Source organism: Toxorhynchites rutilus, chromosome 3, assembly GCF_029784135.1.
Source record: "Toxorhynchites rutilus septentrionalis strain SRP chromosome 3, ASM2978413v1, whole genome shotgun sequence".
Lineage (NCBI taxonomy): Eukaryota > Metazoa > Arthropoda > Insecta > Diptera > Culicidae > Toxorhynchites > Toxorhynchites rutilus.
The window spans coordinates 11,358,543-11,430,631 of NC_073746.1; the positions used below are offsets into that span (position 1 = coordinate 11,358,543).

Genomic DNA, 72,089 nt, shown 5'->3' on the forward strand with positions numbered 1-72,089 from the left:
TGAAATTTAGATCTGTTTTCTGCATCATATGTCTTAAGCGTCCGAAATATGATTCAGAACGGTACTGCGTTGAGACGGCGAAGTTCCTCTAGGAACGTTAGTGCCATTTAAGAAGAAGAAGAAAAAAAAGAAGAAGAAGATGTTTGTGGGAAAGTTTATGTGTTTATTCATCAGATAATGAGTATTCTTCACATACAGTACAGGTAGAAATCCTGTCGAATTAAAAAAAAGTAGGAAGGTCTGCGCCTGGTGGCTCCGACGAAACTTGACGTCGGGCTTTGAGAACAATTGCTTTTGAGTTTTTGTGACTGTTCAGAAATCCGTGAATTTTACCCAGTCAAAACTGCAGATGGTGGTCCTAGGAAAATCAATTTTTTGTTTGTCTGTTTTAATATGGCTATGCCATTTTAATCTGTTGTCAATTACTAAACCCAGGTAACTTGTTTCATAAACTTGATTTATTGGTACATTTTTATTTGACAAAGTTAATGTAGGCATAACGTTGGTCATACTAAAAGATGCAATGAAGTACTTCAGAATCATTTACTTCTGTCTGTGCATCAAAAACGCCGTGATAATTGGGTAGTTTGGTGTCAATTCATAAAATCCGGAAAGTCATGGCATGGTTTAATAAATAGGGGCTTCAGACTCTGGACTGGTCAGCTTGTTTATCAGATCAAAACCCTACCAAGAACATATGAGGAGTGATCGCAAGAATAGTAGATGCAGCTTACAAGTAGTATCAGTAATTTGGAGAACTTAAACGAGCAGAATCTTCTGCGAAGAACGAGATACACTCTACAACATGGCGAAGCTTGGACGAAATCACCCCGAATAGGTTATTTGAACTGATTGGGAACTAAGGTTGAACTCCGAACTAGAAACTTATTGTAATTCATATGAAATTGACGTTAATTTTGTGAAGGAGTGAGAGTTTTTCCATCTGGTTCTAGAGTTATGAAACACGGGAATTCAATTTTTTTGAATGTTCCGCGCCTGAACAAAACAATAAAGTTCAAATGGCCAGTCTTATAAATGAAGATAGTTATTATGTCCTACACTATATACTTCAATTCAACCGACTTCTTACATATCTCTGGAAACTCAGAAAAAAATGAGTGGTTCTATAGTTGTGAAACGCAGTGTATTGAGAAGGCAAAGCCTGTAAATAAGCCCATCATGCCAGACGTTGTCAAATGCTTTTTCAACCTCCAATAATGCCATAGCTGTGGACTTAGCTTTATATTGAAGAATTTTATTTTTGAGCCTTAGCAGTTGATGGGTTGTGCTGTGACCAGGGTTGCCAAATGTATTTTTCAAAAAACTGAAATGTTGCTCCCAAAAAACTGGAAGAAAACTGGATCCTGTAAAATCGTTTCATATAACGAAGATTGGGGTTGATCTATCTAAAATGATTCCAATGAAATAAAAATTAAATTTGAAAATTAAAAAATAAAATAAATCACTCGAACACTACTGTGAAACAATATTTGAGGAGCTTTTTTCTAGAACCTGTAGAAAGTACGGTTTTATTCGGGCAAAACTTGAAAAAAGAACGTATTTATTGTTTCATGTCGCAAAACTGCGACAATCGTCCCACAATATTATTCCAATACAAATATAAATTTTGATTAATTTTTATTATTTTATTATCCTTAACATAATTGATCAATGGATAGGAAAATTGAACTATTGAGCCGATTTAGATGATCGACATATCAAATTAAAGCCAATTAGCTGATCTTTTTTTACCAGAGTTGCACAAAATTTAAATTTTGGTTTAGTTATTATTTATTGTATTTGTTTTTTATAGTTTTTATGGTGTCGGGACCAAAGGCGCCATATTTTTTATATTTTTTTTTTGGAGAGCCGAGAATTTGTTACATAACATATCTCGAAACCAAAGAGACGTTTTTTTTTTTGTTTTTAAATTATGATTTTTCAAACTTAACCGTAATTATTTCGTAATCATTCATTGTATTTATTATTATTATAGCTTACATGATTTCGGGACCAAGGGCGCTATATTTTTAAATATTTTTTTCTTGAAAGCTGAGTTTTTTGCCACATAACATATCCGAAATTCAGAGAGGCGTTTCTATTAGTTTTTGAGTTATGATTTTTCAAAGTTAACATATTTTTGCGCAGGTAGCTTAATGAGTAGAAAATAAAAATAAGTATAGTTATCGGTAGATCTAAAGGACAATGAAAAACATGTATCAGGTAAAGGTATCTCAGGTAAATGCAAAAAATGTAGAAACGTCAAGTTATACAGCAATGGAAAGAAAACTTAAAACCTGTTACAATCTTGTGAAGCAAAATTCCGGAACTCAGTTATATCATAGTTTTAGACAGGAAAATGAAAATTATATGTTAACTTTGAAAAATCATAATTCAAAAACTAAAAAAAACACGCCTCTCTGATTTATGGATATGTTATGTGAAAAAAACTCAGTTTTCAAGAAAAAAATATTAAAAAATATAGCACCATTGATCCCGAAACTATGTAAGCTATAAATAATAAATACAATGACAAATAACGGTTAACTTTGAAAAATCATAACTTAAAAACAAAAAAAAACACCTCTCTGGTTCAAGAGATGTAATGTAAAAAATTCTCAGCTTTCCAAAAAAAAATATAAAAAAATATTGGTCCCGAGACCATGAAAACTATCAGTGTTTGGATTTCGATCAAAATCAAATGATACACAATGTGTCATGCAAGTAAACTCTCACGAACATATAACCAAATATGAGAGGATCATTCAGATACTTGTATGAATGTCAGCAATCACTTTTGTAACATTTAGTGATTAAACTAAGAGAGGAACGAAGACTGTTGTTTGCATATTCGAGTTGTATCAAACATAGCACACTATTTTCGAAGCCTGCATACAAGTTTGAACCGCATATATCGTCTCATTTTACTATAGCGAAACCCACTGCACAGACAAGTGTAAAGCAATAAATGATACAAGAAAAATTACGTCATCATTACGTCACCATTTGCGGAGAGCAGCGAATGGGAAAAGAGATAAAACGCGAGAGTTTTTGCTTCTCACTGGAGCGGTGTTGCTAGTAAAACTATGCGGTCTATATGAATATACACATTTCAAGGGATAGCGGCGTTAAAAATGGAAAATATAATCTGACTACCCTTCCCTTAGCCTCTATCGAGCTAAATAATCATATAGTTTGCACTCTCTGAGACTTAAAAATCAGGATCTGCTACATTAGCTGAATATGAATTTTTCGCTTTGCGTTGTCCGTATGATCCTGCTGTTTCATGATGCATGGAGAGGTCGGTATGCATATGTTAGAGGCAAAGAAGAAAATAAGCTTTCTGCACTAAAAGCGTATATGATAGCTTTGCTTGCATGCTGGTGTGCAATGAAGTGCGAGCCGATGCAGAGTTGTCTCGTTCTCTTTTGTGTCGTGATTTGCAGCACATAACAATAATAGAATACCGCTGGGGGAAATGTTTCCTGAAAGATCATATTTGAACGAACGAAAGCGATTTTTTCAATGAGTGGATCATTTGGCAAACACTGAAAACTATAAAAAAAAACAAATACAATCAATAATAACGAAACCAAAATTCAAATTTTTGCAACTATGGTATTTTTTAAAAAATATATCAGCTAATTGGCTTTAGTTTGATATGTCGATCATCTAAATTGGTAGTAGCTCAGTAGTTCAAAAGTTATGAATTTTAAAAAAAAGTCATTTTTTGAAACAAGTGGAAAAATTTGATTTTTCGGTGCACCCTAAAATGGAAATGGTCACCCTAACAGAAAAATATATAGGAGGTTGTGTTGAGATCACGACCGTATTTTTGACGTAGAACTACGCTGTATTTTAATTCAAGTCGCTTGTTTATAACTGCGGATATTATTTTATTATGCCACGAAAATTTTGAAATAACCATTCTACCAGTTTGATCACCCTGAAATGTGTTTTGTTCATTGTAGAATCATTTGGCGATAATTGTCTATGATTCTTTCTTGTGCTCGCAGAACAATACATGCTCGAGATAAGCGCAGAGTCATCCTTAGTGTTCCTTGCTACTGGCAAGCGAAACCAGATAAATTAATAACTTATTATAACTTATCGGATAACTTGGTATTCCCCAAATAATTTTTTGACCTTAACACCTGCTTCACCATAGCGTCAGTTAATAACTATTTTAATAACTATTTTTGCTATTTATTTATGTCAGTTCAATGTATTGATGCAATGTCACAGACACCAACGAAGCTTTTATGATGACAGAAAAAAAATGTCAACTGCTTGGAAAAAGGCTGAATATTTGCCTCAGCAGAGATTCATTACTAAGGAGTCGTGCACAAATTACCTAACGCTAAAAATCCGGATTTTGAACCCCCTCCCCCCTACGTAACGCAATTTCCTATCTCCAATACACAGAAAGTAACGCAACCTCGACCTCCCTCCCTCCCTTATCGTGTTACGTAATTTGTGCACGACGCCTAATACCCTAGCGCAAATATTTCCCTTCCGCTATCTCCCTTCCTTGTTTATATTTATCATTATCTTTGTTTCAGCGTAGCGAAGATGCACTATTTTTACGTACGTACGTACACAAATACGCACGTACGTACACAAATATCCATATATCGATGGCTTGAATGGCTTGAACACACATTTATCTCCGTTTTGCGCTCTTTTCAACAGAAGCCCTTTCTGTTGATATTGCCAGCCTAGATTAGCTTAGCTGTCATCCTTTGTGGAGAGAGTTTTCCTACCGTCCCGCGAAACCAAATCACTGACAAAATTCCAGAACATTTATTTTCTTGGTGAGCTGACGATAGCCTAACTTAATGATTCCCCACAATTGTGTACCTCAAAACATTAATGCAATGGCGTCAGTTTGATGCAATGATTGCAATACCAGAGACATCAGCGAGTGAGTAATTTGGTCGCGGCGTCCACAGCTCAATCCGAAACGAATACATGTGATGATGTAAAACAAGAGAGTACAAGTGATATTCATTGCTTTGAATACAGGACGAGACTGAAAGTTTGCCTTCTTTCCTTGCTTGTTGAATTAGAGAGACTTTCAACTTCTTCAGTTTATTCGTCTCGAACCTTCAAAAGGCCCTTGGAAAACTTAATTTATCCATCATATTACTCCTCCACCCCCATTGCCTTGAGAAAGGTATTCGATACCTCGCCGTCCAGCTCGCCAAGCAACGATGTTGTTCAGTCGATTTCCTCACGAAGACTGAAAGTTTGCCTCAGTGAGATCAACTGTTTATACTCTGGGCAAATATTCCCCTTCGTTCTTCTTCTTTTCCTTTGTTCACGGAGACTTTACATCTTTCGATTTCCTCTTCGTTGCTCGTCGATAAGTTGCTCGTTATTGACAGCTCTGTTCGGGAAAGTACACTAATGGACAGAACAAATGTATGAGGAAATGGGAATGCTTCCATTTTTCATCAATTTAAACCCTATACAGACTATCGGATTGTAATGTATAGCATATCAAACAAATATTAGGGAATTTCCCATTCGTTTGGTATGTAAATCGCCAAAATCCGTTCGCGGCAAAAATAGTTATGAACGTTAACTTTATTTCATAAAAACGTGTACTGTTTTCCGATTTGACACCCTTAATGAAAGACGTAGTTCTACGTCAAAATAATGGTTTGCGGTAAATAACAACATTTATTAGGAGGCACAAATTGAAAAAAAAAACTAGATATTTTTCGCGTCACGAAAATTGTCCAAATCTGAGTGCTTTTTGTTCAGACATTTCATGGGGGATTCTTAATATTTTTGAACATATCGAATGCACCTAACAGTCTATTGCAATTTAATTATAAAATTTCCCATAGGAAATAGCGTTGAAACTTCTTCTTCTTCTTCAATGGCACTAACGTTCCTAGAGGAACTTCGCCGTCTCAACGTAGTATTACTTGCGTCATTTTTATTAGTACTTAGTTGAGATTTCTATGCCAAATAACACGCCTTGAATGCATTTTGAGTGGCAAGCTCTAGAATACGCGTGATCACAGTGCAAGTCGGAGGAAATTTCTTTGACGAAAAATTCCCCCGACTAGAACGGGAATCGAACCCGAACACCCGGCATGTTAGTTCTGACGCTAACCACTCGGCCAAGGGAGCACAGCGTTGAAACTAAAGCTTCTAATTTCGCATATATTTATGTTGTACCCCTAACATGGACAATACTGGGTTAGGTCTAATCCACGTTAGCAAAACATATTGCGGTCTACACGTTTATAGTTATCTTTCGCACAACCCGGATTGAATTTACTGATATTAAATGATATTAACCCCATTCATGAAATATTGAAGCTCAAGCCATTGAAAACATTGAAATCTTACTGGAATCCGTCGTTAGACATAGCCTGGAGATGTTCAACAAAGACCGAAATCTAATAGTGAAACTAATTTTTTCACTATTGATTATTAAGTTGAACAAAACAAACGGAGACATCCAAATTCACTCAGATTAATTCAGAAACCAGCATTTTCTTTTTCTCTCTAGCTATATGTGTTCAGTATAATACTCAAATCAGAGGAAGCCAAATATATCTACTGTTTTGTCTCATATTCCGAACAGTCTCAAATTCCGAACAGTTCATACAGCCTTTTATTTATAATATTATACATTTGCAAAAAAGTGACAGTCGAACCCAATGATAAAATGTTTGTGTTAGCAAACTTCGTAAAAAACAAGCATGGTTAATTTTTCAGTTTTTGTAGTTGTTTCAACTATTTTGTTTGTTGTTTTCATGTTACGTACTAGAGAATGTATGAACCTACAATAAATGGGTGAAAAAAAAGGTATTTTATGCAGAAATCTTCATAATAATAATATTGAAGTAGTGTTCGGAATATGAATCAAGTTTCTACGCATGATTCGAAATTCCGAACACTTCATTTTTAATTGTGAATTTACTAAACTTTAATGTTACAAATAATTCAATATTCAAAACTCACACATTCTTTGGGTTATAGACTTCATTTTAACAGCATTAACAGGTATCGATACCGATATAGCGCCCTTGGTCCCGAAACCATGTACACTATAAGAATCAAATAAATCAATAATTACAAAAGCAAAATCCAATTTTTTTGCGAGCATAATATTTTTACAAAAAAGAAAAGCTAACTGACTTTAATTTAATAAGGTACACTGGGGCAAGTGGAATTTGGGGGTAAGTGGATCAAATATAAAGTAAACAAATAACAAAAAATATTTTGCTTTGTTTCCACACAACATCTGCCAAACAATCAATAAACATCTACTAAACGTACTTTTTAGTCGTTGTGAACCACCAGACGCAACCAAATATTGCTTTGTTTACAATCGCATTTCTGCAGCTGCGATCAGAGTCGATTACGCTGTCAGTAAAATTACATTTTCGACGATCGGCAGTTCGGAAAACTGGTTACATTTCACTACTAGGTAATTGAAAAATGCTTATTTTTGTGTTTACCGATACAAAATGTGAAAGATTGTCTTTTTACTATAAAAATCGGCCTGTTTCCACTTGCCCCACATGTTTTTGTAATTGGGTTAAGTGGAATACGTGAAAGTAAACATTGCTTATTGAATGTTTTTAATCTTTACAGCCACCGGAAGAATGGTTCGCAAATACATTCGCAAGCGTTCTCCTGCTAAATACAGTGGACAGGACTTGACAGATGCGATGGATGATGTAAAAAACGGCAAGATGAAGATAAAAGCGGCAGCAAAGCACTTCCGAATCCCATATGCAACACTCTTCAAGCGAGTGAAAGGTCTGAGAGGCATTAAAAGTATAACGGGAGGCCGACCCACTGCTTTGCCGTTGAAGGTTGAAACACAGATCGCCGACTGTATCAAGAAAATGGATAAGTGGGGCTTTGGACTATCCAAAGAGGAGACAATTTTGGCAATAGCAGAGTACGTAAAAGTTAACAAGCTTCAAACACCGTTTGTAAGCGGTGTTCCGGGAGACGATTTTTTCCGGAATTTTAAGCGCCGGCATCATCTATCGCAAAAAAAGCCCCAAGCCGTTGAGGTCGCACGGAAACGAGGAGCTGATCCTTTCGTGATGACCGAATACTTCAAGCTCCTAAAACAGGTGACCACGAACGTTCCTCCAGAGCAGATATATAACATCGATGAGACTAGCTTCTGCCTCGATCCGAGTCGGGTTAAGACTGTGGGAGAAACTGGAAGAGCTGCTCATCGTGTCACGGGCGGTTCAGGAAAAGAAAATTTTACTGTATTGATGGGAGGAAATGCGGCTGGTGACAAATTACCACCACTTATTATTTTCAAAGGATCCAACGTATGGAACAGCTGGATGGCTAGTAAATGTGATGAATTTCCTGGAATAGTTTATGCTGCAACCAAAAACGGCTGGATGGAGACGGATGTTTTCGCCAACTACTTCGAACGGTCCTTTCTGAGCGCTACCGCTGAGGGACAATTGGTCCTACTTTACGATGGCCATGTATCACATGTTTCTCTTGCTCTCATCCAAAAAGCAATCGAGAATAATGTTGTGATACTCAAACTTCCGCCCCACACAAGTCATCTCTTGCAGCCTATGGACCTGGCGGTGTTTAAACCATTGAAGCAAGACTATGACAAGTGCGTTATCCAGTGGCAACGGAATCACTATGGGACGAAGCTGTCTAAATCAGCTTTTTCAAACATTATCTCCAAAGTTTGGAGATCATTTGATTCACAAATAATTAAAAATGGGTTCCGCAAGGCCGGCGTATACCCGTTTTCCGATAAGGTGATTCCGGAAGACAAATACGAACCGAGAGCATGGGCACGTTTCATCGCATCACAGCAAGCAGCTCAAACGTTAGATGACAACACTGTTGAGATCGTCGAAGGATCGAAGAAGGCGCTTCCAAGAGTAACAAACACCAGAGATGCAGCTTCAGCAACTTGTAATTGCATTGCTTCCTCAACAGGGAATGACCAAATGGAAAATGATAATCCACAAAATAATTCTTTTGAAGCGATTCTCCTTGACCATGTGAAACAGATTCCTGTTTCCAAAGCGCAGAGAAAAAAAGTTTGTCCTGGGGCAGAAGTTATAACATCGACTGATGCCGTTGTGAAGCTGGAAACGATCAAATCGGTTAAAGAGGCGACACAGAAAGCAAAGCGTAAGAGAGCTTCGAAGAAATCATAACTGTGGTTAGCGATGTACCTGCTATTTTTATCTATTGACCTGATTTTGAAGACTTGCGAAGCAATAACGATATTTATTGCATTTTTTTTTTATTTCCTTAAATGCATTGATTAATTAATTTTGTATTATCAAAGAATAAAAGAAAGTGAATACAGTTTGTTTTATTCATTCCCAAACACCTTTTTAACAGAGTTTAACTTGTTGTAAACATAAAATTCCAGGTTTCCACTAACCCCCGTATCAAGGGGTAAGTGGACTTTGGGGACTTGGAGATTATTTTTGGCCAAACTTAAAATCTAGTTGAGGAATTCATTTTTCGGTTCCATATATTAATAGCTAATCGGCTACAGTAGTGATGTGTATAATTCGTTTTGAAAAATAATCAAAAACAGGAAAAATAGGACACTTTATTTTTGAAATAATGGTTTTTGGGGTTCCACTTGCCCCAGTGTACCTTATATCGATCATATGAATCGGTCCTGTATGTTATGATTTTTTAAAAAAATTGGTTTTTTGCTGTTCGGAATTTGATACAAAAGTGTTCGGAATATGAGTCAGTGATAAAAATGGTGTTCGTAATTTGAGACAAAAATGATTAAACATATTTTTAGTTTTTCACCATGAATATGTATTTGTAAATAAATATTATTGTAGTCAAATGTAAAAGAAGGCTTTATTGTATCCAAAAATCAAATTAATTTCGCGAAAGAGTACCATTTTGAGTAATGGGACACTGTTTAATATCCATCAAAGCTTAAGTGTTCGGAATATGAGACAAAGCGGTACATCGATATTGAAGTTGTAGAAACAGAGGCTACTGAATTGTGCGAGAGAAGAAAAATAGCCTTTCAGACTGATCGCGAAATCGTCTAACGTTTGAACGACGAAAACTCGAAAAAAACATATAAATTGAAATGAAAAAATGGAAAATACCCAATTATTTTCTTTTTAAATAAGACTCTCCACTCTCCACTGCATTACTCGAGAGTTAATCAAGAAAATGGAACCAAATTTTGCATGTGCAATAAATGTTTCTACGGTGATTAGACACTCCTCCCCCTCTCTAAGGGGGAGCTGCCAAACAAATGAAACACAAATTTCTTCATAATCCGAAAACTATTCAAGCAAATGGAGCCAAATTTGTCATGCGAATGTTTTAGGGGACACGAAACGTTTCCATGGGGTATAGAGACTCTTCCCCTCTGTTTGAGGAGGGGGGCTGCCATAAAAATTAAACACAAATTTCTGCATAATTCGGGAACTAATCAATCAAATGGAACCAAATTAGACATAGGGAGGTTTTAGGGTACAATAAATGTTTCTATGGTGGTTAAACACTCCACCCCTCCTTTTTAAGGGGGGCTGCCATACAGATGAAACACAAATTACAGGGGCACACAAACACAAACTTCTGCATAATTCGATAACTAATCAAGCACACTTTGGGATGTGAGGGTTTTTGGGTATGAGAAATGTTTCTAGGATGGAATGACACCCCTCCCTCCTCTGGAACGGAGAGGGGGTCCCTTAAAAATATTACACATATTTCAACCAAAAATATTCCAACTAAACATGACAATTGAAAATTTTCGGGAAACTCTGAAGGAAAAAGGGAAAATTCGGAAAATTAAATTCCCATATGTTTTACAATTACATATTGACAAGTGCTGTTAGTCCATGTTTGCGCTAACGAAATTGATCTTTGTTCGAAACTGGAAATGGATTTTAATGTGATGAAACGCACTCCTATATCTTCTTCTATCTATACCAATAAAAAAGTATCGCCGAATGTGTTGATAAGAGCAGAACTCGAGGAAGGAATTGTCCGATTTAGGGCTGTCTGTATTCTATCATATTTTCTGTAAAAAACATTTATTCCATGTAACGGAGAAACATGTTATTTGCAAGTGGTTGAAAAATATTGAATGAGAATTGTGTCTGAAAATAATCTGATATTATAATGATGAGTTTTGTTAGAAATACTAGGAATTTTATAGTAAAAGGTAAATTCAACGGGATCGATTAGAGGATCAATCAATGAACAGTTCTGTGATTGGACCTATGAACTTTCTCATAGTAAGAAAACGTGGATGTTTGAAGGTATTGATAGCAAAAAAACAAATTTTGGGTGGGACGAAGTTTGCCGGGTCAGCTAGTACTGGATAAAAGTGGATGATATTTAAAAAAAAAAACTAGAAGAAAAAGAAAAAAAAACTGGGAGAATCCAGTTTAAACTGGAACATTGGCAACGCTGGCTGTGACCCCTTCGAAATTCAAACTGCTCTGGGCGCCTCTCCGATGGAATTCCGCCGATCTTTTCGGCAAAATATCGTGGGGTTAGATCTGATAGAATGTTCTTCACTGACGGTTCACTCATAAACGAGCCCATGAGCATCTTCGGCATCTTCAATGAAAATTCCAGTGCCTCTTTCAAACTGGGCACGATATACTATGCTCTAGGGATCATTGAAACACTGCCCATCGACCATTATTTTATTTTTTTCAGACAGTCTCAGCTCAATAGAGGCTATCTCCTCATTGAAAGTTGACAAACGCTCATCTTATTTCCTTACAAGAATAAGACAACTATTGAGTGTTCCGACCGAAAAATTATTCAGGATTACCTTAGCATGGGTTCCCTCCCATTGCTCGAATCCTTGAAAAGAGAAAGCGGACTCACTAGCTAAGGTGGGCGCTTCAGAAGGCACACTTATTGAAAGGCGGAGATCACGTCCAATATTATGCGAGCGGGAAAAATGTTCGCTTAGAGAATTAGCTTTTTCAAAAGGGATAATTTGCAATGAACCACTTGCCATGAAATGTGGAATTGGTTTTGGGCGAGACATCAATACCTTGGTAACCTTTTAGAAGGGACGAGAATGAAGCTTCAGATTGTGGACTTCGTGCTTGAAGTTTTGTTATTTTCAGTTGCATCTAAACTTAAAGTAATCACTTTTGTGAGGAGAGGTGTAGCATGTTGTTTACAAACCTGTTCAGTTCTTTGGAATGTCCGCCTATAAATGTTTCGTAATCTAAAAATGAACCGAGTCTGGAAATCAATTTCCATGAACTTACCCCGAACAGGAACCTGCCGAATGAGAGCCTCATCTGCTGTTGCTATGGCTCGTTGAATGCCATCCAGTACACGGTCGATATCACCAGTCTTCCGAAAGTCACCCAGTCAATGTTGTGGTAGTTTTTCCGCTTAAGAAGCGGAGCAGCTTCCACAGTTGGCTGAGATGTACTCATCACCGGGAAGTGTTCAGAGCTTATCTCGTTGAGAGCCACTGGCTTGGAGACGTTCACGTTGGAAATGATGATATCTAACGTCGATGAGAGGTATGTCGAGTCGTCCGGGAAGGCAAGTGTTGGAAGAACATCAGTGTCACAAAGTGGTTTTGAGTGGCGATTCCCATTACCACAATATTTTTCATTCCTAAAAGTAAAATCTGGGGGTTTCATTCGTTATTAGTTGCAGCCGATAAGGGCAGTCGGTATTTGAATATTTTTTTGAATATATTGTAATAATAAGACCGTTCGCTTGTTGTTACGATCATGACAGATAATTTATTCGACAAATAAACTCCATTATTTGCTCAGTTTGTTGCGAGTTGAACCAATGTAACTGATAATCTCCAGCGGTCTATTCCCGTCCGGAATACTGATAACCTCAAATTTGGGATATTTATGGCCAATTGGAGCCGCCTGCGACTCGTCTTTTTTAGCGCTCGTAGACAGATCTCCGATTACTCGTTTTGACATTTCGCTCATTTTGTCATGCTTGCATTGATACTCATACATAACCTCCGCTTTGGTCAAACTATCGATCGCCTTTGTGAGCTCCGTTTCGGGTATATTTTGAATTCTGTTGTCGACCCGATAGCTGTCTATCGCTGCGCGGAGGTCTCCATCTTGAATCGGCACTTTCGAAGATACTTCACCGTCGTCCTCTCCGTCAAAACTTAAATCGCTCAGAAGCGTCATGTTCGGCATTAGGGTATAATAACCCATTATCCTCTCTTTCATTTTCTGCTGGTCGTGTTCCACCCGTCTGTCGAATGCTTCCAGCACGGACATCTCCAGAATGCTTGACTCGTCTCCTTCTTGTACCGCGACCTCACCGCTGAACGGAAGCTTCCCCTGCACAATATCGTCCAGACAGCCCGGAAAGTACGAATCCTCCAGCAACTCCTCCTCACAGAGAACGAATTGGCCAGAGGGTTCAGATCCTCGCGACGTACCACTGCGATCCCTACTATCCATACTCCCGTAAAGCATATCCATCTCTCGCTGAACTGGACTCGGCAGCGGTGCGTCCCAGTCCAGGAAGGGCTCGGGAATATCTTCATCTCCGGGTGCGTCTATGTATAGTTCATCTTCATAGTATGAACCTAGATGCTTGAAGGAGTCGAAGTTGTCGTCGTCGTCGTCCTCATCGTCGTCTTCGGTTGCGGCGCTCCTGCTAAGTACATACTGACGGTCCGCTTCACGGGCTGCATGCAGCAACTTTTCGTAGACTTCCGAAAGGGATAACAGCTCCTGACTGTCGTCAATGTTTCGGCTGGATTCCATGTTTGAGTGAAGTATTTGATGGATGTGAAAAAATGAAATTTAAAGAGAGATGGGATAGCCTACTGTTCTGAATTCTTATTATTATCAGGTCGAGATTCTCTGAGAATCAGAATCCAATTTACTTATGTTAGTAAGGAAAACTATAAAGGAGGTTTTTTGGGCATAGAAAACTTTATTTCATGGAAAGACCTAACTACACAATTCATGTTATTGGCACTACTGTTTACAAAAGGAACCGTCCTTTTTTAATTAATACAAAACGACTCGTTAGTAGTAAAATTATCAGTTTTTCTCAGAACTGATTTCCGAAAGATTTTCGGCAAGTTCAAGCGTTCAGAGGCGCGTTTCCATCGGAAAACTGTGCCTCATTTTACTATCGACAAAAAATAGATTGATATCAGCACTTGCCACGCTAACCCTTCGATAATAGTAAAGATAATTTCTGGTCAGTCAATAGAGTATAGAGTATAGAGGTGTCGACTTAAAACCCGAAAAAAAATCCCTGATATTTCCTGATTTTCGAGTAATTTTTCAGAAAAATTCCAGATGTAGACTAGTAATCAAATTCTCTGATAGTACTTTAGCTGCAGTTCCCAAAACATTTTGTTAGCTTAAACAATGAAATTTAAGGACCTCTGTCGATATCTTCTAAATAACGAACTGTTTGTGATTTAAATAGAATTAAACGACTACTGAAAATTGTCGTTTTTAAAAATGGATTTACTAATGCAGTTCAAAGTTATCTTGAAATAGTCTTAAATTCTAGTACAGAATGAGATATTTTCATTTGGATTCGGATCAATTTCATGAAACTGTTACGATTTCAACGAAATGCTTTATCTTGCAATCTTTCGATTCGCTCCTGTGCCTTTCTCCTCCAGAGATTTCGCTTCTGCTTCCCGTAGCCGTTTCATCAACGATAAAAAGAATGAGAAATTCGAACTAGTTGAATTAGCTAGCTCAACATTTTTATTGATGCTATCCTTCCAAAGTGAAGTATAACAAATTTGTGATACAGATTCTGTATATACAGAATTACAGATTTTCAGCAAAGATACAGAATTTACAGATCTTTTTTTTTTAAATTCTGTTTTAAATATTAAATTTATTACAGTTAATTTTTTTCATTTACCTTCTTATTAATAATCTTTGTGGTTTTTTTTCCCTTGAGACATGGAGATATCTTGATTTATAAAAATGTTGACCATATGCCTTTTTTAACTTGTTAGAAGGAGAAGTTAGAACATGAAGGCAAACTTCAACAAAACCATGCATAAACGTCATGCAATTTAGAGGATTATAAGAAGAAAATGTTTATGATTTATTTTGTTGTATTGATACGACTTTAACATAAATGAGAGAAATAAATTCAAAATGAAAATAAACTTATCTTTTCTTTTTTTCCTTTAGTTTTTTTATACAGGATGTTTTGCTGAAAATACTATAATACTAAATAATACTAAATAGATATACAGATTTTTCCAGAAAATGTTACAGAATAAAATGTGGAAACCCTGGTTTCTAGTAATGTTATTTCAATGCTAAGTCTGCTGGAGCTCCCCTGATACATCCAAAATCCGTCAAATATCCGTTTGTTGAACCTTGTAAAATATGCAATCCGAAGCTTTTCTTCTCCATTTTGAAAGACCAGTTGCAGCTCGCGCAATATGACCAATTTACGATTATACTGTCCATCGACACAAGAAGTATGCTCAAATATATAATTCCCAAACACTCTTCAAAAGCTGCAAGTTGCTTGCTGATGCTTAAAAAAGTTCCAGGAACATTGCACAATGGTCCAGGAGATGCAATTAAGTGGAAATTAGCATTTAGAGCTCGACAGTTATTCTCTAGACAAAAACTGTCTTAGACAAAGTTGTTACTTATGATGGAGCGCTCATTTTCATGTTGCAAAAAATTTTCGATACAAAATCTAACTTTTTTATTTCTCTAGGTAAACATAGTTCGATAATGTTGTAGTCCCAGTTATTTGAGACATCTTTGTAGAACAATGTTTTTTTTCTATCGCCTTTTTTTCTAAGTTGCGTTAGGGTCACCATGAAAAAAACTGTTTTTCTGCTCTAACTTTTATACTTCAAATTTTACATACAAACTGTCTTCGAAAGGCTTTTAGAACATACTAATACAAACATTTTGCGATGCAGAACAATATCTCAACTTCACTCAAGTTATTGATATTTCTCAGTTATTGATATTTCTTCCCAAAAAAAAAACGCTTTCTTCAATTGATAAATGCATTGATTGACGATTTTGCATTCATTGCTCTAATATTTTCCGATAAAGAACAAATCTACCACATTTCACGAAAATCTGATAACCACTATATCGGTTTGGCATGGAATGGCTGTGTTGTTATAGAACAACTGAGGTAAATGATTTTGGTTTGTCCGATTCAAAGTGTTTTCACGCAACTAGTAAATGCAGGTTCAATCGATTTTTCTTTATGAAAATCACATGTAATCAAGACGAGTTTGGGTTTGTTAGAAAGCCCCATAAGTATTTTTAGCAACTTATGGCGTTGAACGCCATTGATGCCATATGTCTTAAAATTGCATGAAACGTCGAGATCTAGTGTCATCTAAAAAATAATTACTTTTGTCAAAAATCGGCACTCTGGGACTTACTGTAAATCTCGACGAGTAATGCAATTTTAAGACATTTGGCATCAATTTTTTTTAAAACCTCGTTTTTCGGTGATTTTTCGTTCTTCAAAAAAACTCAAATTTTGACGATTGTGACACCAGTAAATGAAGTCCGAATGAGCTAATATTTCACATAGGGTATATTATCGTGCAAATCAACATTCCGTAGCAAGTTCCGAATGAAAAATCGAGATAACTATTTTTATTGGCACCCAAAACCATACTTTTCGTTTCGTATTCCGAAAACAAAGTCCCAGAGTGCCGATTTTTGACAAAAATTTTTTTTTCGAGATGACACTAGATCTCGAGGTTTCATGCAATTTTAAGACATTTGGCATCAATTTTTTTTCGAAAACCCCGATTTCGATTTTTTTTAGGATTTTCTAAAAACTTAAACTTTTACCGCTTTGCGCCACTCTCCCTTAAGTCCGATTGAGCTGGTATTTTGCATAGGGTTTTTTTTTCGAGGTGGTGAACATTTTTTATGGGGTAACTTTTGGAAACTCGAGATGACCATTTTCATTGGCACCCTAATACATGTAAATAACATTAAAATTAAAGATTTTCAAGTAAATCATCAACATCATCGAAACTTACAAAGCACTTGAACTAGTGTTGGCAGAAAACATTTCATCCTTGGCAGAAATAATGCTTATTCGTGTGCTGAAGGGTCAAATGCGTAAATAATGAGCTGTTTTGAAAGCTAAAAAACAGGAAGTGGGTTATATCTATGGTATAACCGCAAGGGTGACGTAGGACTATCGTTGATTTAGAGATCATTTGTTTGAAGTTGAATCTGAATTCATTCTGAATGAATGAATATTTGGGGGACTTCGAAAACGAGAGCGTTACGTTGGAGGCACAAAGTTTTATGCCTCCAATATTGGATACGGAAATATCCTACTGATGGGGAAGAATATTCTTCAGAAGCTATTCTGTTAATTGCGATTGATTGAAAAATCACAAAACCAAATGTATTTGGTCCCAGTGTTACATGGATAGAAAACATTCAAATAAACTCTTTCACATGGATGTATTTTTAAATTCCCAGAGGAATTGGCAGATTATTTTCAGTAACGATTAGATATTTCCACATTTTCCTCGATACTGGAAGCCCACCAGTGGTTAATGCTAACTCGATAACGATCTGTTAATAGCACTTGATTGAAAAATATGTGGTCACAGTGTTACATGGATAGAAAACATTCAAATAAACTCTTTCACATGAATGTATTTTTAAATTCCCAGAGGAACTGGCAGATTATTTTCTGGATCTTTCTCGATGCTGAATGGCATCCAAACGGAAAGAATTCCGCGCGTGTATGTGTGTGTGTGTAGCGGCTGCTTCGAGATCTCCCCGGGGAACCGTTTGTGGCATCACTCTCCTCCTGATGGATTCCCTTCTGGCCTGAGGTGCACAAACAGGCTCTTGGTGACACCGTTCATTCGCGCTTTCATGATAAACGAAGAGCTTCACCACAACAGCGACAACATGCTCCAATCGCTGTTCAATTACAACTGAGTGGATTTCCGAGCGGCGCTCGCTTATATACCGATTGGTGATTTCAATAGCCTGTTTTGAAAGCAATTTTAAGACTATTGAAACAAGTTTTTGGATCAGGAAGTAACAAGTAGTGAAGTGTTTATCATACCATTTCGTTCAGTTGTTTAGGAGCTATTAACGCTCAAAATCTCGGTCTCCAGCGTAACGCTTTCGTTTTCGAAACTTTGATTTTACACCCCGGTATAGAAATGAAAGACGTAGTCCTACGTCAAAATGTTTGTATGTGTGGGAAGAGACATCTCTTCCTTTTTTTCTTCTTTTCACCTCTTTCGGGATTGTACACAAAAAAGTCCAAGCGATATCAACGGGGATCGAACCAAGGCAGGCTGGAATGCAAGGCTGTTTTACAAATGGACAGAACAAATGTATGAGGAAAAGGAAATGCTTCCAATTTTCATCAATTTAAACCATATACAGACTATGGGATTGTAATGTATAGCATAGCAAACAAATCTTATGGATTTTCCGATTCGATTGGTATGTAAATCACCAAAATCCGTTAGCGGCAAAAATAGTTATTAACGTTAACTTTATTTCATGAAAACGTGACCTGTTTTCTGTTTTCTGGCACCCTTAATGAAAGACGTAGTTCTACGTCAAAAAAAAATAAAAAAAAATTCTGACTCGATTAGATACAGGATTCGATTATATACAGTGAAAAGAAATCAAAAACTGTATATAATCGAGTCCGCGCTGTACAGATTTTTTGATCCATTCTTGCAATTGGCAAAAATCGAAGATGAACCAAAACACGTGTAAGAGAAGCAGTTGTCAAAAATTAACTGAATATTCAAAATAGTCGTATTTGTCAGCATAAGTGACAGACATGAGTAACAACATAATGCCACGAACAATCTAGAATCGAATATACGTAACCGGCATAAATTCGAAAGTCGCGATACTTTTTGAATAGACCTTCTAAGTAGCATCTGTTGATGATTCAATGTCTTTCAGCCAGGACAAGTTTCGGTGACTTCGAGTGTGGAAACAAGATGGTATTTAGCCTCGTTGATTATAATTTTCCATCTCGTGAAATACTCTGTTAGGGCATCCAGATCATCCTGTAATTTGCGAGTAAGGGCACGTATAACGCGAGTTCAGTTATTCTCCTGGTGAATCAGATAGAGCTGATCCCGGTATTTACGAGCGGTGTCATGACGAGTCATCTTCAATGATTGAATCGGTTTTAGTCACTTCTCCGTCAGTTCGGCCGGTAAGGTGGCGTTATCCAAATCCGGAAGGCCAGGCAAGATCACTTTGAGTGGTTTGTTCGTTTCGATATCATGGGAGACGTACTCCAACTTATTCCGCTTTAGAAGTTCTTCGACCGCTTTGTAATGGTTTATCACCGGAATCATCAGTTTATACCCTTCCGTGAAGAAGCGAATGATACATTTCAATCCTTTAGAAATATAAACATAGATGGTTTTCTGGAGGTTTCAGGAATGTAAGATCGAAGATATCGTGTTCGGCTCCAACCTTCGGCTTGTACGATAATGTGATACTAAAGTAGGACCAACATCATAACCTAAGAAAAGCTGTGCAACCAGTTCAGTCGAAGTGTAAGGTTTGCAAGATTCAGCTGAGGTGGATATGCGTCTAACATTCACGAGTAAGAATTTGAATTAGGAATTCCTATTGTCACATAAGAAGCCGAATTCTGTTCGAATGTTATTGTTTTACTAATAGTCCTACCAACTCGTTTACACCTCAATAGATTTCATTATGTTATGAGTTTAATGTGTTTAGAATAATGCCATCGCCCTGTTGCTCGTGATAATTCCCACGAGTTGCAACCCCGAACATTGTGCCACCTTTCGTATCGCATGGGCTGACGTATGATTCCGTAACATTTAACGCCATGGGTCTCCATATAGATCAATTTCAACCGCTGCCTGTCTGATCCGATGCTGGTCGGAGGGTAGTGAAGACAGATGAACACGAGAAGGAACTCCATTCGTTATGCGTCGTAATGCTGTTTGTTGCTCCGCTAGATACAACAAATAATCCTGCGACTGAAAGGAAGGAAGGACCTTTCCGCACTCGATTGATCGCTTCGACTACCGGTGGAAGGATGGATGCAGGAGGGACTTTGTCGAAGAGAGACGCAAAGTGACGATGATGGTAAGTCATGTTCGGTTCATGGGATTGTAGCACGCGATTTGGTGCTTCGAGCGTCAACATTTTTGTTACTTTGCGGCGTGGAAAATGTAACTTTTCGAATGCGGGTCGTTCGCTGGCACCGAAGACAAATAATGGCCACCATCGAAACGCTGGGTGTTGTATTATAAACCGCGCCAGGCGATCAATTCTCTACAAATTGGTTTGCGCTCGCGGGACGAGTTCCGAGAAACGAATCACTCGGATCTAACAACATTACGTGTGGAAATAAATATATCTCGAAAATTGATTTAGCATTATGCAAAAAAAAGAAGTGATAAACCAATTTCGCAGTTTAAGAATCAGCAGAAGTCGGGTGTCGCTGCCATAATCGATTTATATTCCTTTTTTCCAATAAGAGCATTCTTTTCTCGAACACGTGATTTGAATAGAACGGTTGTATTTTTTTTCGCTCTCTCGAACCGATAGGATGCTTTTAGCATATGAAAAGCAGAAAATTGCAAAAAAAAAAAACCGGATGGCAGTCGATAGCTCCCCGAGGGTTGACATAGCGCGCAGTCACTGCTCAATGATTTACAACCCTCCGGCAATCGGACACCGCAGGGCAGGAGAGCAATGACGATTATTACGCGAGCAAAACAAAACATTTTTCAAATATTTGAAACATGTCAATTGCATCCAGTTATTGCCGAAAAATCTTTGATTTATGGCAGCCTCGTTTTGCCTCGTTCCCACCGCTTGGGGGTGTGACAAAGCGCGACATCGGGGGCGGTTTCGGAGAAAAAGGCTTCGGACGGTTGTAATAAATGATTTCCGAGCAGTGAAGTTTTATTAAATTCCTTGAATTGTGGGAGTGACTTTGACGGGCTCGTACTGGCCAGCGAATAAAAAAAGCAAATAATTGTTCTCCTCAGTATTGCTATTTATTTCCCTAATAGGGTGACAGTGGGACAAAGCAAAAAAAAAAGTTTGCTAACACCAGCGTTTTTTTCTAGCTAAATTGTCCCTCGACTGAACATGTGATTAGAATAATAAATAGACAGAGGATCGTTTATATGATTTGTTTGAATTTAGAAAAAGGGTTTCTTTCTTCTTTGCGGGGGTCATTAATCTTGTGAATTTAACTGGTGACGAATTACTTCCAATTATACTTCGAATGTCACGCTTCTGACTCATGAATGCTATCAAGGAGTATGGGTATAGTCTCTCATTTCTAATCTTTTTTGTAAGAAAATATCAAAAATAGCGTATTTCTGATCTCATGGGGATAAGGTTCACGACATTAATCCCGCGATCTGACGTCTTGTTTACTGTTTTATTAGCCAGCAATTTAAAAGGCATAACTTATTAATTAAGCGCGACCAAACAACACTGTCGTAAAAAATCGACAGGGCACTTTGTCATCCTAATCATATCGTTTATTGAAATAATCCGGTGTGTTCAATTGTTACCATCCTCTGGCATCATATGCATGTGGATGATTAGCTTGGTATATGTGGGATGAGATCCGAGCGAAACCTCCCGCCTCCCGCCTCGTCAAGAAGCTCAGGGCGCTTCTGATGAGCGGAAGATCGATCGATAAGTTTGTTGTTCCACTTCAGCCAATATTAACCTTTGCCGTTGCCGATCAATTCCGTCCATTGGAGGTGGCGGTCTGTAACAAGAGGCGCCACGTGACATCCTATTTTTTATGACCTTTTTTTTACGACCGTCCCATACATGCATGCATGCATTCGGCTGGTAACGTAACTTTAATTCCCACTTTCCGGTCGGGGTCTGGGCTCTGCCGCCCGATATGCGGGGTGGAGTATAATGAACGGTGGGAAATGAAAACATTGAGGGATGCCGACGAGGGCGAAGCACCCCATCAAAAACGCGTTAGTGTTATTTATTGACAATAATTCAATAGTTCCGTCCCGTTTTGAATACTTCAAGAGTTTGTTTAGTCTCGGTGTTTGTCTACTGACCAGTCAATCAACGTCTTGTTCTAGCCAATTTTGTCCGTCTATGAGTCTATGAGTTTCTGGATCAGGTGAAACAACCCTGAGATGAGCTCGTTGGCCGCCAAACAAAAACGAGTTTTTGTAAAGTTACTGATTTTCCTAAATGTCGTTACTGATTTTCCTAAATGTAGCCACGCTATCTAGTATGCCAACACGGAAACGTGCAATATACAGTTGAACAATCCGCATCCGAATAAAATTAAATGGATTTAAATGGTAAGGGAGTAAAAAGTGCCCCCAAACCAAATCACTAGCTGTATGGCAAATATTGTAAAGGATATTAAATAGGTAATTTTTGCGGTTTATTTGAACCCCTATGTGGTTTGATGTAGGGTCTATAGTGAAAAACGTACTTTTTCGATTATTTCACGCCATCCTCAAAAGATCCGAGATAAAAATTTGAAAAAAATACTGATTGTGCATCTTACTACGGTGTATAAAAAAATTATCAAAAAAAATTTCATCAAAAATTTTAGTACTAAAAAAATATTGAAGTTTTGAATTTTTTTTTGGGATTTAGAGATTCAGTACTACTCTAATTCATATTTAAATGTGTTTCTACGACTTTTCTAAATATGTGTGATTTTTTTTCAGAATTTTTTCAGTGTTGCGCGGTATCAAAAAATATTTTTTTATAGCTCCAAAGAGTGGTTAGGTAAGGGAGTAAAAAGTGCCCCCAAACCAAATCACTAGCTGTATGGCAAATATTGTAAAGGATATTATATAAGAAATTTTGGTGGTTTATTTGAACCCCTACGTGGTTTGACGTAGGATCTATAGTGAAAAACGTACTTTTTCGTTTATTTCACGCCATCCTCAATAGATCCGAGATAACAATTTGAAAAAAATACTGAATGTGCATCTTACCACGGTGTATCAAGAAAAACTATCAAAAAAATATTTAATCAAAAATTTTAGTACTAAAAAAATATTTAAATTTTGAATTTTTTTTTTGGGATTTAGAGATTCAGTACTACTCTAATTCATATTTAAATGTGCTCTTACGGCTTTTCTAGATTGATAAATATCTTCAAACTGTTTTTTTTTTCAAATATTTAATAATAAAAAAAAAATAAAAAAAATACACAGTACAAAAAAGTGTTATAGATTTTCTGGCATTTCGAAATTTTGAAAAAAAATATAACTTTGAGACCCACTTCTGCTAAAATTTTTATTTAAATGCGTTCGTATGTGTCAAGAAAAACTATCAAAAAAATATTTAATCAAAAATTTTAGTACTAAAAAAATATTTAAATTTTGAATTTTTTTTTTGGGATTTAGAGATTCAGTACTACTCTAATTCATATTTAAATGTGCTCTTACGGCTTTTCTAGATTGATAAATATCTTCAAACTGTTTTTTTTTTTCAAATATTTAATAATAAAAAATAAATAAAAAAAATACACAGTACAAAAAAGTGTTATAGATTTTCTGGCATTTCGAAATTTTGAAAAAAAATATAACTTTGAGACCACAAAACCGATTTGTTTTTTTATTTTAATCTTTCAATTGAAAACCACGAATACAATAAAATAATCGTTTACAAAAAAATAAAAATAATAATGCAAACGATGAAGAAAATTATTTTTGTGTCACACAATGCTCTTAAAAATTCAGGAAAAATTACGCCACATGTAGAAAAAAGACACATACGAACGCATTTAAATAAAAATTTTAGCAGAAGTGGGTCTCAAAGTTATATTTTTTTTCAAAATTTCGAAATGCCAGAAAATCTATAACACTTTTTTGTACTGTGTATTTTTTTTATTTTTTTTTATTATTAAATATTTGAAAAAAAAACAGTTTGAAGATATTTATCAATCTAGAAAAGCCGTAAGAGCACATTTAAATATGAATTAGAGTAGTACTGAATCTCTAAATCCCAAAAAAAAAATTCAAAATTTAAATATTTTTTTAGTACTAAAATTTTTGATTAAATATTTTTTTGATAGTTTTTCTTGATACACCGTGGTAAGATGCACATTTAGTATTTTTTTCAAATTGTTATCTCGGATCTATTGAGGATGGCGTGAAATAAACGAAAAAGTACGTTTTTCACTATAGATCCTACGTCAAACCACGTAGGGGTTCAAATAAACCACCAAAATTTCTTATATAATATCCTTTACAATATTTGCCATACAGCTAGTGATTTGGTTTGGGGGCACATTTTACTCCCTTACCCGGCCAGGCCCTTTCTGGTTTATGGATATCGTACGTACATATTTTAGTTTAATGTGTATATGCGTTGTAGACAAAAGACATTGCAAGAAAAGAGAAAACGTTTGCTTTCAAAGTTTCGATAAATTTTAAAAATATATTCACAAAAACAATCCAATCAACCTGATTATTTCGCTTTCATTTGATTCATAGGAAGTTTCAGTAGAACTATTTTCTACAGAGGTATTCTCTATCGAATGATCCGTTTATCCTTTCATTTTGAATCATGAATATTTCATGAAATAATGAACGCACCGCAAATCGATGGTTAAATCAGCCCACTGCAAATTCAAAAATATTCTATACAAGGTTCAGTTGTTACTTTGACGAATGCATTGTTTTATAGCGTTTCAGTTGTTTTATAGCGTTGAGTTATAGCGTTTCAAAAATCATTCAAAATTTTCGATGTCGCATTTTGCTTCTCTAATTTTTTTTATCGAGTGTAGTTTTTTGCCCACTCCGGAGTACGATTGCTCACAGGAAATATCGATTCATTCACACATTCGCTTCACTTTAAAGCCGGGTTCAGACGGTGCGAGCAAGCATACGAGTCGGTCTAGTCAGTTACTGCAGTGCAGCTACTCACACCGTGTGAACACATCATGCCAGTTATTGTCATGTGTGATCCGGCGTGCGAGCTACTTCAAAGTTTTTTGAATTTACTCGCACTCGCATGCTTCAAAACGTCAAAAACAGAATTTAGCGTTCGAATCAGGGATGCCAAATGTAAAGAAATGTCTCTATTTTTAAGATATTTGAAAATATGCGAAGATATTTATAGACTTGAAAATTATTGGAAAAACAAATAAAACCCTCATAGTTTCTTAACGAAATCATTGTTATTCTGTTTTGCACGCTGGCGGGGCACGCTTTCTTTTTGAGATAGTTTTCTGGAGAATGTCTAATATAGAATCATTATCAGGCACAATTTTCATTCAAAATTCACTCACAACTTGCGAAAAAAAGTAAGGTTCTAAGAAACAGAATACATATTCGATTTAAAAAAGTACATTTTCATTCATTATTTTAATTTTTGACGCGTGTGAATAAAATTTTAAAAAGTCTTCTAGACTATCATTTAAAGCATCACATACTTCCGGAATTATCTTAGCTATGGATGCTTTCGAGATTCTAAAAAATATCGACAACAATCTGAACAATATTCCAGAAGAAAGGCATATCAATGTCATTTATATTATCACTCTTGCAGGTACAGCATCCTTCATGAGTGTATCTTGGCGTTGTATTTGTGGAGCAATTAAATTCAACAGTTTTTCCACTTGTTCAGGTGTTATTCTCAACACTGCTCTGTAATCTCTATAAAATTGTGTAATGATACATTCAACTGAAAACCTAAGATGAAAACTACCAATAAAGAAGTCGATTTCGGACCAATCATTTGACAAATTCGGACCTGATTGCTGTTTCTGACTATTTGATGGACATTTGAAAAATCGCCTGGCATCCCAGGTAAACCCGTGCCGTAGTATCTAGTTTCTCGCCAGCAGCTCACACTATGTGAACGGACAAGGCGAGTCAACCAATTGTCAAGCGAGTCCACCGGGTCAGTAGCTGCTCATTGTCAAGTCAGCTACTAGCAACGTATAAATGGGCCTTAAGTCATCAGCGCAATGCGAAACGTTTTCCGCAATAGTTCCGGCATTTTTCAGAGGGTACTAATAGCGTATTAGAAATATTTTCAATGTATTTTTTTTTTAATTTTTCAACTGCTTATTGACCATTATCCATTGAGTGTCTAGATGGCTTTCAAAATGCTCGCGGTGAAAAACTATCACCCCTATTTTGTATTTCGATCGATTCGAAATATTTCAATCGACTTGATTAAATTCCATTCTGTATTCCGTTCAAGTTGTTTTTGCATTTCGTTCAATCTGCTTCTCTTCGAACATTAAATGGGTAAAAAAATAGGGAGTGCAAAATTATATGTCAAACGAAATAATGGTTTCGAACGGAATGCAAATCCGGCGGAATGCAGAATCGGTGTATACATCAGAAAACACACGACTCATTGATTTTTTTACTAGCCTTGCCCGAAAAGTTATTTGTATTGCTCTTTGGTTTTCCTCCGCTAAAATCCTTATCAAAACATCACTTATCAAATTCGAACAGTTTACTAAAGAACAATTCAACGCAACAATTAATCAGTCGCTGTCCCTATCCTCCCCATTTTTCGAAAATTTGTACATTTTTGGTTTGAAATCTGCTGCCCGACTGTAATAAGTTTCTGAGAAATCAATTATTTTAATAAAAAGTTAATTGATTCCTCAAAAACATGAAGAAATGTTTAACCTATTTCAGGCCAAGCGTTCGGAAAATCGAACAGCAACTTTGATCATTTTTCATGGCTTTGGAAAGCTACCATATGGTAAGGTTTTGGCATCAAATGATAGCTCAATTTATTAGCTATCACATACCATCAATTAAATAAATGACAATAAATGCGGGTTAAAGCTACTATGTGTGAAAAGTACATAACCTCACATAACCTAATAAAAAACAAAACCTTCTAAAATGCAAAAATATGTATACTTTCTAACAGTATTATTTTGATAAAAGAACGTACATTGTGATGGACCATTGGATTGAACCTCCTACAGGATCATAAATGTAGGTTTCAGCCAATGTTTTTGTTGGGCGATTTTTCGATTTTTATCATTTTCCGGAAAACAGAAGGACGGAAAAAATAATTCTCGAAGATTTGGGTTTCTGTAATGCCAATAGTCAAAATTACATCAATGGAGTTCGTTAAAAATATTTTTTACAGCTTGGTTAAACTGCTGAGAAAGCTTTCTCATAAATTGAATAGAATACCGAAAACTATTATATCTGTTCGAAATATTGTTGTATACAAGTTGTTAGGTAGCTGATACGAAATATTTCATGTGATAGAGGATCGTATTTGATGAAAAAAATCTTCCACGCTTATGGTCAAATCTCATTTACGAAAGAATTATTGAACTTTTCCTTGAGACCGTTCTTTGTGCCTTAAACTGACTTTAATTCAAAAATTACGCTGCGTAGCACGATTCAATTGCTTTGATTTGAGAAAATTGTGCATAAATTATGTTCTGAATCGTCGATAGATTATAATTTTCTGCATCCAATGGTGTAAGTAACTAATTTTGAAAAAAATGCCGATTGGTTCATTTTGGCCGAACCCCGACCAATTGTAGAATGGTTGGACAGCTTCAATTTGGTTGATAGAAACAATCCAGTTTATCATGTATTTTTTGAAAATTTATAAAAACCTATAAAAGCACAAAAATTTAAGTTTCATCTTTACCTCTAAAAGTTACTTGGTTCCATTAATTTAAATGTTTTTGTTAGGTAGCTTGATGAAATGTGTGCGAGCATCCCTCGTGTAGCATAGTTCTCTAGATAAAATTATTAGTTATAGTTAGTTACGCATAGTAGGCTTTGGTTTTTCGAAATTGTATTTCGTTCTCTTCTAATAAAATCGCCAGATCGGTCGGACACGTTTTCCCTCACTGTTTAGAAATAAATGGATTTTCTAATATCGTAAGTGGTTTTTAGTTTGTGCGAAAAAGTCGGTTGTGAGAATATACCACGTGTTTTAAGGTGTCCAAGGTCCGTAGGAACGGGTCCGAACATTGGTGCCGTTGACCAGAATTAGTTTAGTACCGTGAAACGTATTGCCTTGGATACCATTTTCTAAAACATTTTCATCGCGCCTTGATTGCTGCGATTGAAAAAGTGGAACTTTCTGGAAGGAAAATTTTTTCGCTGCTTGTTGGACGATCACAGTACGTTTTTTTCGTGGACCGGCTGATTATCAATTGGGTGTCAGATTCAATCGAGAAGCTGAAACTTGGCTGTAGAACCTAACACACAGGTGAGCCTTTTTCCAATTTTTCCACTAGTTGGTGTTGTGGTGCTGTGCGTTGTACTTTTCCAGAACTCTCATATCGACGACTGTTACGAGATGACGAAGAAGCTGAAGCCGAAGCTGCATGCACGGGATAACATCATTGACTTCCTCGTACGCACGGACCATTTCCTGAAGCAATATGATCCGGCCAATCACGCTCTCCAGGTTGAGGCACGACTCGACAAGCTTGATGAAAAGTGGGACGAATTCGGAGAAGTTCAGACGCAGATAGAGGAGATGGAAGAGCTAGAGGAGGAAAGGACGGACCAGCACAAGAGAACCCGAGCCGAGTTCGAGGAGTTGTACTTCCAGGTAAGGGCAGGGTTGAAATCAAAGTTGCCAACCATCCCAATTTCTCCCTCTACCTCTAACGATACCCCTCCACGTATGGGAACATGTGCCAGTATTCAATTGCCAAAAATTAACTTGCCAGAATTTAACGGGGAATTTGACAAGTGGTTACCATTTTTTGACACTTTTAAATCGCTGATCCATGGCAATCCGGATCTAAGCGCGATACAACGTTTCCACTACTTACGAGCGTCTTTGAAGGGTGAGGCGCTGAAGGTGGTAGACGCATTCCCAATGAGCGAAGCGAGCTACGGTGCTGCTTGGTCTGCTTTGACTAAGCGATTTTCAAATGTGTACTTGCAGAAGAAGCGACACGTAAATGCTCTGCTACAGTACCCGAAATTAAAGAAGATAACAGCAAGTGGCATCCATGATGTCATCGACTGCTTTGACCAACATCTGAAAATTTTAGATCATTTGGGAGAAGTGACTGCGGGTTGGGGGGCGATGCTGACGCAGCTGGTGATATCGAAGCTGGATGACGTTTCGCAGAAAGATTGGGAAGAATTTGCTCTGATGAAGGAAGAGCCAGCGTACCTGCACGTGATGGAGTTTTTAGAAGGACAAACCCGAATTCTAGATGCGATAGCTGTCGACCAGTGTTTCGAAAGAAAACAAGTTTCACTCTCTTCTCCTACCCCACCAGCAAAGAAACCGTTTTCGAAGTTGTCGGTCCATTCAGTGTAGGAAAATTTATTGCCGAAGTGTGTCTCTTGTAGCGGTTCCCATTTCATCAGTAACTGTCCTGATTTCTTGAAAATGACACTGGATAAACGGTTCCAGGTCGTGAATTCGAAAAAACTATGCAGCAACTGTCTGCGTCGTGATCACTACAGTCGAGATTGTAGTTCTAATTTCCGTTGTCGAACGTGCAGTAAGAAGCATCACACTTTGCTTCATCCTGGATTATCAACATCTGGTTCTGGATCTGCGGCTGATACTCAGTTTCCCAAGAAAACGCAAACGGCTGGTTCTGGTGCTCTTATGAATACGGCAGTCAAAACGGAAACAACTCAACAGTCTCTTCAGAGTTCGGTAGCGACAATCTATGCAGCTAATGTCGCAGCGGAATCACGGGAAGTACACGTCTTTTTGTCAACAGTTCTCGTATTTGTGAAGGATTGTAACGGACGGTTGCATACTGCGAGAGCGCTCTTAGACAGCGGATCTCAAATGAATTTGATATCCGAAAGACTCTGTCAGATGTTAAAATTACACAGAAAAGCCAAAAATATACCAATCTCTGGTATCGGCAGCGCGCGGATACAGATAAACGGTTCTGTGTCCACCACGATCGGTTCACGTATCACAAATTATTCAGTGCCGATGGATTTTTTGGTGATCAAAAAGGTTACGGAAGACCAGCCCTCGACAACAATTCCGATCGGCAATTGGAATTTTCCATCAGATATGACTTTGGCAGATCCAGGCTTCCATAAGCGAGCACCGATTGATATTCTGTTGGGTTTGGAGTATTTTTACGAGTTCTTGTTACTGAATGGTGGCCGGATACAAATCCAGCGGATAGATGAAGGACTTCCACTCTTTGTCAATACCGTTTTCGGGTGGATTGCAGCTGGTAAGGCGAATTTGGGTAGCCTCAATCCTGTCCCATGATGTCACGCAAGCGTCAAAACAACTACCCTGGAGGAAACGATTGAGAGATTTTGGGCGATTGAAGAACTACAAGATGTAACGAAGCTAACCCAGGAAAAGCAAGACTGTGAAGAGCACTTTCGAACTACTTTTTCACGTGATTCAACGGGAAGATACGTGGTACGTCTGCCGAAGCGAATGGGTTTCGAGCAGATGATAGGCGAATCGAAGGACATGGCGGTGCGTAGACTTGTACAGCTCGAACGGCGACTGAACAAGGATTCGGAACTACGTAGACGTTACAACGAAGCGATTCAAGCATACTTAGATCAAAACCACATGATAAACGGATTGCTTTCTTCCTTCCTCACCATCCCGTCTTCAAGGAGTTGAGTTCGACCACGAAGATTCGGCCAGTATTCGATGGTTCAGCCAAGACGTCATTCAATTACTCTCTTAACGATGCTCTAATGACAGGTCCAGTCATCCAGGATCCTCTGTTTGATTTGCTGCTTCGTTTCCGTATGCATTCTGTGGCTCTCGTTGCTGACATCGAGAAGATGTATCTGCAGGTGAAGGTCCATCATGACGACACTTCTTTGCTCCGGATTTTGTGGAGATTCTCGCTATCAGAACCTATTGCAACATATGAAATGTCTAGAGTGACTTTTGGTTTAGCTCCATCATCGTTTCTCGCAACGCGATGTTTGCAGCAGTTAGCACACGACGAAGGTGATCAATATCCACGAGCGAATGCGGCGCTCGTACATGATTTCTACGTGGACGATTTTATCGGAGGTGCGAATTCCGAAGAACAAGCTATTTTACTACGGCGAGAATTAGACCAGCTGTTGCCTAAAGGTGGTTTCAGACTGCGAAAATGGGTATCAAGTTCGGAAGCTGTGTTGGCAGGTTTATCTGCTGAAGATTTGGGAACGACATCCACATTGAGTTTCGACCAGGAGCGTGTAAAAACGCTAGGTATCAACTGGCAACCAGGGCCAGATTCATTAGGCATAGACGTCTCGGGTCTTGCTGTAAGCGGACAGTGGACTAGGCGTAAAATTTATTCCGTTGTGGCTCAATTATTCGATCCGACTGGTATAACAGCTCCTGTCATCGCGTGGGCTAAAATTCGGATGCAGCTATTATGGGTGGCTACTCAAGGTTGGGATGATCCATTGCCACCAGACTTAGATAAACAGTGGGCAGATTTCTATCAGCAACTTCCATTGCTCTCCAACATCAAAATTAACCGACATGCTTTTACTGATAAGCCGGCGTTAACATAGTTCCATGTATTTTCGGATGCATCCGAAGCTGCCTACGGCGCATGCATCTATACTCGTTCTATCAACCAGTACGGGCGAATCAAAGTCGAGTTTCTGGCAGCTAAATCTCGCCCCGCAAGCCTGAAGAAAATTACACTCGCAAGGTTGGAGCTGTGTGGTGCTTTTGTTGCTGCTAAACTTTACCGCGCGATCGTTCACGCACTCAAGATGAAGGAAATTGAGACTTCGTTCACGCACTCAAGATGAAGGAAATTGAGACTTGGTTCTGGTCGGATTCGACCGTTGTACTGTCGTGGATAAAACTGCCACCATACGTGTGGCCTACATTCGTCGCAAACCGGGTCTCACACATTCAAGAACTTACAAAGGGACACCGGTGGAATCATGTTAAAGGATCTGAGAATCCTGCTGATCTTGTGTCGCGAGGAGTTATGCCGAAGGACCTCGCAGACTTACCGCACTGGTTTCATGGATAATTATTCCTGTTACTGGAAACTGTTGCGGATTACGGCGTACTGCGTGAAATTCATCCGGAAATGTAAACGACGCAGCTCGCCCCCCACTATTCCGATTCTCAGCGTTAAGGATCTTCAAGAAGCTAAGTACGCACTGGTGCGGTGTGTTCAGCGAGAGTCATTCGCTGTAGAGATCAAAGCACTCGCAAATCATCGTATCATTCCTGCTCATTCGTCACTGAAATTGCTTAACCCTTTCCTGGATCAGCTAGGCATACTTCGCGTTGGTGGCCGGCTCAATCTCGCTGGAGAATCGTATTCAGTTCGACACCCTATGATTATACCCGGTAACCATTCATTTTCGCGACTGATGGCTGTCACATATCACAAAATGGCACTACATTCCGGCTCCCGTATGACGCTCGCTCAAATTCGGCAAGAATTCTGGCCTTTAAATGGTAAGGCACTGGCAACTTATATTTTCCGGAATTGCACTCACTGCTTCCGAAGCAACCCTGTCCCTGTATCCCAACCCCCTGGTCAACTCCCTAAACCTCGTACAACTCCTAGTCGTGCTTTTGCTGTTACCGGTGTAGACGGTGTAGTCTATTTAAAGCCTGTGCACCGTCATGCGGCAGCTCAAAAAGCTTAAATTGCTGTGTTTGTATGCTTCAGCACGAAAGCTGTGCATCTCGAGTTGGTAGGAGATCTCACAACTGCCGCTTTCCTGGCTGCCTTGCGACGTTTCATATCTCGTAGAGGTCTTCCCGCCGAAATCCACTCGGATAACGGCCTTAATTTCCAGGGAGCCAGCAATCACCTTCGAGAGCTATACGACTTGTTACGTGATCCAACAACGACAATTGAAATCACTCATGAAACATCCCAGCGTGGCATAATCTGGAAATTCATCCCGCCACGATCACCAAACTTCGGCGGCCTTTGGGAGGCAGCAGTGAAATCTGCGAAGCGGTCACTCATCCGCGTTCTGGGCCAGCGACAACTCTCCTTCGAGGATATGACGACAATTCTTACGCAGATCGAAGCTGTTATGAACTCTCGACCACTTACTCCACTGTCGGAAGATCCAAGCGAGCTGGACGTGCTCACTCCCGGGCATTTTCTGACAGGCACTTCTCTATTGGCAATACCCGATCCAGATTATACGGATGTCCCCACGAATCGACTACAGCACTACCAGCAACTGCAATTGTTGGTTCAGCAGCATTGGAAGCGGTGGAGGCGGGAATATATCTCGCAACTTCATAACCAAAAGCAGCGATTTCCTCAAGCAACACAATTGAAGGTTGGGCAAATGGTGGTGGTCAAAGAGGATGGCAATGCGGCTATTGAATGGCCTTTAGCTCGCATCACTGAAATTTTCCCAGGCCCTGACGGTGTGGTCAGGGTAGTGAAGGTTCGAACGCCGAATGGAGCTGTTTATAAGCGCCAAGCATCACGTGTCTGCCTGCTGCCGTTCGAGAAGATCAATGCTTTGCAGTCAACACACGACGATAATCCGCAACGAATGGCGAATAAGTGTATAAATTGAGATTTTTTGTAAATTCGTTAACAGAATTTAGGTGGCCGGCATGTTAGGTAGCTTGATGAAATGTGTGCGAGCATCCCTCGTGTAGCATAGTTCTCTAGATAAAATTATTAGTTATAGTTAGTTACGCATAGTAGGCTTTGGTTTTTCGAAATTGTATTTCGTTCTCTTCTAATAAAATCGCCAGATCGGTCGGACACGTTTTCCCTCACTGTTTAGAAATAAATGGATTTTCTAATATCGTAAGTTTGTGCGAAAAAGTCGGTTGTGAGAATATACCACGTGTGTTAAGGTATCCAAGGTCCGTAGGGGTCCGAACAGTTTTACAACTGCATTCTACACAAAATTTGCTTATCTTTCAAATGAGTAGCATAATTATTCTAAGTAACGTACTTTCTAAATTGGACATAAAATTCGACTTAAGAAAAGTTCAACAACTCTAGTTGAGAATAGACCAAATGCGTAGAATTTTTTCATCAAAAATGATCCTCTATCACCTCCCGAAATATTCCGAATCAGCTGCCTAATTCCACGCGTATTTTTATCAGAACACTAAATTTAGAATTTTGAAAAAATATTCTTCCTGTCCACGTGGACTCGATCTATACACCCTCTCCCCTCTCCGTGGACAAGCGTGGACATTGTCTTACCCCCTACCCCCCCTAAAGTTGTCCACGTGGTATGTGGACAGCCCCTAATTTGGTTTCATTTGCTTGAGTAATTCTCGAGTAATGCAGGAATTTGTGTATCATTTGTGTGGCAGCCTCCCTTTAGAGAGGGGGGAGGAGTATCTAACCACCATATAATCATTTAACGCACCCTAAAATCTCCACATGCCAAATTTCGTTTCATATGTTTGATTAGTTCTTGAGTAATGCATAAATTTGTGTTTCATTTGTATGGCAGCCCCCCCTCAGAGAGGGGGGTGGAGTGTCTCACCAACATAGAATCGTTTATTGCACCCTAAAACCTCCACATGCCAAATTTGGTTTCATTTGCTTGATTAATTCTTGATTGCTATCCAGTCGAAATGTTTTCGCATAACAGTCGATTTCGTTAGCAATTAGATTTTTCCCTGAACACGACGATAACTATCATTTTCATTTGCCACTTCGTTGGAACAGTCCCAGAAGGTGTTGTGAGCTACGCGTATCAGGTTTAATTCTTTTGCTTCGTCTCTTTTGCTTTGTTTAATTTGATTTGCTTTGATTTAAAGTGTGAGTGTAGCCTCTCTCAGAGTATTATCCCTGAAGACAGTTCCAAGTTTTTTAATCTTGAATATAATTGATTGTTTTGTTTGAATTCGTGGTACTTACTCTAACTTGACTAGTATTAATTTTTTTTTCAATATAGCAACGAATATTTCATAAAAATCCTTGACAGAAAAAAGTGTTCAATACTCCTTGCAGGAAACATGATACTCTATTAAGGGAGGTTCATTCTATACGGAAAATTTAATAATAGTTTATTACTTTTATGTAAAGATGTGTTTATTACTCCCTAAAATGTAATATTTGTAGATTGTAGTAGATTCATGCACACATGCAGTTTCGTATTTGCAAATAAAGAGCCGAATATCCGGCCAAACCACTATCCGTTTCATCACTAATTTCTATCTTCAATCGAGCTCGGCATAAAATGATCTTTGAAGATTTTTTAATTTTTTTTTAAATTGTCTTTCATTTGCATCGAATGAGCTCTTGGCGAAGACTCATGGAGTCTCTTAGATTTTGATAATACATTCGCTCAATATTTACACCCAATGTTTGAGCCAAGACCCGCAGGAATTTTCACGAGTATGTTTACAGACACGAGTATCAATGTTCACCCAAACACTGAAATGTAAACGATCTAAGTCTGGCGAATTAGAAGGTCTTCGTTCTTGACTAGACAACGGCGCGTAAATCAATTAAAGAACGACTTTCTTTTCAATGTGTAAAATGCGGTGCACGGCAATGCGACCGTGTTTGCTATTTTAAAATCAAGGAACTCACAATACAATACGTGCCAGATGTGACCCGATAGCTCAAATTCAGCTAAGATGATAACTACTAATACATGTCTCGAATATTTGCTTTCGTTTTTCTCCTTTTTAAGTAGAAGTGTCATTCGTTAGGTTTTCTCCCCCTTGGAACTCGGAACCCGGCAAGCAACTCGGCCTCAACCATTCTCGAGAGGTGATAGGTAATCACCAATGAATGCTTGGAAATGACGCAAATCCTAGCAAAAAGGATTCTCCCTGTGACTAAGGAGTTATTAACATTGTTAGCTGTTGGTGGATCACACCATTGAGGAAAGGCGGATCCTTCGGCTGAAGGAGGCCTGGATGTTGATAGCTCAGATAATCGGTATAATGTGGCACTTCGGTCTAATGGAAGACCATTGGATTTGATTTGTTGGGAAACAAAATACTTAGAATAACATACTTTGGAATAAAATCTCAATTAATTCTCGCGATCTTGCTATGGTAAAAGTTGGAATTGGAATCATGGTTTTGGTTATGGATCGTTTCTACGCCTTCACATACAATATTTGTTCGTGTGCGTTTATGCTCAACTTCGGGCTTCGCTGTTGTTAGTGATTGTGTAATGCACCACACGTTGCACTTATGATAGGAAGGAAGGGGATTGGACAGGAACAAGTATTGGGATGGAAAAGTAATTACTTGCTTGGGATACTTGCTCCTTCTTCGCGCTGTCGGTCGCGATGTCAACTGACAAATACTGTCGAAGAGTGCAACGGCAGCATGTCATTCAATACTTCCAGAGAGCTGAAGAGAGCCGAAGGTACAAAACAAAGAAAACTTTGGAAAGATAACAGTAGTAACAGTGTTCTCTCTTATGAAAAGAATAAAACGAAACTAATTTCATTCATTATAACTTCTGTTGCCAGTAACAGAATTTTTCCTCATTGCACTCGCTTCATATTAATGAATCTTTTAGATAGATTCACCTCTTGATACATTTATATAGTTTGAAATTTTTTTGAAACTTCAGGATTTGTTTTGGAGATTGGTTATTTTTCTAATGTTTTTTGGCTAGACCATAGGAGGGTATAACAGTTACGTTTACCACTGTATCTCCGATGCTGGCTACTGATTACTTATGCTGTCCTACTGCTCAATTTTTCACCGCACCATTTTTTTTTATCTAAAATAAAGGGGAAACCCCGGTCAACCGACCCAGGCATACCACAAGGCACCAACAAACAACATCGATCAGACACCGGCAAGGAGCCAATATTAGAATGAAACCGCTATGCTTTATTGGATGGCCATACCGAGGAGGAACCAACTACCGAGAAAGTAAATGTTGAGAAAAAGGTGAAAGTACCACCTTATTTTACAACATCGAGAGATACAGGAACTTTGAGGTCTAAACACGGCGCAGAGTTCCGATACTAAACATCGCTTCTCACTTGTGATCTGCCCCCATAAAAACAGCGCTCCTGCATACTAGGATTGGGCGATCATTAGAAAAATATCGATCTTGACGGATCGATTTTCTTAACGGCTTAGGGATCTATTCACTGATTAAATCGATACCAAAGAATCGTGTTTTTTTTATATAAGTGTTGTCTTTTCTATAAACAAGGAATAAACATTTCAAATTTCTATTCAATCATCAAAGGAATATTTTGAATCTCAGCATGAGTGTCGAAAAAAAACTTGAAAGCCCGGAAAAATTGTATTTTTCAGGGCATTCATCTTGTGCCGTCATGGAATTATTTAATTAAATAAATTAATTGATAATAATTATTAGAAATTTAATAACTGATATTTATCCGGAAGTCCACTGATAATAATCCCATGAAATCCAACCGTTCCGTACGTCCAATCGTCCATCCAATTTCGTCACAACTTTCACTGTTGGCCGAGTGAATGTGATAATGTAAGTAGGGGAAGCGAGGGTAAGCCCGCCACTGAGGATAAGACCGGCACCCCCTGAGTTTTACTAGAAAACTCTGATTAACTATGTTTTTGAATACTATATATGTTAGTATTTATTATTTTAGACGTTTTCAATCACATCGAACCCACCGTGATCCGTCAATTGTAAAAATATAAATCAAAACAAACTCGAATGCCGATTAGGGATTGCATTACCGTGCCAAAATTTCAATAACCGGTTATTCGGTAATGAAAATTTTATTACCGGTAAAACCGGTAAATTATCGGTAAAAAACCTACTAAAATTTAAAATGAAGGAACGACTTTTATTTATAATGATCAGTTTACAAATAAACATTTTGCAAGTTTTTGCTGATTAACACTAGGTTTGCGGACGTTTCTTATATACCTATCTCTACGAACACGCGATCAATTACTTACCTCGATCAATTCATAAAAGTGGAATATGTGGAGATGGAATATAAATGCAGCCGATTTTTGTAATTTTCCATATACAATTCGAAATGCGTGAAAATGACGTGTAAACCTAGTGTTAAAGTAATACTTAAGGACACAGAGAATGTTAATTTGGTTGACTTCTAATCTCGATCGGATCTCATTAACAAAATTTCCAAAAGAGGAAAACGCCCGTTCAGAGTCCAATTATGTAGGGTGTACCGCACGAAGAGTATCGAATACCATTGTCATCCGGGTTGCAACATATACAGAATATTCTGTATTTTACAGATTTCTCGCCAAATCTCAGATACAGAATCTGTATATACAGAATTACAGATTTTCAGCAAAAATATAGAATTTTTTTAAATTCAATTTTAAATATTGAATTTATTACTGCGCATACATTGATACCTTGATTCACAAAAAAAAAGTAGAACACAACGCAACAATATGGCTTTCATTGGAGGCAGTTGTTAAGCGAAATCTTGAGCGAATCGAAGAGCTTAAACTATTATATTCATTCCAAGTCAAGTATGACCATAATCAATCCACCATACATCCACCATACACCATACACTCATTTAAACTGTCCTATGACTAAATCGGTTATGCTGTTCCTAAACATTGTTCTATCGCTCATCAATGAAGTCATTCCACTTTTCAATCAGAAAGTTCTCAATTTTGCGAACTTTATAATGAGACAAATATATTATTGTTGATCATGTCGGGTAACTTATGATTTCAGAGCTACGTGCAACGATTCGTTAATGCTGATTATAATGTGAAAGATTTTGAACACGTTCTGAAGAAGCCTGAGAATGTTTACGTTGGTATCGGGAAGAAGAAGCTGAAAAAATATTGGATGTAGCTAGGAAGCTGACCTTCAATTCGATTTGTTGTGATTTCTATATTAAACTCGTGAAACAGATTTCAAAGAAATTTCAAATTTGATTTCAGCGATCCGGTTATCAAAACTACGGCCTTGATAAACCCTTCAAATTTTCGTCAAATTACCAAACCTAAATAATTTGATACGCCAAATTCCACAATTTGTTGAAGTAATAGACTAGGCTTGGGGAACGAATTCAGGCTACTCAAGACGAATCTTATTGGGCAAAAATTGAGTGAGTCAGGAATAATTTGGTCCCAGCTGTTGGATGTCGAAAGGCGCCTTTTTGATAACATTCATCAGCGTCTGTAGAGCAAGTATTTTCGCATGCCAACGAAAACCGGAAATCGGTTTGCCCCCACAATTACAGACACTATTTTGGAAGCGAAAAACTATGTATCGGCTCAAGGAGGAGCTTCAAGGATGATATGGACGAAAAGTTTTAAAGCAAAGTGTATAAACAACATACAATTCAGAGGATTAGAAGAATAGAACCTTTTTATGATTTACTTTGTTGAATTGATACGACTTCAACAAAATAAACCTACATTTCATTTTTGTTTTCCTTAATTTTTCGATACAGATTTTTTATGCAGATTTTTTTTGCTAATAATACAGGTATACAGATTTTTACCAAAAAAAATACAGAGTTAAATGTGGCAACCCTGATTGTCATGTATTTGCCTCTGATGCCCTCTGTACGAAAACTCTTGTCCGAGGCTTTTCATCAATCCGTTAATTGACGTTGAACTTGGACTGGACGTTGATACTTTTCATTGTTGCAATCGTCGTTCAAGTTGATGCTCAACTGTTCTGCAGGTTTCGCAGGATTTCTTCCTCCTGTTGTCCAGCTACTGAATCAATATCATTATCGTCAAATTTGATTTAGTCAGGAACAATTTGAAATGCCTGTTTGATCAATGCAGTCCGTGACATTGGATAGAAGACGCCAAAATCATCATGAATTGTGTTACCACCACGAGCAGAATGATTATTCATGTACGGAAACAAATCTGCATATACGAAACGTTTTTCTGCAATCCTTCCAATCAGGACTTCCAGCAGCTGCTTCAAAGTTCCTGATGGTTGCTCCGATAGCTGCTCTAGCATAAAGTGCAATCTGGCATCAGCTTCATTAAGGGTTCAACAGCGACCAGAACTGGTTTGAGGGCATCAACCAATTCCTTCATCGCTGTCAGTTCTTCATCACTGAAGCTTATCTTTTGTTTCGTTTTCAGATCGGGTAGCGATTTTTGAACTGAAGTTCAGAGAACCTAGAATCGGCGCGTTTTTTTTCGATTTTATTTGATTCTCGAGTAATATTTCAAAGCGGCATAAAGGCAAATATTCTTTATAGTGTAAAAATAAAAATAACCGATATTACCGGTTATTGATTGTAAAATGACCGGTAATTCGGTAATGGAAAATGGCCCGGTATTACCGATAAAACCGGTAACGGTAAAACCGGTTAACAATCCCTAATGCCGATGATATGTAGCCGGATGTAATTTTCCGTCAGTGAAGTTTAAGCTTTTATTGTTGAACGCGGTTTCAAATTCTTTTCCGTGGCTCTACAGTTTGTCCCCTGGATTGTTAGCAATCACTGGGATTCGAGTTGAGGTAAGTTAAACGATAAGTAATTAGAAATAGTCTTCTTGAAAAAATGTGTGCTGTCGGGGTAAGTCCGTCACCCTTTGAGTGGGGGATCCCGGCATGGTTTGCGTTTAGTTGAAGGTTTCTAAGACATATTTTCCATCAATTTCAGATGCCTCGCAGCTACCAAAGGAAAACGAATCGAGGGAGTTGATCCCAGGAGAACCTCACCCTTTCAAAAGAGGCTATTGCTAGTGGAGTTTCTATCAAACGTGCTTTCACGACTTTTGGAATACCCAGGTCTACATTACATGATCACGTTTTTCAGAAGGTGGTAAGCTCGAAACTAGGACCAAGAAAGACCCTATTTACGGTGGAGCAGGAAGCGGAGATCATGCAGCACCTACTTGACCTAGAAAACCGATTTTATGGCATCACGAAGATTGACGTACGGAAGCTAGCTTTTGAGCTTGCTGGAAGAAATGGAATCGCTTGTTCGTAAGTTGTTCTGAATCATATTTCGGACACTTTGTTCTTGAAATGCTTAATGCGCTGATGAAATAACTATAAAATTAATATCACAATTGCTTCTTTAGAGTAATCCCTTGGTTTCACTATCATTTCATATGAGAACTACATTTGAATTATAACATAATCGGCAAAAATCTATCAACACTACTCATTATCGTTTTATTTGACGTTTGCTTAGCGTGAGCACGTAGAATTCACCCGTGAATTAATATTTAAATTTCTCCCGTGTTTCATCAGTTCTCATCATCGTTAACAGTTTAATGTGATTGCTTGGTAAGTGTTTCGCGGTTGACTATAAAATATAATCAAGTAATTATCGTTAGAAAAATTACAAAATAAAGTGTCCGAAATTTGAATTCAATCTGTCCGAAAGTTGATTTAGTGTCCGAAGTTTAATTTTTATTCGCTTCATTTGAAAAGCATTTTATTCGATGATTTTTTTATATTTTCAATCAAATAGGTACCAAAGTAGAAAGCTTGAAAGCATATTGAACTTATTTATTGAAAATATCAACCAAATAATACCTGTGCATAATGTTTAGACCTGTTTTCTGCATCATATGCCTTAAGCGTCCGAAATATGTATATATTCAACGGTAATATTCAGAACGGTATGTTACTGCCAGATCGATTTTTTTTGGTTAGACCTTGCTACATGTCCCAAATATATGTCTTCCTAAAAGTTATCGATCTTCGCGAGAAATCGGATCCCTTCTTACTAACAATAGAATAAGGTGAAATGTGAATACATCTGTGTGTGTGAGTGTGAACATTGTCAATATATCCTTATATCCCTTCCTATTCCTGACGAAGATATGTCATCCTTCTAAACTCGAGTAGACCGCGAGTAATCGGTTTTCTACATTATTAACATTAGAATTGAGGACAAATGTTTATATATACTTGTAACAATACAGTTAGGAGTTTGGCTCCTTTGAACTTATGTAACTGAGCCTGTAAGAATAAACGATTTAAAAAAACACAGGAGAGTTGTGTCCGAGACACGACCGCATCACTCCACTAGTGTTGACAACCGAGTGATGATGACAGAAGGATGGTGCGTATCACGATAGAAGCTGTCGAAGTAGAATGAGATATGATGAAAATGACCCTAGACGAATTGCCTCCTGTGTTCTGTATGGATGAAATAAAGAAAAAAATCGGCAATGTAATATAAGATAATTATCAATACCGAACAAAATTTGCAATTTTTCTCATCAGTCTCATATATTTGAAATGGAAAAGGTTATTTTCTTTTATAATTTTTACATCCCGGGTGTTTATTCAACCTTTTATTCAACTCAATGCGAATCTTAATTGGACTAACAACACTTAATACGATATGTAGAGCATATGGGAAATCTCTTTTTGGAATATTTCATCACCTTTCCAATTTTTCTCGCCATATGAACTTTTCTTGGCCGAAAATGAACACAACAAAACAGATAGCCTAAACCGGGCGACCCGTTCTCGAGCGGGAACACCCCTTAATTTTTTTAATGAAATTGAAATAAATCGTTTTAACAATCATTTTCAACACAACTATACAATTTTACACTTACACTTGTGCTAAATTTTTCACAATACACGATCGGTTATTGATATGAAATTTCACGAAGCAACCAACATCAAAGTTCCAAATACTAGAATTAATCGTATCACCCACCTTACTTGCAATATAAACACCCCCCGACTTGTATATATTTATGGACGTCGGTTAATCGTTCGATTAATTCAAATAATCGAATATCTGCAATGTGAATCGAGTAATTTTCTATCGAATATGGAAAAACAAAATATGAATGCATCGAATAATTATCACAGTAAACGCGATTGATGAAAAAGGGAACCATTTATTTTTTCAAAAAATACAGTACAAATTTGTTAAACCTCATGGTGTTTTGTCGAAATTCATCGGAGTATTTTTTATTATAAATGTATTTTCTTTTTGATTACAAGAAATAAATATTCGCTGGATTAATCGAATTTTGAAAGACAATTTTTCGAATGAATGGCATATTTAAAACGGGGTCCACGATTAATCGATAACCGAATAAATGAAAAATTTAGACATCTCTACATATATATGCAATACCGATTTCCCCCAGGCAGCTTGGTTTTGATGTCTCTGTTAGAAAATACATTTCGGTTAGAAACAAAATTTCCCTCTACTTTGATGTATTTGCAATGTCGATTTCTCCGTATCTTCAATTCAGAACCGTATCGACCAATTAGAACGAGGTAGTTCCGGTTAGTATCATATAATATATTATTTTATTCGTTGTGATGAACTGCTATTGAGTGCTCAGATCGATTGATGCAAATATCTTGTAAATCCATCAGGAAACAACTGACCAATAATTGTAAGTACATGAGCCGCCGACGACGCATTGTCAATTTCGACCAATCAGAAGTGGGTATTTTTCTTAGGATAGGGATTAAGATTTTTTATTGTTCGATAGTTAGTTTCATGATATTGATATTATAAATTGTTTACATTGAATAAAATTATATATATTTTATTTAATGTAAAAAAATATTATTGAGTGTCGAAATCGATTGACGAAAAAATGTCATCAATCCATCCTGAAATAACTGAGCAATAAGCGTTCGAAATCGGACAATTTCCATAATGCGCTCGATTTTCGATTTTCAATTTGTACCCCAATATGTTCCCGAAATACGTAATCGTCAAAAATTATGACCACTAATTTGAAAGGGATCCAATGTTCATGAAATTTGTCAGGTGGTTTTTGCTGAGATCAAAATCAGTGTTCACTGAAAAACAAATTTGCAAAAAATTCTACGATCAAATCGTCGGGGATCTAATCGGTTAATCATAGAAACATAAATGTGAATCGTTGGCGCTGTAGAATCAAAAAAAGATACACCTAAATACACCAAAACTTGTCACTTCGGACCAATTTAGTTTCATTGCTTGAGTCAGCCGCGAAGGAGCGCTCAAAAATATGCGCGGGATGAATCATGCTTTGTTTATCATTCTAAAATTAGAACAACCTCGATGTCGCACATGTGGTGGAGGCGGTGGTGACAGACGGGGAGTGAGTAGCAACGCTGCCCACAACGGATATGGACAATTAACCGCGGCCGCCTTTGTGCAGCTATCATCGGAGGGGAAGGACTGACCTCAGCGAATGAACTCGTTTCTATCAAAAACGATTCCAAAATTGATGTTAATTGATTTGAGTGTTGCGAAAAGCAGAAAAAAAACATCTGTGAGTACGCGGTGACGAATTATGGGAAATCAAATTCGGAGATCATTGTCAAATAATATCTGGTAGTGAGTAAGACATCTCTCACTAGACGTTTTGCTATACGTTTATTGCTTAGCGGAAGGGTGGGATATTTTCTATGATTCGTTTTAGTTTTGATGTGGTTAAAATTGGTATCAAAATATTTATACAACATTTCATTTATTCAAAATTTCATCCTCTATCACATCCTTAGATACTCTCAATAAATTGTCTAACACTCTGTACATCTTTCAACTGCATATTTGCCCAATTCCTTCAGTATATTTGCATTTGTATACATTTTAAATTAATAATTGATAGATGCCCCATCAATCGGGCTTGCTTGGCATGAGTACCGACCGAATGTGGATTCGATTACCGGTTTCCTGCTTCTCCGAGATCGCGTGACAGTTTACCTTGGTTACTTATGGGAACTGCTATCAATGAAGACATCGCCAATAAATTGTACAGCTCTCAACGGCTATTTCCCAACTCCCCCGCAGCAGATACCAATAAACGCTTTGTTGCTCAGGAGAACGAAGATAAAGATATCAATAATGTCAATTTGTCTCCCTACGCCCCCGAAGTCCCCGCGAACGGCCGACAAATGAGGGGGTGATTTTCATCTTCCGGTGAAAACTCCAACCACCGTTTGGTCGAAGTCAATGCTATGCATGGGATTTTCGCTTGTACCGACCAAAATAAGTGTAAGTGGTTTTGCGGACGGTTTTTATTTCGATCGCCTACCTCTTTCCGTTCCCCGGCACACTTATGGGACCCGGGAACCGAGCTAAAGCTAAACAAAACAAACATCGGTGCCAGGTAAAACCATACATATATTGCTATTCGACCCCATTCCCTGAGGTGCCATTTATATTCCACCGGAGCGAGCGGAGACGAAGTTAAAAAAGACATCGTCCAACTAACTAAACGTCGCAGTTAAATATTATTTTATTGAAAGTGTCGTTTTGGACCTTCGTCCGCCCCTGCCACCGGAACGCCGGAGAAATCGAACCGTAGCGAGGATTACAACCGTTAACAATTTGGTGGAATAGTAAATAAGGACCGCCAAGCTGGGAACGATTTCTTGGCGAATTGGTGGTCGTTGATTTTGGCGCAACGGAACTTCTGGCTTCACGCTGGAGGCAGAGGATAGAAAAAATAAAAAAGGTACACTTGATGAACGTTTGAACCGGAGCGATCGAGCGGATGAAATTGAACGACAAGTATTGCCTATTAAATTTTATTGAACCGGATGATGAAATTGTCGTCCGATCCAGCGCTGGGCGCTGTTTACCGATTACTGGTTTAGTATTAAATGCTTGCAATCTACGGGTCTGAAGGAGGGTGAGATGCGGATTCTAATATAATCGTTTTTTCTCAATCAGTATAGCCGGTTTTGGTACAGTTTTGCGAAGCTGCACATTTTAGTGCTGTTGTTTTTGACACTGTCGTTTTCAAAATTCGTGTTTTTAGTTCTGTTTTTTAAAGCTGAATAGCAAAAATGGCCTCATGTTATCGCTATACGAAAGTAAGTGTTTTTTTCCCACTCATATATTATGTTTCTGGAAAATTTGATGTTTGGAAATGTTGTTCCCTTATCATAAATTGTTTACAAATTACATCTTTTGAACGATTACATCATTTCACTTTTTGTTTCATAGCATGCTGAAGCACGAATGAGCATTATTTGATGAACATGTTTCAATTGATGACACCTTATCGAAAGAAGACATCGCATATTTAACCGCCCATTTTAATGGAAATTTGAGTATAATGCTGTGGTCTTTTTTCCAGAGGATTGGTACACCCAAAATTAATTTTTAGCACATGCAGTTCTAATACTCCGTCAGTTCCGACATCGGAATTTTCTCTTGATTTAGGCAGTGACAAAATGATTTTGTGTGTTGGATCACTCGTTCATAGAAATAGAGGTTAGAAAAATTTATGAAATATCCCTCTTTAGCGAGATGCATGGAATTTTAGGTCTGTAAATAGTACGATAACATAGAAAAAGTCGGTTACACGGTTCACTCCAAGAATCTTATTTAGTTATATGAGTTATATAAATTAAAAGATTCAGCGAAATCATAACCATTTTAAACCTAACGAAAAAACTCCTTGATTACGGTGGAGTTATTGGTGCTTGACTCTTTTTCCTTATCGGACAATACTTTCGAAAAACTCGTTCGAAGCTCGAACTCTAAAGAAGGTCCTAAGCAGCTCACTAGTAGCATTTACGTATAGAACAAAATCACGCTTCCGCAAGTGCCGCAATCAGCGTCTTTCATAATCATTGCTTTGTGGGGGGTGGTCAGCTCACTGATACTCGGCTCCACGATTGATGGATCGTCACTTCTTGGAACACTTGCTGCCTTCCTTTCACTGACGGACTCGTTTACTTCATCTAACGCGTTGGTGCTCTCAACAGGTTTCAACGGACACCATCAAACATTTCTTCTAGATCACCTTACCCAACCTGCGATCCGGCGGACTATTATGGATGGCCCTTCTGGTTATACTTTCTATTAAACCATTATGTATGTATAACAATAACGAAAATCTAAGAAATCAAGAACCTTATTTTTACGCAGGAATACGTCTTTTAGTAATGGTGCCAACTCAGGAAACAGGGTCCGACTATAAATAGCAAACTCTACGGACGTTCTACGGACAATATGGATATAGAAAATATTGCAGTTGAAGCTCCGCTCATGATTGGTGTCAATTAGGCTGTCCCCTGAATAGCCACAATCATTTTGTTGAACCCTTGCAGCCAAAATCTTGTAAACTGGAGGGAGTTCTAAAAGTTATAAAAGTTCTTCTAGTGAACCGATTTCTTTTTTAACGTAATCTTGGATGGATACTGCCTATAATTTATAATATTAAACATTTGCAAAAAAGTGACAGTTAAAATCAATGATAAAGTCCTTGCGTTCGCAAATTCTGTAAAAAAACAAGCAACGTTAATTTTGCAGTTCTTGTAGTTTTTTCAACTATTTTGTTTGTTGTTTTCATGTTAAGCGCTAGAGAATGTATGAACCTACAATAAATGGGTTAAAAAAAGATATTTTATGCAGAAATCCTCGATAAAATTAATATTGAAGTAGTGTTCGGAATATGAATCAGGTTTCTACGCATGATTCAAATTGCGAACACTTTTTTTTAACTGTGAATTTACAGAACTTCAATGTTATAAAAAATTTAATATTCAAAACCCTGACATTCTTTGGGTTATTAACTTCATTTCAATATTATTTACAGGTATCCATAACGATATAGCGTCCTTGGTCCCGAAACCATGTAAACTAAAAGAAAGAAATGTAATCAATAATTACAAAAACAAAATCCAATTTTTTTGCGAGCATATCACTTTTCCAAAAAGACTGGTTATTTGACTTTAATTTGATTCATCGATCATATGAATCGGTCCTGTAGTTTAAAAGTTATATATATTTTTTTAAAAATAGCATTTTAGCTGTTCGGAATTTGAGACAAAAGTGATTAACACTAGAACAACTGAAACCGTCAATTTGACGGATTTAAAATTTTTTGGCCATAAATTTAAAAAAAAAAATCATGTATTGTTCTAGTATTTTATGATGACTTCTGTATTGATAAAACATAGTTTTCATGCTGGAATATCTTTATTTCGTGTTCACACCTCATTTTCAGTCGTTTATCGCGTTATCCGCGATTTTCGTTACTCGCGGTGACCTTGCCAGACTATTTCGCGGATAATTATGATTCTACTGCATTATGATAAAGAAAAAGGTTCGGGTCTATGGGAGTTGAAACGCTTTCAATCCCGCTGGCCTTCTTTTTTATAAAGAAAAATCATATTTAAAATTTACTCAACCAATCCTTTTATACAGCTACTAATGAGACAACGATTGGAAGGCCGACTTGCAAGTGTAACATTTAACAATATAGGGTCATATAATTCCATTGGCCTCTCAATTTCAGATTATACATATTTACATACTAGATACCAATTGAGGTTTGAAATGCTTATATGTTTTGTTAATGATTTATTATAGAACAGTATTAAAAATGACCTGCTATGCGACTGCAGCTGCGTCAAGAAAAAGCAAAAGCAAAAGCAAATTTTTTTTTCAGTTTTAATATTAAATTTCGTTTATTTTTTATGTTCGTTACTTGACGATAGTTTTTATCAATCATTTCAAAATTTTATAAACCAATTCAACGTGACACTAATCAGAAGACTGGAGCACATTTATATTACAAATATATCGTATAACTTCACTTATAGTAATAGTAATAGTAATAGTAATAGTAATAGTAATAGTAATAGTAATAGTAATAGTAATAGTAATAGTAATAGTAATAGTAATAGTAATAGTAATAGTAATAGTAATAGTAATAGTAATAGTAATAGTAATAGTAATAGTAATAGTAATAGTAATAGTAATAGTAATAGTAATAGTAATAGTAATAGTAATAGTAATAGTAATAGTAATAGTAATAGTAATAGTAATAGTAATAGTAATAGTAATAGTAATAGTAATAGTAATAGTAATAGTAATAGTAATAGTAATAGTAATAGTAATAGTAATAGCAATAGTAATACAGTCAACTCTCCCTTACTCGATGTTCTGTAACTCGATATTTTCCCTAACTCGATGAATTTCATGGCACCTTTGATTTTACATGCATTCTTCTCTCCCTAACTCGATACCTCCCTTACCCGATGCCTCTCTTACTCGATGGACTTTGTTTCATTTTTCCATGGATTTTTACCTCGTTAACTCGATTGATTTTCGCGTACTTGTTTTTGTGCATTTCTAGCTGTCATTTCAATTGCTCTTGAAAGTGAAGACGAAGTGTTCGTATTATCAAGGATTTTTTTTTCAAGTATGGAAAACCAGGGAAAACCTTTCAAGCGAACGATTAAAACGCTAACCATAGCGCAACGTTTGAGTATCATCGAGCAGGTCGAAAAGTATGGGCGAAAGGTGTCTGAAGTTGCAAAAGATTTCAGTATTGCACAAAGTACGGTGTCAACACTATTCAAGCAAAAGGAAAAATGGCATCGGATGGGAAAATTGAATGTGGACAAAAAGCGTATAAGGTTGGTTGGGAACGAGAAGCTGGAACGGTCAATGGAAATTTTTGTCAATCAAGCCAGAGAGAATAATTTACCTCTCTTAGGTTCTATTCTTCGGGAGAAGGCTTGCGAATTTGCCCAGAAACTGGGAATTCCCAATTTTAAAGGAAGTTCTGGATGGCTAAGTAAATTTTTAAAACGGCAAAAGATGACATTTCGGAAGCTATGTGGTGAGAGTGCCAGTGTAGATCTCAGTGTAACGGACAACTGGATTTCGCAAACCCTACCCCGTATAATCGCCGAGTATGATGCACGTGATATCTACAATGCAGACGAAACAGGACTTTTCTACAAATGTTTGCCAGACAAAACATTTGCATTTCGATCAGAGACTTGCTTGCCACGGAGGAAAATATTCGAAACAACGTCTGACAGTCATGTGTGCAACCAACATGGACGGAAGCGATAAACTACCATTGCTGGTCATTGGAAAGAGTAAAAACCCACGGTGTTTCAAAAAGAATAAATCATTACCAGTAATATACGAGAGTAACACTAAGGCCTGGATGACCTATATTCTTTTTGAGAAATGGATTATGCAACTTGACGAAAGATTTTCCAAAGAAAATAGAAAGGTATTGAATCGGGAATTATGTGTAATGGGAATGTATCATACTTATATCTCTTTCTCCTCAAAGGTGGTAATGTTCGTTGATAATTGTACAGTGCACCCAAAATCTCTCCAACCAAAGCTTAAATCGATAAATTTGCTAATTTGTTTTTTCCACCAAACTCTACTTCAGTAGTTCAGCCGCTGGACTTGGGCATAATCAAGAACCTGAAACAGTACTATTGCCATGAATTAGTAAAACGAAGACTGCTAGAAATGGAGGATACAACGGTATTTTTTTCCTTTTTACATTCATGTTATTCAGCACTCATACTGTATTCAAATATACTCTAGGACCCTTCAGATATATCGGTATTGGATGCAATTGAATTACTTTCACGCTCTTGGATAAACAAGGTTAAATCTGAGACTGTTCAAAATTGCTTCAGGAAAGCCGGATTTTCCATAAATGATGATGATGATATTCCGCTGGCAGAATTAATGCGTCGTGAGCTTGCTGCTGTCGACAGTGCAGTACCATTCGATTGTTCATCGTCATTTGATGAATATTGCGAAATGGATCAAAACGTGATTTGCTGTGATCTAATGACTGATACCGATATACTGGAAAGTGTTGAAGAAGCTGAAAAAAACGTTGAAAATAGTAGTCCTATGGAGTTAGAGGAGGTTCAGGAAGTTTCAGCTGATTGTTTTGAAATTACACCTTCGAACGTTAAATCGAACCTAAAGAATATGTCCGAAATATTGCAATCAACTGAAAATGTTCCCGTGAAACTATTTGAACATTTCTTTGCGATTGAACAGTTCCTGCGTGATCGTTACAATTTAGTTTGAATTACATACATAATTAATATTTTCTTTGTTAACCTAGTTACTTTTCCGTTTCCAATTCCATTTTACAATAAAATTGGCCTACTAAACAAACATCCTATGTATTTTAAATTTATATTAAAATTTGAGAAAAGAATGTATAATAGTACATGCGCATTAGTACATATAGGGTAAATGTATTAATGCACAAAAACAAATCAATTATAGTAATATCCTGTATACGCAATGGTACCAATTATAGTAAACCCCATGTACCACAATTGGTTTATTCCTAATTGGGTCATATTTTTAAGCCCTAATATTGGGACACTTACCCTAACATCATATATTTGCAATTTGTGGCATAAAAAAAATATATGAAAATATGTTCTGTATCTCGATACCTCCTTAACTCGATGGTCCCTTGGATATCGAGTTAGGGAGAGTTGACTGTAGTAATATTGCATTCAATAAGATATGCAATTTCGTGCAGTATACGCACAATAGTTGTCCGATATGTTTGAAGTTTGGAGTAGTTAGGTAATTTAGACTGTAAACAATAGAGAAAGTATGATCACTCCATAATAACAAAATTGGTATAAGAGAGTAACGAAGGCTTCTCCACAGGATGTCTAACTGAAATCGTCGTGTATTCCTGAAATCGTCGATCATTCTCTAGACTGTGGAGTTTTTAGTGCTTCGAAGAATTTGTTTACGATATCTAGCCAACATTGAAAAGATTTCGAGGAAACAATAAATTATTCAAATTTGAGAATCTCACTAATATAAACGATGATTGTTCGGACACTAATTCAGGCAATAATGGTTTCTACATATCTTACGTGGAAAATAAACCATTTTTTTCAGAATCCGAGGATACTTCAGATGTAATGGAAAAAGGTGAAGGAGATAGAATATCAAAGTGAAGATTCAGAGAGTGAAGATAAAATTCCTCAGAAGCGCAGAAAGCGTGCGAGAGTATATACAGGTACTAAATCGGATAGCGAAGCAGTTACAGGAAATAAACCTAAGAAGGAAATTGATATCGACGGTACAGAATGGGTAAAATCAGGGTTGCCAACTATTTTTTTGAAAAATCAGGGAGAATGAAAAAAAAATCAGGGAAAATCAGGATAGTTCATATTGGGTTGTCCGGAAAGTTCGTACCTATTTTTGAGAAAACAAAAGTATTATTTTTTGAATTATAATGATGGTCCTACCTCATTCCCCTACAAAGATTTGAGCTGGACGAGTTATCTTAAAGATAATTAAATGTTAGAATTTTCCTTTATAGCATCAAACTGAACCAGTAGGCAAGATAATAAAAAAAATAAAAGAACGGACTGGTTTTGTCACAGACATAGAAATTTTACCAAATGAACATTTTAAGGCATTGCGTGAGCGCATTTCATCCATGGCATGCCAAGAAAATTTCCAACCCGAACAAATCCTTGACCGATCGGGAATTGAACCCAATACCTGTGTCCGTATCAGCCGTAAATTTACAAGGATCTTCCCGCTTTACTAGATTCTCGATAACGGTCTGCTGATGCGATCGTTCTCGAGCCCAGACAGCTGAGCAAACCCGAGCCTAATTCTAGCCAACACTTCAGGCCCTTCACTATCGGGGTACAAACATGTATACTGGAACTCGCAATCAGATCTGCCACAACCCAGAAAAATCTCGTTATAATCATCTACTCAACAGATAAGTTTACGAGTATTCCGGTAGGGCTATCCCCAGCATCATCCCAGCTTGTTCATTAGACCCTTCAAATGAGTTTTACTGACGCTTCAGGTTTTACATAATTTAGGGACAAACGTGTTTATCGGAATCTGCACTCAGATCTGCCACAACTTTGAAAAATCTCGTTGTAACCTTCTACTACACAGAAGAGTTCACGAGTATTCAGGTTTGGCTAACCCCAGCTTCATTCCAATTTTCACATTGGACCCTTCTAAATGAAGTTCATTACTCTTGGAAGTTAATTTTCTTTTGCATTTGTTCAATCTCAATTTTCTATGCCTGTTAACGCGCGCGATGCTCAAACTTTTGTAGACTTCACAAAATTTTCAAATTAACTAATAACTAAAAAAACTAAAATTAAACTAAATACCATCATTATTTTAGTCAGACAAAAAAAAAACAAAAACACATGCACAAACAAATACAAAAGTAAGATTCTATCCGTCATCACTTCGTCAGTTTACACAATAACACTGACTATCGAACAGGTCACAATTCCAAATCATTCTTTAAAAACTCCTTACAAATATTTCGGAATATTCTGAGGTTTGTTGTTATTTTTGCTTCACGGGGCAGTGTATTATATAATCGGTACCCTTTATACAAAAATTGAGTTTTGGGTGCAAGACATCCGGAAGTTCATAGTTCTGAGGTCACTTGCTTGTCTAGTATTGTATTGGTGTATATCTCTTCCATATGTTATAGTATTCTGTAAATAATTCGGTGTCATTCCATTCGTCATTTTATATGCACAGTGTTGTTTTGCAATCAATTCAGGAAGTTCTGAAATCTTTCAGGTAGCCTAACAATTCTATACATTGACTAATTATGGAAGCTAATTTGCCCAGTTGCGAGCAGTATTTGTGGGAATGTATCGACTGGTTGCTTGGTAGAGGCTCACAATACAGAGTTCCTCTCCAATACCACATGAACCAGATCATAATTTTTTTTTCCAGTTGAAGACCGGCTCAGTCGGATTGTTTCAAATGACCCGTTTTCATCACCCGCCACGATTTGCTTCAAAAAAAAATCATAGATGAAACGCACGTAACGATTTACGTAACCATGTTTCAACTGACGCACATGAACGAAAATTTTATGCATATGTAGTGAACCTGCTAATTCATTTGTCTCACGGATCATTCTTGCAACTTCTTGCTTTACAAACAATTTAATATATATTCTTCAAAAAATAAAACGCTTTTTAATAATAATATTTATTAAAAAAAGATGCTTACACGTTCTAACTTCTAAAATTCTTGTACATCCATTGTTATACTTGGATGTTATTTACTGTGAAAATGTAATGAAACCTGTAACGTTTTTATTTAACTGTACATAATTTTTGGTCGCTAATATTCCTTTCATCGTTTCCGTTCCTATTCTGTTTCTAATCTTCGTTTTTTTTGAGATTGAATTGCGAGAACTATCGGGTATACGATTCTCATAGATTATATTTCGTTCACGTTTACTTCAAAAATTAAAAAAATGTCGACACTGTACTTTCGAAAATGCGAACAGATAGAGTATAATCGAAAGAAAAAGTAAGCATTATATAAGCGCGGACCGGAAAGTAGAGACGTCGGTTAATTGTTCGATTACTTCAAATAATCGAATATCTGCAATTATAATCGAGTAATTTGGCATCGAATAATGAGAAATCAAAATATGAATACATCGAATAGTTATCACTGTAATCGCGATTAATGAAAAAAGAAACTATTTTGAAGGTTAATACATTTTTAGGTCATGAAATGGTAAATTTATCAATATACAGATACATCATTTCATTCAGAAACCATGATTCTACTCCATGTTTATTTTACAATTTCAGTGGAACCCCGATTATCCGCGGTGCGGATTATGCGCGACAGCGAGTTCCATAGTAAATCCCTAGGCCTTTCCGGAATTATTCAGTGAGTGATAGTTTCATGCACTTTTGTTTGGTCTGACCACTGATGTACATTACCTTGTAGATGGATAGTTAAATTATTTCTGTATTGATAAAACATAGTTTTCATGCTGAAATATCTTTTTTTCGTGTTTCGCACTCATTTTAGTCCTTTATTTCGTTATCCGCGATTTTCGTTATTCGCTATGAGCCACCCAGACTATGGACCGTGGATAACCGGGGTTCTACTGTATATTTGATGTAACTTTTAAAATTATAATATCATAATCTTTTTTATTTTGCAATGTCTGTTCATTATTATTACAAGAAAAAAATGTTCGCTCGATTAATCGAATACTGAAAGACAATTCTTCGAATGAATCGAATATTTAAAAATGATCCGACGATTAACCGATAATCGAATAAACGAAAAATTTAGACATCTTTACCAGAAAGCTTTTTAATGTAGACTACCAATGTACTGGAAAAAAAGGTAATGAAGATGGTCGAGTTTCGAGCGACATAGCATGCGCTGCCATAACTGTTTCGCAAATAGTGACGTCAGTCGTTGTGTTTATCTTTGATTGCCAACCGCATCCATGTGAAAATGCTATTTTCAGGAAGTAATTTATCAATTAAAAACGTTGATGTTTGTAGAGCTCCCGCTGACTATGAGGTTAAAGTGTTATCGTGGAGTGAATATTAGTGAAATCACGTCGAAAAAGACGCATGAAAGTGATATTTCCATGCGGCATTTTCACTCCCCCACGTTTATAGAAAGAAACGAAGTTTCTTTATTTTACCGTAATGAAGTTGATTTTTCGAAGGCTCTCAGTGTCGGTGTGTATGTTGTGAGATAATAATCGCCAATTAATCAAAATTTCACTGAAAATGTTACTGTTTTCGAGAACTAAGCATACGACTGCTCTCTGGACCTTTTACCACATGAATAATCGAAATAAGCCACGATATAATTGTCATCTGTTAAAAAACAACCAGTTGAATGATCTCATGAGAATTTTGGCTCAAATTATCATGCAACCGTGAGTACTTTCATTGTTTTGTTTCTTCCATATACATTCCATATTGAATGCAAATAATTACGACACGATACTTTGTTTGCCAATACAGATACACTTCGCCTACTGCTCCACCTCTATATGTACCTCATTGGTAGACTACTATGACAGTTCTCATACACAACCAGCAAAACTCCCAGTATATTTGTATGGATTTCTTTTGCTGATTTAGCAAAAAGTAAAAAATCAGAAAAATCAGGATCATTCTATAAAAATCAGGGAAATCCTGAAAAATCAAGAAGGTTGGCATCTCTGGTTAGAATAATGAAATGGTTATGTTGGTAGATTGCCATCACATGCTATATTCAATGATACTTCGGGCCCAACAGGTTATGCGAAACGAATCATTATGCTTGGTAATGTTAGTAGTGCGTTCCGACTTATCATTGATGATCGAATGATGAAACACATAAAAGTTTGCACTGAGCTACAGGCCAGAACAATTCTACAGAAGGACTGGGATATTGATATCGACGAACTATACGCTTTCATAGCCATTTTGTATGCTCAAGGAGTCTACGAAGCGAAAAACATGAAATTAACATATTTGAATGACAGACAAATGAAAAGAGCGTGTTTTTTTGTGAAGAAATATCAATAACTTTGGGCGAAGTTGAGATATTGACAAGTTCTGCATCGCAAAATATTTGTATTAGTAAGTTATGAAAGTCTTCCGAAGACAGTTTGTGTGTAGAACTTGAAATATAAAAGTTAGAGCAAAAAAAAAAAACAGGTGGTTTTCATGGTGACCCTAACATAACTTAGAAAACGTGCGCTATATCGGTTATTTCAAGAGATAGAAAAAAATTGTTCTACAAAGATGTCTCAAACAACTGGGACTACAACATTGTCGAACTATATTAAGAAAGTTAGATTTTTTATTTCATCGACAATTTTGGTCACCCTATTTCTGATAACATAAAAATGAGCACTCTATCGTATGCAACAATTTTGTCGAAGACAGTTTTTGTCTAGAGAATAACTGTCGAGCTCTAAATGCTAATTTCCACTTAAATGCATCTCCTGGACCATTGTGCATTGGAATCTGCTTTTAGGGGTTCGAAGCAAATGTACGAAGAAAAAAAAAATAAGAGAAGGGATGATTTTACCTTCAAGTTGGATATTATCATCATCAGAATACATCATCATATATAGAATATTGTGTATTTTACAAATTTTTCGCCAAATTTGAGATACATAATCTGTATATACAACATTACAGATTTTCAGCAGAGATACATAATTTACAGATTTGAAGATAAAAAAAAACAATTTTAACTGTTAAATTTATTGCAGTGCATTTTTTATCTACCTTCTTACTTATAAATTTTGTTATTTTTCGTTGAGTTGCGAAGATATCTTGATTTACGAAAATATAGAACCATATGTCATTTTTTCATTTGTTAGAATGAGAAGATAGAACATGGAGGCAAATGTTGAACTTCCATGTATAAGCATCATACAATTTAGAGGATTATAAGAAAAACTCTTCATGATTTATTTTGTTGAATTGATACGACTTAAAAAACCCATAAATAAAAAAAAAATTAAATGAAAATAAACTTTTCCTTTATTTTTTTCCGTTCGTTTTTTGATACAGATTTTTAATAATGATTTGTTTTCGCTAAAAATACAGATATACAGATTAAAAAAAATGCAGAATTAAATGACAGCAAATGACAGCGCTGTTCTGAATAATGAACATGAAAAACATTAAAAAAAATGTTCCGAACAATCACAGTCCTATGGCAAACTTGGGTTCGTGCTTCTAGTCTCAGATCCTTTCACTTTTTTGATACAGATTTTATTGCTAAAATACAAATATACATATTTTTTCAGGAAATTTTGCAGAATTAAATGTGGCAACCCTGATTACATACCAATAATACTCAAACAGAAACATAATAAAGAAATATGACCTATACTGCCGTAATCTCGCAAACTGACGCAAGCGCCAGAGGTAAGAATTTTCAGTACGGGACTTTTTGTAAAATTGCATGTATAATCAGTAATGTAGATTTTCGAAAAAATGCAGTTTTATTCAAGCTATGCCACCAACGCCAGTTTGTTGTGGAAACAGCAAATTTAAATCGCTGTTTCCACAACCGATTGGCGTTCATCCATCTGAGTATGCAAGAATCTGTTTCCAATTATTTTCTCCAACATGCTGCCGTTGAGCGAAGCATCAGGAAGCATCAGGGAGAAGAATTCACACACTTTCCCAACTTTGTAGCATGGTTAACGTAATTGAGAACCCGATTGTAATAATTATGGACAGCACCGATTTTTTCGAATTCAAAATGCAATTGAAACCATCCGTGTTAAATAACATAAAGCCGTCCGAAATTATCCGAAGTAAAACAGATACAGTTTACGCGAGGATGTTTTGAGTTTTGTTACAAGATGCGTTTCGTTTCGTTTGGAGCATTCAGAAGAGCGCAGCTGTTCACCAAATCCGACATTTACCCTTCAATCAACACTCGGCTTCAATTTATCCGAAAGAGGAATTGAACAGACGAGGAAAGTAAACATCGTCAAGAAGCTTTGTCCCTTGATGCCTTACGAAAAAAGACACTACATATTAGGGAATCCTTGTAATCAACAATTAAATTAATGAGTTTGAACTATTTAGTTCTAATCTTTATGAGCTATATGTGAGAACAGCAATACACTTCAATCTAGGATAAACTTTACTTTAAGATGAGTTTGATTTTATGAATTTAAAGTACATGGTTTTGTGAGTTTCTTAGTACATGATTTCTCAATAATTCATCAAAATTGCTATTATAAAAGTAACATTATATGGGGATGGACTGTTTTTGATTAAAATATTTGGCATGATAACCTTTTCGGAAAAGTGTTTTTTTTTACAAGAAAGAAGGCATGTGACTTTTATTATGCTAAACGTTCATTACGGAAGATGTTTTTTTTTTTTTATTAATTCGTTTATTTTTACAGGCTCAGTTACTTAAGTTTAAAGGAGCCGAATTCTTAAATATATTTTTAAAACTATATATATATATAAACAATTTTCTTACATCTATGGTTAGTAAGGTGGAAAACCGATTACTCGCGGTTTACTCGAGTTTAGAAGGGTGACATATTTTTAGGAGAAGGATGGGATATAAGGAAATTGTAACAATGTTGATGAGCACTCAATTCTTAAATCTATTCGTATATCTATAGTTTATTTACATTTCAACTTATTCTACTATTTATAGCAAGGGGACGAATTACCCGCAAAGGAAGGAAAGGAGGGTATAAGGATGTAGGAACAATCACACACGAAGATCTATAGCTTTAAGGAAAACATATATATGGGACATGTAATCAAGGTCTAACCGAGCCAACACATCTCTCACCGGCACATTGGGCTGTCTTCCTCGGGCCCGAAGGGAGTTTTCTAAATTCGATCTGGCGACCAGATACACCTCGCACGACCAAACAACGTGCTCGATGTCGTGATAACCTTGGCCACAAACGCAGAGATTGCTGCTGGCAAGATTGAAACGGAAGAGTAGTGCATCTAACGAACAGTGATTGGACATGAGTCGGGAGAAGGTGCGAATAAAGTCCCGACTCAAGTCCAGACTTTTGAACCACGGTTTGAGGCTAGCCTTTGGGATAATCAAGTGAAACCACCGGCCCAATTCATCTTCATTCCACTTGCGTTGCCAGTTAGCGATGGTATTTTTGCGAACTAAAGAATAAAATTCATTGAAGGCGATTTGGCGCTGATATATATCGCCTTCAATTGCACCTACCTTTGCCAATGAGTCAGCCCTCTCATTACCCGGAATTGAGCAATGTGAAGGGACCCAGACAAAGGTAATGACATAACAGCGTCTGGATAAAGCACTCAAAATTTCTCGTATTCTCTCAAGGAAGTACGGCGAGTGCTTTTCCGGCCTCACTGAACGGATAGCTTCGACAGAGCTAAGACTATCCGTTACAATGTAATAGTGTTCAACAGGTCGTGAGGCGACGCTCCACCTCTATATGTACCTCATTGGTAGACTACTATGACAGTTCTCATACACAACCAGCAAAACTCCCAGTATATTTGTATGGATTTCTTTTGCTGATTTAGCAAAAAGTAAAAAATCAGAAAAATCAGGATCATTCTATAAAAATCAGGGAAATCCTGAAAAATCAAGAAGGTTGGCATCTCTGGTTAGAATAATGAAATGGTTATGTTGGTAGATTGCCATCACATGCTATATTCAATGATACTTCGGGCCCAACAGGTTATGCGAAACGAATCATTATGCTTGGTAATGTTAGTAGTGCGTTCCGACTTATCATTGATGATCGAATGATGAAACACATAAAAGTTTGCACTGAGCTACAGGCCAGAACAATTCTACAGAAGGACTGGGATATTGATATCGACGAACTATACGCTTTCATAGCCATTTTGTATGCTCAAGGAGTCTACGAAGCGAAAAACATGAAATTAACATATTTGAATGACAGACAAATGAAAAGAGCGTGTTTTTTTGTGAAGAAATATCAATAACTTTGGGCGAAGTTGAGATATTGACAAGTTCTGCATCGCAAAATATTTGTATTAGTAAGTTATGAAAGTCTTCCGAAGACAGTTTGTGTGTAGAACTTGAAATATAAAAGTTAGAGCAAAAAAAAAAAACAGGTGGTTTTCATGGTGACCCTAACATAACTTAGAAAACGTGCGCTATATCGGTTATTTCAAGAGATAGAAAAAAATTGTTCTACAAAGATGTCTCAAACAACTGGGACTACAACATTGTCGAACTATATTAAGAAAGTTAGATTTTTTATTTCATCGACAATTTTGGTCACCCTATTTCTGATAACATAAAAATGAGCACTCTATCGTATGCAACAATTTTGTCGAAGACAGTTTTTGTCTAGAGAATAACTGTCGAGCTCTAAATGCTAATTTCCACTTAAATGCATCTCCTGGACCATTGTGCATTGGAATCTGCTTTTAGGGGTTCGAAGCAAATGTACGAAGAAAAAAAAAATAAGAGAAGGGATGATTTTACCTTCAAGTTGGATATTATCATCATCAGAATACATCATCATATATAGAATATTGTGTATTTTACAAATTTTTCGCCAAATTTGAGATACATAATCTGTATATACAACATTACAGATTTTCAGCAGAGATACATAATTTACAGATTTGAAGATAAAAAAAAACAATTTTAACTGTTAAATTTATTGCAGTGCATTTTTTATCTACCTTCTTACTTATAAATTTTGTTATTTTTCGTTGAGTTGCGAAGATATCTTGATTTACGAAAATATAGAACCATATGTCATTTTTTCATTTGTTAGAATGAGAAGATAGAACATGGAGGCAAATGTTGAACTTCCATGTATAAGCATCATACAATTTAGAGGATTATAAGAAAAACTCTTCATGATTTATTTTGTTGAATTGATACGACTTAAAAAACCCATAAATAAAAAAAAAATTAAATGAAAATAAACTTTTCCTTTATTTTTTTCCGTTCGTTTTTTGATACAGATTTTTAATAATGATTTGTTTTCGCTAAAAATACAGATATACAGATTAAAAAAAATGCAGAATTAAATGACAGCAAATGACAGCGCTGTTCTGAATAATGAACATGAAAAACATTAAAAAAAATGTTCCGAACAATCACAGTCCTATGGCAAACTTGGGTTCGTGCTTCTAGTCTCAGATCCTTTCACTTTTTTGATACAGATTTTATTGCTAAAATACAAATATACATATTTTTTCAGGAAATTTTGCAGAATTAAATGTGGCAACCCTGATTACATACCAATAATACTCAAACAGAAACATAATAAAGAAATATGACCTATACTGCCGTAATCTCGCAAACTGACGCAAGCGCCAGAGGTAAGAATTTTCAGTACGGGACTTTTTGTAAAATTGCATGTATAATCAGTAATGTAGATTTTCGAAAAAATGCAGTTTTATTCAAGCTATGCCACCAACGCCAGTTTGTTGTGGAAACAGCAAATTTAAATCGCTGTTTCCACAACCGATTGGCGTTCATCCATCTGAGTATGCAAGAATCTGTTTCCAATTATTTTCTCCAACATGCTGCCGTTGAGCGAAGCATCAGGAAGCATCAGGGAGAAGAATTCACACACTTTCCCAACTTTGTAGCATGGTTAACGTAATTGAGAACCCGATTGTAATAATTATGGACAGCACCGATTTTTTCGAATTCAAAATGCAATTGAAACCATCCGTGTTAAATAACATAAAGCCGTCCGAAATTATCCGAAGTAAAACAGATACAGTTTACGCGAGGATGTTTTGAGTTTTGTTACAAGATGCGTTTCGTTTCGTTTGGAGCATTCAGAAGAGCGCAGCTGTTCACCAAATCCGACATTTACCCTTCAATCAACACTCGGCTTCAATTTATCCGAAAGAGGAATTGAACAGACGAGGAAAGTAAACATCGTCAAGAAGCTTTGTCCCTTGATGCCTTACGAAAAAAGACACTACATATTAGGGAATCCTTGTAATCAACAATTAAATTAATGAGTTTGAACTATTTAGTTCTAATCTTTATGAGCTATATGTGAGAACAGCAATACACTTCAATCTAGGATAAACTTTACTTTAAGATGAGTTTGATTTTATGAATTTAAAGTACATGGTTTTGTGAGTTTCTTAGTACATGATTTCTCAATAATTCATCAAAATTGCTATTATAAAAGTAACATTATATGGGGATGGACTGTTTTTGATTAAAATATTTGGCATGATAACCTTTTCGGAAAAGTGTTTTTTTTTACAAGAAAGAAGGCATGTGACTTTTATTATGCTAAACGTTCATTACGGAAGATGTTTTTTTTTTTTTATTAATTCGTTTATTTTTACAGGCTCAGTTACTTAAGTTTAAAGGAGCCGAATTCTTAAATATATTTTTAAAACTATATATATATATATAAACAATTTTCTTACATCTATGGTTAGTAAGGTGGAAAACCGATTACTCGCGGTTTACTCGAGTTTAGAAGGGTGACATATTTTTAGGAGAAGGATGGGATATAAGGAAATTGTAACAATGTTGATGAGCACTCAATTCTTAAATCTATTCGTATATCTATAGTTTATTTACATTTCAACTTATTCTACTATTTATAGCAAGGGGACGAATTACCCGCAAAGGAAGGAAAGGAGGGTATAAGGATGTAGGAACAATCACACACGAAGATCTATAGCTTTAAGGAAAACATATATATGGGACATGTAATCAAGGTCTAACCGAGCCAACACATCTCTCACCGGCACATTGGGCTGTCTTCCTCGGGCCCGAAGGGAGTTTTCTAAATTCGATCTGGCGACCAGATACACCTCGCACGACCAAACAACGTGCTCGATGTCGTGATAACCTTGGCCACAAACGCAGAGATTGCTGCTGGCAAGATTGAAACGGAAGAGTAGTGCATCTAACGAACAGTGATTGGACATGAGTCGGGAGAAGGTGCGAATAAAGTCCCGACTCAAGTCCAGACTTTTGAACCACGGTTTGAGGCTAGCCTTTGGGATAATCAAGTGAAACCACCGGCCCAATTCATCTTCATTCCACTTGCGTTGCCAGTTAGCGATGGTATTTTTGCGAACTAAAGAATAAAATTCATTGAAGGCGATTTGGCGCTGATATATATCGCCTTCAATTGCACCTACCTTTGCCAATGAGTCAGCCCTCTCATTACCCGGAATTGAGCAATGTGAAGGGACCCAGACAAAGGTAATGACATAACAGCGTCTGGATAAAGCACTCAAAATTTCTCGTATTCTCTCAAGGAAGTACGGCGAGTGCTTTTCCGGCCTCACTGAACGGATAGCTTCGACAGAGCTAAGACTATCCGTTACAATGTAATAGTGTTCAACAGGTCGTGAGGCGACGCTGTCCAGCGCCCAGTATATCGCTGCCAATTCAGCAATATATACCGAGCAAGGATTCTGAAGACTGTGTGAGGTGCTAAAAAATACGTTGAACACTCCAAATCCTGTGGACTCATTCATAGAGGACCCATCAGTAAAGTATATATTATCACAATTGATACGCCCATACTTTGCATTGAAGATTGTAGAAACGAACCCCAATCTAAGATAATCTGGATTTTCATGGATTTTCTCCTTCATGAACAGATCGAAATGTACAGAGGAATTGATGTAGTCAGGAAAACAAACACGGTTGGGAATATACGAAGAAGGAACAACCTGCATAGAGGTGAATTCATGATATGAACTCATGAATCCGGAGTGAAAATTTAGCTCGATCAGCTGCTCAAAATTTCCGATCACCAATGGGTTCATGACCTTACACCGGATGAAGAACCGAAGAGATAATAAATTGAACCGATCTTTTAGTGGGAGTACGCCTGCCAAAACCTCGAGACTCATGGTATGCGTTGAGGGCATACATCCCAACGCAATACGGAGACAAAGATACTGAATTCGCTCGAGTTTAATGAGGTGTGTTTTGGCAGCTGATTGAAAACAGAAACTGCCATACTCCATCACTGAGAGAATAGTTGTTCGATACAACATTATAAGATCTTCGGGGTGGGCTCCCCACCAGGTGCCGGTAATTGTACGGAGAAAGTTTATTCTTTGTTGACATTTTTTACTCAGATACCTAATATGGGCCCCCCAAGTACATTTGGAGTCGAACCAGACCCCAAGATACTTGAATGACATAGCATGAGTGATCGGTTTACCCAAAAGTTGAAGCTTTGGTTTTGCTGGTCTATGCTTCCTAGAAAAAACCACCATCTCTGTTTTCTCCGTGGAAAATTCGATCCCTAGCCCAATGGCCCAGGTTGAAAAATTGTTCAAAGTATCTTGTAAGGGTCCTTGCAGGTCGGATTCGTTTGATCCTACGACAGACACCACTCCATCATCTGCAAGTTGTCTTAGGCTGCAATTTTAAGGCAATTGTCGATGTCGCTTACATAGAAGTTGTACAAAAGGGGGCTTAAACATGAGCCCTGGGGGAGGCCCATGTAAGAGACCCGACTTACTGCCGAATCTCCGTGAGAAAAGTTCAAATGTTTCTCACAAAGCAATTTATATAACATATTATTCAATAGAGGCGGCAGTCCCCGAGAGTGTAATTTGTCTGACAAAACCTCTATTGAAACAGAATCAAAGGCCCCCTTTATGTCCAAGAATACTGAAGCCATTTGTTTTTTTTCGGCGTAAGCCATTTTAATTTCTGAAGAAAGCAACGCAAGACAATCATTCGTCCCCTTGCCCCTGCGGAACCCATATTGTGTATCTGAGAGTAGGCCATTCGTTTCAACCCATCGATCAAGGCGAAACAAGATCATTTTCTCCAACAATTTCCGTATACAAGACAGCATTGCTATTGGGCGGTACGAATTGAAGTCGGACGCGGGTTTTCCGGGTTTTTGAATAGCTATAACTCGTACTTGTCTCCAATCATCTGGAACAATATTATGCTCCAGAAACCGATTGAATAAGTTCAACAAGCGATGTTTCGCCACATCAGGAAGATTTTTCAGCAAGTTGAACTTAATTCTATCCGATCCCGGAGCAGAATTGTTACATGAAAGGAGAGCAAGAGAGAATTCTACCATCGAAAACTCGGAATCAAGATCGCACCTATCTTGTGGTATATCTCGAATAATTCTTTGCACTGGAGCGGAATCAGGACAAACCTTTCGTGCAAAATTAAAAATCCATCGATGTGAATATTCCTCGCTTTCATTGGATGAAGAGCGATTTCTCATGTTTCGAGCCACTTTCCATAATTTTTTCATTGACGTTTCTCGTGACAAACCTCCCACGAAATTTCGCCAATAAGCACGCTTTTTCCCTTTGATTAAGTTTTTAAATTGATCTTCAAGGGATAAATACGTTTGAAAATTTTCAGGGGTTCCACGTTTCCGAAAAGCTTTAAATGCATTAGATTTTTCTGCATAAAGCTTGGAACATTGGCTATCCCACCATAGATTGGGAGGCCTTCGGGAAATGGTGGAACCTGGGATGGGTTTCGTTTGACCGCGAACCGCGCTGTCATAGATCAAACGAGAAAGGAATTTATACTCCTCCAATGGAGGTAAACCATCTCTGGAATTGATGGCTAGAGCAATCGCGTCCGCATATTTTTTCCAGTCAATGTGTCTTGTGAGGTCATATGCCATGTTTATAGATTCAGAAGAATTCGACCCAATGGTGATGGAAATTTTGATTGGCAAGTGATCACTACCGTTGGGGTCCTGGATTACATTCCACTTGCAATCTAACGATAGTGAATTCGAGCAAAGCTAGAGGTCAAGAGCACTTGTGTTAGCAGGAGGTTTAGGTACACGTGTTGTTTCCCCAGTGTTCAAAAGTGTCATATTGAAGCTGTTACAAAGATCATATATCAACAGTGAACGATTGTCGTCGTACTGTTCCCCCCAGGCAGTTCCGTGAGAGTTGAAGTCTCCCAAGATCAATCGTGGCTCAGGAAGGAGAGAGCACATGTCATCAAGTTGTTTGCGGCTAACCGCAGCTCTCGGAGGCCAATACAAGCTGACTATACAGAGGTCTTTGCCTCTGATGTTTGCATGACAAGCAACAGCTTCGATCCCTCCAATAGGTGGAAGGTCAATTCGAAAAAATTAGTGGCACTTATTGATCCCCAATAGTACCCCTCCGTATCTGTCATCGCGGTCCAAGCGTATAATATTAAAATCGTGGAAAGAGATATCATCTCGCGAAGAAAGCCAAGTTTCGGACAGAGCAAAAACATCACAATTGAAGTTATGAGTTAAAAATTTGAATGTATCTAATTTAGGGATAAGACTACGACAATTCCACTGTAAAACAGTGATATCTCCGACCTCTCTATCTAAATTAGACATCAAGAGAGATAATCATTGCAAGGAGGGGCCATGTTTGCATCAATTGCTGTAAAATTGTCTTGATTACTGGAAGCATTGAGAAGACAAGGGTTCTGATGGAGTCGGAAACATTAAAACACTTGAAGATTTGATCCAAAAGGTCAGACAACTTTATAAATCCCGATTGGGAAGTTGAGCTGGACGGAAAAATAGGGACAGTTGGGGTTTTTGATGTCCCCTCGAGTGCTGGGTCGTTCGAAGGTGAACTATTCCCACGGAAGCCAGGAGGAACCTGATTTTGCTTGTCCGCTGCACTCGATTTTTTAGGCAAGCTAACTGGGGGTATCACCGGGGGGACTTGTTCTTGAACTTTGGGAGTGGTCACATTTTTGCGCCGGGGATTCCCTTTGAAAATAAACGGTGTGCCCCCGCTAGCTGTGTCCGCTTCCATTTCATCAACTGGCAACGTGGAAAAGGTATTGTGTGTTGAGATTGGTTGTTGTTGTTGTTGGGCCAGTGGAGAAGCGCCCTTTAAAATTTCCGCAAAAGTGCGCTTCGAGCGTTCCTTTAAAGAGCGCTTCTGTTTCTCCCAGCGACTCTTGTAAGTTTCACAAGCTGAGAGCGCGTGTGGGGATCCTCCGCAATATGGACACTTATGCTCAGTCGCACTGCAGGATTTCCCCTCATGTTGCTCTCCGCAAGTGGCACAGCGCTCCTTGTTGGCACAATAATCTGAAGTGTGACCAACTGACTTGCATTTGTTGCAAGTCATGGGCTTTGGCACGAAGAGTCGCACAGGTAGTCTCAATTTGTCCACCATAACGTAGTCAGGGAGGGCGGCACCAGCAAAGGTGACTCGAAACGAGTCTGACGGCGTAAATTTAGTTTGGTCCCCATCATGGGAGTGTTTCCCGAGTTGGCGACAGTCCAAGATCTTTACTTCCATTGAGGGAGGCTTCTTGAACTTGCCTTTTCCTTCTTTTTTTATTTGTTCGCTCGTCAGACCCGTTTCAGTTATCACCCCCTCAATTTCTACGTTATGGGAGGGTATAAATGTTCTATATTCGAGAGTGAAGTGTTGGTCAGCAACAATCTCGTTTGCGTGTTTCCGTTCATTCACGACAACCCGCAATTTGTTCGGTCTAACCCTGCGAATTTCAGATACAGAAGAGTATCTGGCCAGATCTTTCATGATCTGAATCACGTTAAGGCTTTTTCCTTTTGGTTTTGGCCGGAGGAAAACAACCCACGGGCCAGTTCCAGGTGCATCTTCTGGATAAACTCTGACACGTGGAGCGGAAACAACAGAGGGAGAAGACGAGGACGAGGACGAGGATTGGGTTGGATCGGAAACATCAGAAGGGGGAAGCGAAATCGATGATAGGAGAGGGGGAGTGGAAGTAACAGTGGGTTCAGAAGGGAGGCTTGCTATTTTCTTAGAGGGGGGCTTGGAAGGATGAGCAGATTCGGCCCCAGAAGAATTATCATCTTTTTGAGGGACTCGTTTATGTTTTTTCCCAGATCTTAAATGGGATTCATTATCGGAGATCTCCATCTCTGGAGATCCTCCACTATCCTCCATTTTACAAAAATTTCTGTCTTATTTCTAATATATTATTGATTTTAACAATAATCTCGAGAAAAAAAAATAACAAAACAAAAATAAATTATGATAATAATATTGAACAATGAACAAATGAGTTGAATAATAATATTAATATTAAATATGTGTACCTTAATATAAAAGTTGTTCCGATACTGCGCTCTACTGCCCTAACCAGGGAGAGACAGAGGCTACGCGCTATGGATCAACACAATAGCGCAAGAATAGCTCACACGGTCACGTGATGATAATTCCCGTTAACGACAGCCACACGATGGCGATCCCGTTATGCCGATGTTCAACAGCCGCCAAGGGCTGCAAGCTGCAAGAGCGCTGCTTCCTTTGTTCCACTTCACAAAAGGTCAATTCGAAAGCGGACAGCAATGACCTTCACTCGTACACTATACCAATCGCACAATAGTAAAAGTGGCAACGCACAATAACGACACTGAACTTTACTCGTCAAGAGTTGGATAGCGAATGACGGAAGATGTTATGTGAAATTTGCTGTTCCTGTTCGTTCATCGTACTCTATTAGAACAGATCAAAAAATCACATCGCATCACTATCAAATTACGTCACAACATAGGGAAAATGGCGCTTGCGCCATTCCGATTTCAAGCTTTTACGGGGTCATTTTTTCACATTTCTGTAAATTTTCACAATTGTTTGGAAGAATTTGGTATTCTTTATCGATCTATAACAAAAAACGTAAAATGTCAATGTTGGCGCTTGCGTCACTTTGCGAGATTACGGCAGTATAATCCTGAGTTATTTTTTAAGGTTACGACGAACAATTTTTACACTGAAATATACGGGGTATCGAAGTACTTCTGTAATTTCACAAAGGCAGGTGTCATACTGTTTAACTCACCCAACTTTCTGTAGCCTCTACACGGGTCTTTACGCTGTTTTCCGGGTTCGAGTAGCCCTGAACAAAGGTGAGTTTTCGTTTAGGAGTATATTTTTTTATAGAAAGTCCATGCAGATACTTTTCATTCTCTGTAAAAATAGATAATCGATAAAGCGACAATATATCAACTTTTTTTTTAAACGAGTATGTTGGGTAAAGTCGACAAAAACAGAAAATATATATATCAAACACGAAATATATACCTTCCTGTGACTTTGCATTCCGAAAACAAAAAAAAAAAGAAAATGAAAAGCTTACTTACACTTACAAAGCGCTGGCTCTTTGTCACATAGCAAAATCACCATTAGTTGTGCCCATTTCGGTTCTCTTATGATAAATTATGCAAGCACATCAACCCTTTTAAAAGGTTTCGGAAATCCATAGTGAATAAGATACGTTAGATTTAATCAAATACAAAACTTATGGCCTTACGTTCGAAGCGATTTTATTTTGAAATTGATGTTGGTGATTGGCCTAGATGAATTCAAAACTATTTTTTTCTACTGTTGAGGACTAGTAGAATTGTTTAATGACCGTTATCAACAGTTATCAAGCCACGTTAAAATTTTCAACTTATTTTGATTGCATTCAGGTGTAATCTCCATTAAAATATTATCGTGGAGATAGATGTTCGAATTTCACCCAGTATCTACATCATGGAATGTTTACCAAATATTCCAATGAACATGAGGAGCAGTTTACATCCACATAATATGAAGATTTAGAGCAAATAAAATGTTATAAAAAAGGGTGTCACCACACTTAAAAACATATATGTGACACCTTCTTTTGAAAAAAAACCTGATGTTATTTCTTAATATCTTAATATCGTATGGGTATGGGCCACACTTCTTCAGTTTGACTCTGACAATTGCCCAATATCGGTTCTTCATCCGGTGTAAGGTCATGATTGGTGATCGGAAATTTTGAGCAGCTGATCGAGCTAAATTTTCACTCCGGATTCATGAGTTCATATCATGAATTCATCTCCATGCAGGTTGTTCCTTCTTCGTATATTCCCAACCGTGTTTGTTTTCCTGACTACATCAATTCCTCTGTACATTTCGATCTGTTCATGAAGGAGAAAATCCATGGAATTCCAGATTATCATCGATCGGGGATCGTTCCTACGATCTTCAATGCAAAGTATGGGCGTGTCAATTGTGATAATATGTACTTTACTGATGGGTCCTCTATGAATGAGTCCACAGGATTTGGAGTGTTCAACGAAATTTTTAGCACCTCCCACAGTCTTCAGAATCCTTGCTCTGTGTATATTGCTGAATTGGCAGCAATACACTGGGCGCTGGACAGCGTCGCCTCACGACCTGTTGAACACTATTACATTGTAACGGATAGTCTTAGCTCTGTCGAAGCTATCCGTTCAGTGAGGCCGGAAAAGCACTCGCTGTACTTCCTTGAGAGAATACGAGAAATTTTGAGTGCTTTAACCAGACGCTGTTATGTCATTACCTTTGTCTGGGTCCCTTCACATTGCTCAATTCCGGGTAATGAGATGGCTGATTAGCAAAGGTAGGTGCGATTGAGGGCGACATTTATCAGCGTCAAATCGCCTTCAATGAATTTTATTCTTTAGTTCGTAAAAATACCATCGTTAACTGGCAACGCAAATGGAACGAAGATGAATTGGGCCGGTGGCTCCACTCAATTATCCCTAAGGTTAGCCTCAAACCATGGTTCAAAAGTCTGGACTTGAGTCGGGACTTTATTCGCACCTTCTCCCGACTCATGTCCAATCACTGTTCGTTATATGCGCTATTCTTTCGTTTCAATCTTGCCAGTAGCAATCTCTGTGTTTGTGGCCAAGGTTACCACGACATCGAGCACGTTGTTTGGTCGTGCGAGGTGTATCTTGTTGCCAGATTGAATTTAGAAAACTCCCTTCGGACCCGAGGTAGACAGCCCAATGTACCGGTGAGAGATGTGTTGGCTCGGTTAGACCTCGATTACATGTCCCTAATATATGTTTTCCTTAAAACTATCGATCTTCGTGTGTGATTGTCCGTACACCCTTATCCTCTCCTTTTTTTTTCCTTCGCGAGCGACTGTTTCCCTTCTGACTAACTATAGAATAAGCTGAAATATATTATAATTATAAGAATTGACTATGATGAGCGTGAGTGTGAATGCGAGTGTGAACATTGTACAATATCCTTATATCCCCTCCTTTTCCAAAAGAAACTATGTCACCCTTCTAATCTCGAGTCGACCGCGAGTAATCAGTTTCCTACTTTATTAACCCTAGATTTAAGGAAACATGTTGATATATACTAATAAAAGTATAGCTAAGAGTTCGGCTCCTTTAAACCTATGTAACTGAGCCTGTAAAAATAAATGACTTATATAAAAAAATAAAAAAAAAATTGCCCAATATCTCTCGATGGAACGAACATCCGAACAATTTGGTGGATTGATAGTTTTTCAAAAGAATCAATCTTGTTCTCCTTACAGTATGCAGAAAAAAGTTCATCCACCCGCAGCGAAGAATTAAATTTCTTCCAAAAAATCATTGTCTCAATCTCAAATGAATCAAAATGAATGTCTCTGCCCAAATAGTTTCTGAGCAGAGTTCTAGTAGATGTGTAAAGAGTAGACTGGCTCCACGTATGTAGTCAAAAGCTTGATCTATACTGATCGATGGTTTATTATATTACCTGCTGCAATTGCTGGATGGTTGTTGGTTTTTGCCCCTGGAACTTAATTTTCAAAATTGACCAGAGATGCATGATCGGATTACGGCCGGGCTACTGTGCTAGCCACTTCATAACCTTGATACGCTATTCCTCGAACCACTGCGGAACAAGCTTCGTCTCGTGGGAACGTATATCTGCGTCCTATCTTTAGCTTCTGTGCAGACCCTGGTAGTTTTCGCTTCAAAATGTCCAAATAAACTTCCTTAGTCGATGAACTTAAATTCTACAACGCCGGATGTAGCATAGATCCCCACATCATGACTCTACCTGGAGAAAAAAAATCAAAGTCATGATCAATTGGTTGGAAAATCAATGTTGGAAAAGTTGCTCACCACCGCCATGCTTGACTGTAGGCCGCAAACACTCCTTTTTCAAACTTCCACCGGTTCGCCGCCATTTTCTTGTGATACCATCAGACCCATATAGCATTATTTAGTCTCGCCTGGCTGAATCACCTTCTTCTCGTTATCACTGGTCCATGAAATAGGGTCCTGGGCCCTCTTCAATCTTTTTTTTTATATTTTTTGCGGACAACCATAGTTTCTTGAATGCTACTCTGCTCTTGAGACTGGATGAACTTTTTTTGCATACTGTATACACCTTGATGACATCCTGGCTGTTATGGCAGCTTATCTAGTCAGGTTAGTACTTCACCGCATACAAATTCGCCGAACTGA

The 72,089-nt window shown here is 37.5% G+C and overlaps 5 protein-coding genes across 5 annotated transcripts; 4 read left to right on the forward strand and 1 right to left on the reverse strand.

The window, feature by feature from the left end:
- The first annotated feature begins 7,182 nt into the window (after positions 1 to 7,182).
- On the forward strand, positions 7,183 to 9,636 carry LOC129776970 (uncharacterized). Its single transcript, XM_055782962.1, has 2 exons — positions 7,183 to 7,453; positions 7,621 to 9,636. Exon 2 carries the CDS (start codon positions 7,632 to 7,634, stop codon positions 9,186 to 9,188), a length of 1,557 nt encoding a protein of 518 aa, XP_055638937.1. The 5' UTR covers positions 7,183 to 7,453; positions 7,621 to 7,631; the 3' UTR covers positions 9,189 to 9,636.
- Positions 9,637 to 12,746: 3,110 nt separating this feature from the next.
- LOC129779996 (uncharacterized) lies at positions 12,747 to 13,814 on the reverse strand. The gene has a single exon (XM_055787827.1). It carries the CDS (start codon positions 13,758 to 13,760, stop codon positions 12,777 to 12,779), a length of 984 nt encoding a protein of 327 aa, XP_055643802.1. The 5' UTR covers positions 13,761 to 13,814; the 3' UTR covers positions 12,747 to 12,776.
- A 14,481-nt stretch (positions 13,815 to 28,295) lies between these two features.
- Positions 28,296 to 29,279, forward strand: LOC129772871 (uncharacterized). The gene has a single exon (XM_055776390.1). It carries the CDS (start codon positions 28,296 to 28,298, stop codon positions 29,277 to 29,279), a length of 984 nt encoding a protein of 327 aa, XP_055632365.1.
- Positions 29,280 to 30,658: 1,379 nt separating this feature from the next.
- LOC129772872 (uncharacterized) lies at positions 30,659 to 31,480 on the forward strand. The gene has a single exon (XM_055776391.1). The coding sequence runs from the start codon at positions 30,659 to 30,661 to the stop codon at positions 31,478 to 31,480; it is 822 nt and encodes a 273-aa protein (XP_055632366.1).
- A 384-nt stretch (positions 31,481 to 31,864) lies between these two features.
- Positions 31,865 to 33,487, forward strand: LOC129772873 (uncharacterized). The gene is made up of 2 exons (XM_055776392.1): positions 31,865 to 32,250; positions 32,611 to 33,487. The coding sequence occupies exons 1-2, from the start codon at positions 31,865 to 31,867 to the stop codon at positions 33,485 to 33,487; spliced, it is 1,263 nt and encodes a 420-aa protein (XP_055632367.1).
- Positions 33,488 to 72,089: the final 38,602 nt, after the last annotated feature.

Coding starts and splice junctions, on each gene's coding strand:
- LOC129779996 (XM_055787827.1), bottom strand. CDS start 13,760: ATGGAATCCAGCCGAAACATTGACGACAGTCAGGAGCTGTTATCCCTT.
- LOC129772871 (XM_055776390.1), top strand. CDS start 28,296: ATGACGAAGAAGCTGAAGCCGAAGCTGCATGCACGGGATAACATCATT.
- LOC129772872 (XM_055776391.1), top strand. CDS start 30,659: ATGACAGGTCCAGTCATCCAGGATCCTCTGTTTGATTTGCTGCTTCGT.
- LOC129772873 (XM_055776392.1), top strand. CDS start 31,865: ATGTTAAAGGATCTGAGAATCCTGCTGATCTTGTGTCGCGAGGAGTTA. Junction 32,251..32,610: donor CTCAATCTCGCTGGAGAATC/GTATTCAGTTCG, acceptor TGTATGCTTCAG/CACGAAAGCTGTGCATCTCG.
- LOC129776970 (XM_055782962.1), top strand. CDS start 7,632: ATGGTTCGCAAATACATTCGCAAGCGTTCTCCTGCTAAATACAGTGGA.